At 46.4% G+C, this 72,089-nt stretch overlaps 1 protein-coding gene across 2 annotated transcripts; it reads right to left on the minus strand.

Moving 5' to 3' along the window:
* Positions 1-10,199: 10,199 nt before the first annotated feature.
* LOC146799595 (mucosal pentraxin-like) lies at positions 10,200-55,093 on the minus strand. Of its 2 annotated transcripts, none has more exons than XM_085627168.1 (3): positions 54,844-55,093; positions 36,466-36,538; positions 10,200-11,985 (listed from the first exon to the last, which is right to left on the minus strand). In XM_085627168.1, exons 2-3 carry the CDS (start codon positions 36,530-36,532, stop codon positions 11,321-11,323), a joined length of 732 nt encoding a protein of 243 aa, XP_085483294.1. In that variant the 5' UTR covers positions 36,533-36,538; positions 54,844-55,093; the 3' UTR covers positions 10,200-11,320. The 2 variants fall into 2 exon arrangements, with proteins under 2 accessions (XP_085483294.1, XP_085483293.1); XM_085627167.1 differs by lacking the exon at positions 54,844-55,093 and adding an exon at positions 46,722-46,951.
* Between the last annotated feature and the right edge of the window lie 16,996 nt (positions 55,094-72,089).

Consider the following 72,089-nt stretch of genomic DNA (forward strand, 5'->3'; position numbering starts at 1 on the left):
AGAAGAAAAAAAAAAGGCATTATGTAGGAAAAGAAGGCAGACAATATGCTCCTCATGCTTTACCCCACCTCCATTTGCTGTCTGCCAATAGCTTCTTTTGCGTCTTTTATAATCAGAAAAAAATATGTTTGACCCCGCGCAAGACCTTCAAATGTGAAGGTTCTTGTAAGAACGCTTGTGCACCAATGGCCTTTAATGGCTCGATTAATTGTCGTAGTTGCCAGCGTCTATCCATGGATGTTTTACATATGTCTGACCGTACAAAAAAGTTACAAAAAAGTTAATAGAATCAACCGTTGCAGACACTCCAAACACAATGACTAACCTGGACTGCATTGGAGGAGGCATGCAAATCACAGCAGTAGAACTGCAACACACACACCTCTTGCCATCACTGTCATAAGCATGGAAAAGCAAGAGAACTGCTGTGCTCAATCCCTCTCTCCGAGTTGGAGCAGTGAATACGCCCAGGCGCAAGGACGTTCAATGGATGCATATACCAACCGTCCTTGGGTTGTGAAGCTTACTGTCTGGGATCGTAAGGAAACATGCTTGCATCTTGCAGATGAAGGATTCAATCCGAGCTTATGGCCGAATTAATCAGTCGTGAGATTGTCTCTCCGAGTAGGCAGCACAATCTCACGGTTGGTATATGCATCCATTGAACGTCCTTGCGCCTGGGCGTATTCACTGCTCCAACTCGGAGAGACGATCTCACGACTGATTAGTTCGGTCATAAGCTCTGATTGAATCCTCCATCTACAAGACGCGATCATGGGTTTTTGATGATCCCAGACATCAAGCTTCATACCATAAAGGACGTCTGGTATACGTTTCCAATCAAATTGGATTCTGAATTAACATCAGGCACATGATTTAATCTAGAAGCCACTTAGGTTGCCCCTTTGGTCCTGATGAAGACCCGCACGGCCAAGGGTTAAAATTCCTTAAGGCCATCAAGACGGGTCGAAACGTCGACGCCCCTTCCTCAACCACCTGGGACACACAACCTCCTTCCGTGCTAGACCATTAATTGGTTTTCTTCCAATTACATAAATGTATCTTTGTAATTTGTGAATGTGGCCAGGTTTTGTTTTTGACGGTGATTTATAACTGATCCCTTTGTGAATTCAAAAATTTCTTCTATTACTATGTTCCATTATTCTCTGTCTCACTCAATCACCCTTTAGCACTCTTGCCCTATGCACGTTCCTTCGGGAGCAACCTTGTGTTATTTATTATGAATATTGAAATTTAAATTGCTCTAAAAGAAAATAAATGTACAGTAATTTACATACTGGATGTTGTTCCTTCTTCTTCTAATACTGGAATGTTATATTTAATATTGTGAGCCTTCCAATAATTTAGCTCGCGACTAAGCAAATGATTTAACTAAGTGAGCATTTTTCTTGCTCGTTTGTATTAATAATTGGTTCAGGACCACTGTTTTTTTGTACCAAGATTACACCCAGGTCCTTGTCTACTGGGTTACCCCATTTTTGTAATGGTCTCCTAGAACCACAACCCTTTTCACCTTTGACCCGTCTAGTATTGTCCATCCTAGATCCTCGGACTGGCTCCCGGCCCCGGCGGTGGCGGAATATATGCAGATTAATCTGCGAAAAAGCTTTGATAAGGAGATCAGATCCCACCTCAGGTCGGAATGCCCCCACCCAGAGCTCCCAAACAAAACTGTTCTTTCCCCTGACATAGAATCCTCAATACAGATTTTCCTCAAAAAATTCCGCAAAGACCCTAAGATGGGAGTTGACAGAGTTTTAAGAGCGTGTCAAGACAAACTCTTGGATGTGTCGGGCCCTCTGGCCAAAATTTTGGAGCTGGCGCTTCAGGCCAAAGAGACGGATGCTGCCATTCACCCTGAAGTACTCGCTGGTTGGACTCAAAGAGCAATATGCCTCCTAGGCAACGCCAATTGTGCGCTTTCTGCTGAGAGACGCAAATCTGTGCTGTTACGAATCGATTCACAACTAGCAGAAAGGGCTCAGCAGAACTTGCAGGCACATGCATCAAGCAGAAAAATAGAGATTCCTTAATTGTGATTTTTAGGGATACGCAAATAAGGAGTCACTATTACCTATGCATGATGCAGATAGCAATAAAATAATCGCTAAATATATTAGCGATAACACCATAAACAATAGCTAATCCTGTAAAACACACAAATTGCGAGATCGCAAATTGCGAGATCACAATTAGCGAGTTCGCAATTTTACCGAGCCGCATTGGGAGCAGGCTGATGACCTCACAACCAGGAAGTCACTCAGCCCATGCTGCAGTCTGTGCCCAGAGGAAGTGAGAGCAAGAAGCAGAGTGCTGGGGAGAGCTGTGAAAGGAAAATCTGTATTTTGCTGACACCTACAGAGCCCAAAAATGGCCCAAACATCATCAGAAGAGGGGGCAGTGGCCAGGAAGCGAAAGTTAAAATTTAGTGAGAGGGAACTAGAGTACCTCATTGAAGAGGTGGTAAAGAGCCATGATAAGCTCTTTGGGAAGCTCTCACTTAAAGTACCTGAGGCAGAAAAGAGAAGAATCTGGAACAGGATCAAAAACAAATTTAATGCTGTGGGGGTGACACACCGCAGTAAAGAAAAGGTGGTATGACCTGCGTAGCCGGGCCAAGGAGAGAATAGCACAGAGGCTGAAGGAGGCAAAGAGTACTGGAGGAGGAACCTCAACAGTCCCAGACAACACAGCCCTGAAGGACCTGGTTGAGGGCACAATCCTGCCAGAAGCTGCTGTGGGAGTAACTCAGCTGGATTCATCCGGGGAGGCCAGTAGTGCACAAGGTAAGAGGCACAAAAATATACACATCAATGTACATACTAATTGTGCACATGCTGTAATTAAAACCCAATTTGCTGTAATCAACTCCAGTCCACATTTCACCTAGAGATCCTAATGCATTATGGGAGTTGTAGGCTTCTGATCCTATTTGGTAGTCAAATTCCACATTGTGAGCCCATAGTTCCATATCTGCATTGCAGTCAGTGATTACAGACAGTGAGATCTTAAGAGTAAAGTACATTTAATGTGGCAAAACATTAGCACCAACACAAATTAATATTGCACTGTTTCACACCACAGATGCTGAAGAAGTAGACACTGATGACAGTGAATGTGGAGAGAGCACACAGGCTACTGCAGAGACTGCCATTGTGGCACCAGTCACCATCGAGCACATCCCAGGCACCCCCAAGACGCAGGGCCACAGTCACTACTCTTCAGACAATGGAGACCGATCAGGAATCTGAAAGGGCTCCTGCAGCAAGCCCGCCTAGTGTGAGGACCACCACTACACCTCAGTCACAGGTACGGATGAGACGAAGACGCAGGTCAAGGAGCCTCATAGAAGCACAGGAGGCATTGACTCCAAATGTGTGGGGCGGCGTGGAGTCCCAGATGACGAGGGTGCAGCACCTGCAAGCACGACATATGGGAGCCATCAATCTGCAAATGACAAAAATGAAAAAGAACATATCCGTCATGGCAGATCCTGTTAGTGAACTAACTCAAGCGGTTGTGGATGGCAGCAGGCAGACTAACGCAACAATGCAGGAGCTGGCTCATGTGATGCAGGAAGAACACAACACAGAGAAGAGGAGGCATCGCCAATTCATGGTGTGCTTGGCTGGCTATACCAGGTCGAACCACAAGTTATGCAACGCCACTACACTGCTGTCACGGAGGTCGGTGGCAATGCAAATAGACATGGCCATTGTTGTGGGGATGTGGCCAGGGCCCTTGGCCAAGTAACCACTGCAGTTGAACAGCTCCAGGCTGGTACTGGTGGGCTCAGCAATTTCACAGGAGATGAGGGTAGTGAGGGGACATCCAGCCTTAGCAGCATGTCTGCGCCAGTTAGCACTGGCAGGAGGTGCAGCACACATAGAACAACACCTACAGTTGCACCCATGAGTGAGGATGCCGATGCAGGCGAAAGACGTCTCGGTGTGCGTGGGAGGAAGCGCTAAACACAAACATACCTCCGGACTATCTTCCATGGTGGCGTATCCATGTCCAAGACATTCATAGTGACTGACAATGTAGTCCAACATGCATTTAATTTGTGCTTTGGTGCATGCAGTTAATGTGCTATTAAGCACCATCTATGTTTAGCTACACACCACTACCTGTTCATGTGCAAGTAAATACTTTACAGTTAAAGAATGCGAGTGTTTTGTCTCTTAATTATGTACCTCAGAAGTAATGTTGAGTGATGTCTGCATGTTTCCTCTGCCCTTCCGCTGAGCTTGCCAAATGAGGCTGTCTTGGGTGTACAGGGGGCTGGTTGGCCTCAGTGTCGGACACCTCTATGGGTATGCCTCTCCTTGTAGCTATATTATGCAACATTGCACATGCTGCCACTATCCTACAGCAGGTTTATGGCTGGTACAGCATTGCTCCACCAATTTTGTGCAGGATGCGGAAGCGACTTTGAGCAATCCAAATGTACGTTCAATCACATTATGTGTGCTGCGTTGTACGCAGTGGCGGCTCCCCCATTAGGGCGTAGGGGCGTTGCCCCACTGCTTTCTCGCGGTGCGAGAAGGCAGAAACATAAATGGTAAAAACGACCATTTATGTTTCTGCCTTCTCGCATTGCGAGAAAGCAGAAGTGTCTGTGTCTCTGTGCTTGGTTGGGGGCGGGAGGGTGGGCGGTCGTGCTCGAGGGCAGGGGGGGAGTGGCTTACCCACTGTTGTAGATACTGACTGTTTGGCCGTCGGCCCTGAGCCGACCAAACAGTCAGTGCCCACAACAGTGTGGGTAAGCCACTCCCCCCTGCCCTCGCGCAGGACCGCCCACACTCACTTTTTCTCTATGCAGAGAAAATGTCCCAGCTGGGGCGCTCTCCTGCTGCGCCTATCAATCACAACGCTGCCATTGCAGCGTTGTGATTGACTTGCGATGAGGAGGGAAGCTGCCTGCTGGCTACTTCCTGTTCCTGCAGCAGGAACACGTGGACCTTAGCTGCCGCTGCACCAGTACAGCGTGACCGGCCAGGAGCTGAGGCGGTGAGGTACTCAACACTCAGGTACGTTACGTATGTTTTATTTTTAATTGTTTTAATTATTCCCCACCCGCGGCCCCCACCCCCTCCCTCGAGCATGCCGGCCGACGCTGAGAACACCAGAAGTCCCCGTTGTTACAGTCAGCGCTCTAGCGTTTGCCGCTAGAGCGCCCTTGTCACCCACGACGTGCGTACGCCACGACGGTGGCGTACGCGCAGAGCTTAGATAAAGGGGGCGTGCCCGAGTGGGGCATTCGCGCACCGACACAGTGAACGAGTGTGGTCTCCATCATTGCGCGCTGCTGCTGCCAGGCCCGCGCTGCGCGACAGTTTAACACTGGCGACGAGGCGGCCGGACCCGCCGCGTGACCCAGTGACAGCGCCACCTCCCGCTGAGCGCATCGCGGCAGCCCCGCGATCGCGCACCTGATGCGCCTGGAAGCCCTCGAGCCTGCCCTGCGGCCGCACCAGCTGTCTCTGCACTGTACAGGCCTGCTCTTTGAGGTGAGCACGTGTGCACCAACGACGGACCACACTACTTTGCGGATGAAGATTCCCGCCCTCCAGCCCTGCCTCGAGCCTGCCTCCTCCCGCCACTGCTTTTAACAAGGCCCACGTGCCAGCCATTGCCTGAGGCCCCGGCTGTGCTGCCCGTCGTCCGGCCTCTGTGCACCCACCCCACCGCCCGGAGTCACCCTCCACTGCAGTGCCATGGCGGATGACAACGCTCCGCCACCTACCCACCCATTCCACCTGCCCACAGGCGTCCTGCCTCCTTTTAGTGAGACTGCTGACCCGGCGACAGCCGCACCGCGCTGGCAAACGTGGATTGGGCGATTGAACAATTATTTCATCGGCTCCAGGGAGACGGATGGCGCGGTAAAGCGGTCACTCCTTCTTCACTACGCTGGGGAGGAGGTCTACCTGTTGTTCAAGCACCTCCCGAACACTGGCGGCGCAGACGACTACGATGCAGCCGTGACGGCCCTCAACACGCACTTTGACCCCCAGATGAATCCAGATTTCGAGATGTTCAAAATGCTACAGGCGAAGCAAAAAGAAGGGGAGTCGGTAGACGCATTCCATGCACGGCTGAGGGTGCTGGCAGACACCCATCTGGTCGGCGACCGCGCGAAGGAGGAAATCAGAGCGCAGCTCATCTACGGCATCCGTAGTAAGAAGTTGCGGAGCCTCATCCTCCGCCAACCGAACATTCCAATGGCCGACATCCTGATGCTAGCCCGCTCCCACGATCTATCCGACGCGCGGGCAGAAGAGATGGAACAAGCACTTACGCGAGGCGCAGGGCCAAGCGTGACCATCAAAACAGAGCGCGCAGACGCAGTGCGGATGCACGAGAAGAAACGCAGACCAGCAGCCAGACAGTCGCCCCCGACGCAGTGCGACTACTGCGGGTATGAAGAACATCAAGGGAAAACCTGCCCAGCGAAAGGAAAGACGTGCACGAACTGTGGCACGCTGAACCATTTCTCCTCCGTCTGCAGGAAGCGCGCCACAAGGAAGGATGCTCGAGGGAAGAGGCCCACAAGAGGCATGGTGAGGCAACTGTCCCAACTATCCCTCTCCTCCAGAACCGACACAGGGCCTCGACACACACAAGCCCTACAAGAAGACGACTCGGAGTCCGACGACGAAGAAGAGACATACGTGGTCTCGTTCACCAGGGCCTTAAAAAGCACGAGACGTCCCCAGCCTCGGTGCGACATCATGGTCGCTGGATCAAAGGTGAACACCGTGATCGACACGGGGGCATCCGTCACTGTCATGGGAGTGCAGCAGTACAACCGCCTCCGACCAAAGCCAGAGCTCAAAACCTCGAAGGCCCGGATCTATGCCTACGGCAGCGATGTTCCTCTGCCCCTCCTGGGGAAGATGACAGTGCCGGTGGGGACGGAGGATGCCGAAATCACCATTGAAGTGCACATCATCAATCAGGAGGTAGACACCCTCCTGAGTGGGCATGCCGCTGAAGACCTGGGGCTCCTGATGTTCCTCCGGAAAGTTCAAGACACGCAAACGGCTGACCTTCTGGATCAGTTCCCCGAACTATTCACTGGCCTAGGGAACATCAAACGCCCACCAGTCAAACTCCACATCGACCGCTCCGTCGCGCCCACAGCCCTGAAGCACAGGCGAATCCCGTTCTGTCTACGACCTCTGGTAGAGGAAGAACTCAGGAAACACGAAGAACAAGGGGTCATAGAGACAGTCACCGGCCCCACTCCGTGGGTGTCCCCGATGGTAATCGCGGAAAAACCTCGTCAACCAGGCAAGATCCGGGTGTGCATCGACATGAGGCTCCCCAACAAAGCCATCAAGAGGGAGATGCACATCACGCCCACCATGGATGACATCATCGCAGACCTGAACGGCGCGCGGTGGTTCTCCAAACTGGACCTAAACGCAGGTTACCACCAGTTAACGTTGGCCAAGGAGAGTAGGTACATCACCACTTTCAGCACGCACCTAGGGCTGAGACGATACCGGCGACTCAACTTCGGGATATCGTCAGCGGCGGAGATCTTCCAGAACACTATCAGAGACATCCTACAAGGCCTGCCTGGGGTCATGAATGTGAGTGACGATATCCTGATTCACTCTACAACCGTAGACGAACACTATCGGCGGGTCAGAGCCACACTGACACGCCTCAGAGAATACGGAGTCACTCTTCACAAAGACAAGTGCCAGCTGTGATCTAAAAATCACCTTTATTTCCTTTAAACTCTACCCTCCGCTAAACCCTAAAATTACCCTTCCCATCCTTTACCTTTACCCACACTTAAACCCTTTATTTTTGAAAATAACAAATATCTAGTCACTTCAAAAAAATACTTAAAACTGTGCGGTAAAGTATTTTGTTGTAATAATTGGCTGTTTCCTTAAAAAAAACTTGCAGTACACTCGGAGTTCCACGAGTCAGATACACAGAAGTTGGAAAATATATTTAATTCTGGATAAAAAACGTAAATCTCTTGGAACAGTATGATCAACTGAAGGAATCCATCAACCATATATGCTGATAGAAAGGAAGGTTGTAAGGCCGTGGTGAAGAGTCTGCAGGATAGATGGAATGATATTAGCTTTGGCATTGAACCAACTGGCCTGAGGAAAGAAGGGGAATAGAGGCAGGTAGGGGGTGGTTAGCCAGAAGTCTTCTTTGAGTAATGAATGTTTAGCCATTTCCTGAATTTAAGAAAGGTAGGGACATATCAAGGAACGGCGTAAAAATAATCTGTTCTGGTGTCAACATGGGCTTCTATTGGAGTTCTCTGCGGCATATTATCAAGCCCATTATCGCTGCTTTAGCGGCTGTTTTCTGCCGCTAAAGCTGCGATAATTTTAACTCCGTGCCTGATAATATGCCCCTTAGACTATAAGTGCAGACACAGTCAAAGGGAGCCCCTGGCATAAGAAAGGCCATTACTCTGAATTTCTTGTAACAAGATAGAGGGTTGGAAGTAAGTTAAGATTGGAAGACATTAGCCATCTGGTGGAATGGTAAGGGACAAACAACTGTAACAGGTGATACGGAGCTCAGCCTTATAAGGCTTTGTAGATGAGGCAGGTGAATATGAGATTTTCTCTTTCTTTTATGGGGAGTCAGTGGGCAGGCTTGGTGAGGTTGTGTTGGTTCAGACTGAGCAGGAGATGAGCTGCATGTTTCTGGACTCTTTGGAGCTTTGATATTGCTTTTTTAAATTGTTCTTATAGTGAAGGTGACAAAACAGTTAATAAAGAGACTGGGAATGTTTCTTTTCAGCTAAACATTATAAAGTGTTTGCTTCACAACATTTAACTACTTTGGCTAAGAAATGAAGAAAATGCATACCAATCGATACGGTATTTGTCTGCCTGGCTCAGCAACTCCTTTACCACTCTATCAGCATTGCATGACAGAACCTGGCCTGCATTCAGCACCTCTGCAGAGTTCATGCTGCACAGACACGCAACCACACTCCACTTGCCCACTAGCCCCATTTTGAATCTGTCAGCTGTTCCTGGTGTTTCATGTTAGATATGTCAATTGACATTCATGGTGTGTTCGGTACTTGCCTGACCAGTGACAGGAGAGTGGTAAAGTTGCAAAAGGTATCTGTGCAGCAGCCAATGTGATTCGTGTAGCATTTATTTATTCTCACATTAGAATTTCACCACCTGGCTGGCACGCCTGATATGACATGATGCAGCTCCTTCTATACTGTGTGAGACACCCATCCAGCATGTCTCTGTGTGCCCAGTACAGCCTGCTACTGCCTCCTAGTCATTATATAAATATTGTTCAGACCACCATGACTGTCTTTGGATTTGCAAACTGAAAACATTTTTTTTTAAGCAGCCCAATTTCCTTAAAGAAAACAGGCCTGCTTTAACATGGGGATCACAGCCTACTTCCCTGTGAAGCTCCCCTTATTGTCAAAGCAGAGGGGATCCATTGAAAACCTCTTCCCCTTTACTAATCAATTTGCACACCCAGCTTAGGAGTCAATAACTGATCAATGGTTTGCAACCAGAATTACGCCTGTAAACCATTCATACCTCAGGGTTTGAATCCCTATTTGGAAAGGACACCCAAAACATGCCGCTTCCGAGAAAACACCTCTCTAAATTGCTAATTGATTAATTAAGGAATAGTGTTTCAGTGGTCACCAAACCTTAAATGTATTGATACGCAAGGAGTGCAACTCTAAAAACATTTAGCACATCTGATCAATTGTTCGCAATGGACCTCTCCTCAATGTCGCCACTCAACTGGGTAGCAGAACAATTTGACATGATTCACCTTCACCTTCACTTTGTAATGCAATTTTTGGCTCAATAGATGATGGAACAGCTGCCCGCCCTGGCTTCATCACTGCTGCAGAAATAGGAAATGTGGAATAAAACACCATTGAAAATAACTCTGATACACTTGCTATCAGAAAATATGGAAATAGTGGAAATGAAGGCGTTCCTCCAGATAGACTTGTGTTCTTTTTTACAAAGCCCATTGTAAAATGTTGATATTTAATAAGTTAAACTTAAAGCATGGATATATCTATTTGGATGGAGTTTCACAATTTGACAAGATGCTTTTGTGGGTTCCTGTGCGCTCTACAACGTCCAGAAATGATTTTAAAAAACTCATAATTAATTACAACCAATGACTATTGTTGAAATAATTTATTTTATGATATTTCTAAGAGGATAATATCTTCAGCACACATCACAGAAGGGTGGCAATACCAAATACACACAACAGCATTGTCACTTACTTCACAATTTATACTTTTGTATCGGTAATGCAACAACAGCAAGTTGATGTGTTTATAAAAGAACTTTTAGAAACAGAAACTGATATATTGCAACTATTTATGAAATCTACATGTCACAAATATTCTGACAGCGGTAATGCAGACCTAATGCTGGATGCTTTTGCATTGTTCATTATTACGCTAACTCCAGAGCAAGCCCTACAAGTAGCAAATACCTCAAAAACATGGCAGGGAGCTTGCTTTGGCCCTCATGAACAAAGATTCCATTTAAGGAATTGTAAATTTAGACAAGTAATGATTTGCAATTTGTGATTCCTTAAAAGGAATGTACAAAAATTGATTTGTTAAGTTATCGCAATTTGTACACCGACTTCTAATGATTCATTGGTATTTTGAAAACTGACCTATGTTTTAATAGGTTGGTTCTCAAAATACCAATTGGCAAAGGATCACAATTCGACCCACGCTTTAAAGGAAAACGGGCTACATTTAAAAAAAAAAATAATTACAAAAACTTTTTTTATGAGCAGACAGAGGTCTCGCGGACCAGAGTCAGCTCATAATAAAACATTTTCTATGAACATTCACAAACGGTAAGATTTCCGCTGGGCATCCCTTCCCATTTGTAAATGGCTTCTCTTCCAGTGAAGAGGTGGTAAAATATGAATACTTTGCAATCAGATTAAGATCACAAAACATTAATACATACCTTAAAGATTCGGAAACTGGAAGGGACGCCCTTATCACTCCCCTTCCAAATACTAAATCTTTATTTAGACCCCAAACCAATTTGTAATTCGGTAAAATTCGTTAATCTGTCATCGAATCGCCAAATGGGTTTGGAGAATTTAGAAAAGCCATTTTGAGGTTGGAATAGCTCAGATTTTTTTAACTGGAGCCATACCGACCGTTAAATAGCTTTGTACAGGAGGGCCCTGGTCTTTTGCTAATATTGGGATTCGAGCCCAGTATTTGGTATGCCTACGTTGGTTTACTGCAAGGGACCTGGTTCACTCACATTGCCTTGCATTGCATGGGCTTGCTGTTACATGCCTGGTTTTCCCAGATGCTCTGCTGCACTGGTTCAACCAGCACATTTCCCTTTATTGTATAGGAGAGGGCCCTCCAGTTTATGACATTTCCATACAAGTGTTTGTTGTTAATGTAGGCCTGGTGTATGTCAGCAGGTGCTAAAACATAATCCCACATATGCACATCGCCTATTTCACCGATAAATGATTGTTTTGCGTCAAATGAACCTCCAAAGGAATCCTGCTCTTGTCCAAGTATCACCTTGAGTGGTCCTTGAATGGAGTATCCAGGCTTTAAGACTTTCCTGGGTAATGGGTTCCCATTGAGCCAGAGTTGTGTGACTCCTGTAGACGAGTCCCAAGTGGCGCAGATGTGCTTTCTTTCCACTGAGTATCCCAGAGTGCTGAACACCAGGGCTTGGCCGCCCACAGTGAGAGAAGATGGGCTTTTACCTTCATTCACGTAGAGAAGGAGCATGTTGTCTTGAGTGGGACTGTTTACCGAAAAGAGGCTGTAGCTACGAGTCAACTCTGTGACTGCGCGAAGGCAGACAGTGAAACCTTTCAGCGGAGCAGCAAGGTGTGGCTCCAGGATCACTTGGTCAGTGTCTGATTCTCTTGGGAAAACGAATAACATGCCATTCATGTCTGTGGAGGAAGAATGGAGATATTACAGATGTTAGCATCCATGGAAAAGAGGAGAAAGCATACCTATGCAGTACATTTAAACACTTGCTTTTACAATGTTGGTCTTGTATTTACAGTGTGCTGCCCAGTGGGCCACTTTAAAGTCACTTGCATGCAGATTGAGGCCCAGAGCTGAGCAGTGATAGGGACTGGGGCGGCAGCACAGCCGCCCCCCATTCAATCCTTGAAGCAGCACATCAATACTCCATCTATAGACTGAAGCCAGCCCAGGCTTCGACTCCCCCATTCCTCATGCACTTCTTTGCAGCCACCACGGACTTTTTCTGTCTGGTCCGAATAGACAGAAAATGTCAATGCTTTTTTTTTGTTACTGGAATTGGGAAAATGTACCTGGTAAAGGGCCTGCTATCTTCAGGTCTGAGCAGTTATTTCTAATTCTGGGGTAAGAACTCATAATCACCAGAATTTGTAGTGGGTATACTGGGCGTAATCATTGATTCCACACCCGGAATCCCTGCACCGAATTCCGGCCAACTCATAAGGAGGGTCTAAGTGTGTTCCTTGTTTGCATGTGCTTCATCTTCTCTTGAAGGCCCTTGAGAAGAGGCATTCTCTCTGGGCCTTGCAGAAATTTTTAAGATTAGGCCATCCTGTCGCTTGCAACTAAAATAGCTCCTCCATTACAAATGAGCCTCCCCTTCAAAAGAGGGGGCATCTCTAGCATGTTCTTTGCAATCCTCTCCTGCCTTCTGCCCCTTCTATTATTTGAGTGCCCCTACAAATAGCGTTAGGTTCTACAAGCCAAGGACTCCTTTGAAGAACCTGTCTGTTTAATGTTCAGCCCAAACCCATTGGATACATATTCTCTATGTCTATACTGTGCACGGTGAGCAACCTCTGATTTGAGAATTGTATTTTGCCCTGTTGAAAGTAGCCGAACTATTTTAACTGCTCACCAATGTAACTCTCCTATCTGGTACTTGGAGCAACTCAATTTAATGACTGGTAAATAATCGTTCTTGTGTGTCTCCACCAATGGCATACGTATCTGGAATGCACGGGAGGCCATCTTAAAATAGTTCCTTTTTAAAGATTGAGAAAAACAATTCCAAGATGGCCATGCATGTGTCTGCTTGGTGGCCACATTGGAACGTTTCTTCTTTCAAAAAGAGTTCCATAAACAATCATCTTTATTGTGCAAAACTTCACAAGGAGAGCAATAAAAGAACAAAACATTTCAAAATAGAAACTTATAAAATACAGATCAGATTTCAGTACTATACATACATCAAATGGCAAGATAAAACATACAGAATAATCCAGCACAATTAATATAAATTTGGAAATTGTTTACAAAATATGTAAGCCATATGTCAATCAGTTATTGTTGGTGGCAGACATACAAAATGTAGAGCCTCTTGGGCATTCATAATTTCATTTGGCTAAAGAATCTTTTATTTAAAATGACACCAAATTCAATGTAATGGCGGGCAAAAACGTACATGGTTGAGATCTTGAATACAATTCACAAATATATATGCCTTTTATCAGATTCATATTCATGGACTCTGTACCACTCTCCCTTATTTATGTTTTGTGGAAAGCCTTCTTTGAGCAAGTCCAGAAAAACTGTGTCATGGAGTAATCTTTCAACATTGAAAAATGTAGTTGTGTGCTATTCGGTTCTGCTGAGTCATTAACAAATGTCATACTTCTTATACCCAAATGTCCAAATTAAAGCTCATCTCTTGTACTAGTATTCTTAAAAGGTTCCCAAGCAGAGATAATCTGATCACTTCATGAGTATTTCTTATATCAAGTTAAAAGGATTCCAAGTAAAGTTTATGGCCCTGATTTAGAGTTGTTGAGGACATGGTACTGTCCGCCAAACTCTCGGTCCATCTGCCTCGTTTAGAGATGGGCAAACTGTAAGCTCTCAGTGGAGGGCGTGATGGAGTAAGGGCCGTCGGAGAAAGAACATTACCCTTCCCGCCCGTCCTTCCTTTTTAATATCAAATTCCCCCCCAGTTAGGCCTATAAGGCCTTTGGGAACGTTCTGTGAGAGTCCACCACCTCAACCAGAAATCCTAGTCATGTTTTCCCAGATCTCAATAGGCGTTATGACAGGGTCTGTCACACAATCCTTTTTCTTATTATTGGCCATAGGCCGTGAACATGTTGACTTTAGTATTCATAAGGTGAAATCGGAGAGCGATACAGGGAGGCGGCCAGAACTGTCCCACGGCAGTATTTTAAGCAGGGATACATTTCAGAGGGTGTCACGGAATGTCAAAGTCAACAAATGACCACTAACGGCACAAAATTACCTAAATGTATTATTGAAATGTTTTCTACAAAAAAAGGGTTCTCACAGTTATTTTCTCTTTCCATGAAAGTAAGCTATTAAAAGATCTACCATCAGATTTGGCCGAGATTAACAAACATTTTGCGCAGAATTTGCGTCACATGGCAAAATGTTTTTTTTTTTTATTTACCTCAAAGTTACTCTCAAAGTAACAAAAATCAGCTCTTGGTGCTGGTTTGTTTGTTCTGCGTCAAGGGGTGCCCCACGGTAGGGACCTGGGCACAGGGCTGGCTTTAACACTGGTGGTGCCCTGTGCGGCAATGTTTGTTGGCCAGCCCCCATGACCACCTCTGCTACGGATTCCCTCACTAGCACCCTTTAACAGTGCCCCTCAAGTCTCCATAACTACTGTCTCTCAGATACATTTAGTTTTATAGCAACACTCAGACCAGTGTAAGGTGTCAGAGCACTTTACACCACACATACACAGTGCACAGAGACAATAATATGTGTGCACTCAGTGTATAGGAACTGTTACATCAGACAGGACTACAAGGTGTAGTGTAGGGATGACGTCATTGATACTGGTAGGCAATATAGTTTGAGTCCTTATTCTGGAAAAGCTCAAATTCAGAATTTAAAACATAATATAATTCTTAGGGGTTCTCTTTAATAATAAGAATTTTTTATACCCAAATGAACCCTTTTGGCAAGGTTAGGATAAGTTGATACCTCAATGTTCTATATTAGGATTTTGACTTATAAACGACAAATAACAAAAGGAGCTCTCTTACAGAAGTAGTAACCCACTGACCTATTTACATTACTTGCACTTTGTGATCTGCATGGTACACGTTCTTAGCAGCAAGCATTTTAACCCTCTGCACTACCTTAGGATGAGTCAAAACTTCCACTAGACAATCCTCTGGGCTCTTTCCAGGAAGACGAGTAATCTTGACATTTTAATCGATGTCTGAAAATTACTAGAGGCAAGGAGCACAGCAGCAGGTGCTTTTAAAATGATAATATACATGCAAAAATGGACACCCCCACCCCAGTCAGCACCCAGTGCGGTGGCAAACATCGCACCGCCCTAGAGCCGTCCCTGCATGGGCATTCTCATGCAATCACCCATGGTTTTTGCTGCAAAACACTATCTATTAACAATAGTAGTGAGGGTTTTGCACCAAAAAATAAAGCTTCTCGGAAGTAGGTGTTAAAAGTAGAAATGCTTTTATTTCTACTACCTTTTCCCACTTCGCATGGATGCTGCACTGTACAGCACACATCCGAAGTGGCAAATGTAGGAAAGTAGGATATTTCTGGCGTGAATACCACCACTTTTTGCCTCGTGTCAGTGTGTTTTGACTGTAGTTGACTGGGATCCTGTTAACCAGGACCCCAGAGGCAGCGCTCTCTCCTCTAAATTCCATGGGGAGTACTTTGTACACCCCACAATTGGCATACAGGGGTACCATTGTAAGTCCCTAGTATATGGTAGGGATTTGTAGCATGCATTATGCCACCCATGGGAGCCCATGCAACCTGTGTCTGCAGAGCTGCACGTGCTGCCTGAGTGAAAAGGTGCTTTATATCTGTGTCACGGCACTTTAAACCTATAGGTCACCCCTAAGGTAGTCCCCAGAGTTCAAGGGCAAGCTGCTTGGTTCTAAGTGTGTGGATACACCTGTACGAGCAGAGGTACCCCTACAAACCCAAGACTCCATTCTCTGGGCTTTATAAGTGCGGGACAGCCATTATAAGGTATGTAGTGAATACTGGCAAGTCAAGTTGTCCAACTACATAATGGCTGCTCAAAACCTGGTCATGTTTGGTATCGTACTTGTTGAAATCATGCAACTGCACCGATTCCATTGTTAGTCGCATGGTCATGATACCATGTACTTGGGCTCCCTAGAGGACCCCCTAATACCTACCTATCTAGCCTTACAGGGTCTGACTGCCAGACAGTGTTCTGCCCTCCTGCTGATGAGCTTTACTCAGGCAGAGGAAGCTAAACAAATATTTTTCTGTGAAGGAGAGATGTGACCACCTTTCCTTTAGCATTTGGTAGGATGGTGCGCTTATGAGCACCACCAGACTGCATGGAATGGCAAATTTGGTGCCCTCCTTGCATAAACCACTTTTACCCAGTTCAGGAGCCCTTGTCTCCCACTCTGGTGCTAAACTACAAAAGTAACAGGGGAGTGGCCACCACCCCAGAGCTCCTCCAGGTGACCACTTGATTCTGATTCTGCCATGTTTAATCTTCGCCCTTGGGAGCCTGACTGGCTTGACCATCTGTGTAGTGTACCTGACTGTTAGACTTGGTGGTCTCTAGTTGGCATAGGTATGTACTTGTGACAAATAGGGACCCTCTCCTCTAGTCAGGGTAAGGGAGTACACTCCTAAAATAACCCCTGCTCACCCCCTTGGTAGCTTGGCACGAGCAGACAGGCTTATCTCAGAGGCAGTATGTAAAGCATTTGTGAACACATACAGTAACCAAGTGACAAAACTACAGATGGACACCACACAGGTTTTATATAAAAAATAAGTATTCTTTATATAGATTTACCACAAGACCATTAAACGACAAAAATACACAATATTGTTACTTTAGATGGTAGAACTTTGCTTAGTTCTCATAAGTTCTTAAATGCGACACTTTAAGTCAATGTACCTTTTAGATGCGACACGCAGGGCAACGAAAGTGTTGCAACGATGTTGATGCGATGAAGTTTTTGTTGCAAAGAAATAAAGATGTGAAGATCTTCCAGATGCGTTACGCTTCTCCGATGTTGCGAGAAGATTCGACTCGATGCGTCAGCTGCAGCGGCGACACCCTTTACGCGATGCGACGACAGCGGCCTTGGCAGCGGCACTCTTCTCTGACGTTTGTGAGACGCTTCCGCTCGATGCGATGTTGCAGCGGCGACACCCCTTTACGCGATGCGACAACAGCAGCTCCGACGGCAGCACGCTTCTCCGTGGATGCGAGGCGCTTTTCTTGATGCGGTGCAATGCGACAACTACGATGGCTGCGATGGCGACATGCTTCTTCCTCGATGCGAAACTCTTCTCTTGATGCGGTGCAATGCGTTATCTATGATGGCTGCGATGGCGACACGCTTCTTCGGCGTTGCGAGTCACTTCCTGGATGATGCGAGACGCTTCCGCTCGATGCAATGCTGCAGCAGCGACACACTTTATGAGATGCGACGACAACAGCTCCGACGGCGGCACGCTTCTCCTTCTTGAGTCGCGCTTCCAGCTCTTTGCGACACGCAGTCCCTCAGAAAGCCCAACAACAGCAGCAGGCACTTCCAAAGTACTTTGGGGAGCTGGGGGGTGAAGTCTGTTGTTCCTGAGACTTCAGCAGGAGGCAAGCTCTTTTTCAAGCCCTTGGAGATCCTTCACAAGTTGAGCAAAAGTACACACAAAGTTCCTTTCTCCTCTCTTTGGCAGTCAGTAAGGCAACCACTGCAGGCCAATCCCCCAGTTTCAGGGATAGTTTCCTCCTCAGCTTCTTCTGGTTCCTTCCTCAGCAAAGGTTCTTCTTGTTTTCCCAAAGTGATCTAAATTCTTGGGATCATGGTCCCAATATTTATACCCAGACATCCTTTGTCCTCTGAAGGCAGAGGGGCCTTTGCCCAGTCCAAACCAGTTCCTGAGCACTCTGTTTACCAGACCTCTCCTTTCCTTTCACAGTGCAGGGCAGAAACATTAGACGCCCCATAGGAGGTGGAGCCAGCATTGTGGAAGCCAAGTGCAGCTCTGGAGCACTTTGTTGACAGGCTTCCTTCTCTTCATTCACTGTGCAGGGCAGAGACATCAGCCGCTCCCCAGGAGGTGGAGCCAGCATTGTGGAAGGCAGGCACAGCCCTATTCAGGTCCCAGGTGCAACTCCTCCCACCTACCTGGATGCAGATCTCTCTATTCACCCCTGGGACACCTCACTCTGTCTCCTGGAATTCCCCAACCCTGTCACTCAAACTCCAGACAAAGGAATACACACAGCCTAGCAGAGGCAGGTTTGAATGGTTAGACAAGAAAATGCCTACTTTCTAAAAGTGGCATTTTCAAACACAGAATGTTAAAACCAACTTCACTAAAAGATGTATATTATCACCCTGAGTTCAGGCATACTAAATTCGAATTTCTACCATGTTCTCTGAGTCAGTTAGGATTATAAAATGTAATAACCAAACTGCCCATTCTGGTCTATGGAGAACAGGTAGCCTTGCAATAGTGAAAAACGAAAATGGCTGTAATTCACTATTAGAACATGCCACACACACCAGGGCATGTCCTACCTTATCCTTACAATGCACCCTGCCCTTGGGCCTACCATAGGGGTGTCTGATATGAAGAAAAGGGAAGGTTTAGGGACTGGCAAGTGGGTGCACTTGCCCAGTCAGCATGACAGTACCAGACTGCATGCAGGCTCTGCAATGGCAGACCTTAGACACATGTTTACAGGCTGCTTCTGTGGGTGGCACAACCAGTGCTGCAAGCCCACCAGCAGTATTTGGATTACAAGCCCTGGGCACTCCTGGTGCACTGTACTAGGGTCTGACAAGTAAACCAAACCAACCAATCATGGAATCACAAATTATACATTAATTTACAATAGGGAGCATTTGCACTGTGGCACTGGACAGCAGTGGCACAGTGCCCTGAGCAACTAAGACCAGCAAAAACATATGAGGCACAGCGAAAAATGGAAGGGAGACTCACGCCAATGGGCCAGGTCTAACACATGTCCCCTCCAGCTGAAATGTGGGGAGAACTACCCTACCTCCTGGGAGTTCTCATCACTAAGGCGGAAAAATCTGGACAGACCATCAGCATTGGCGTGTTCTGTACCGGGACGATGTTCCACCGTGAAATCCATCCCCTCTAGGGAAATGGACCACCTTAACAGCTTTGTATTCTCACCCCTCATCTGCATCGACCATCTGAGGGGCCTGTGGTCTGTCTGAGCCCGGAAGTGATTCCCAAACAGGTAGGGTCTCAGCTTCTGCAGTGCCCAGACCACAGCAAAAGCCTCACACTCAATAGCACTCCACATCTGTTCCCGTGGAAGTAACCTCCTACTGATGAAGGCTACAGGTTGATCTAAGCCCTCCTCATTCATCTGTGATAGAACAGCCCCACAACATGCTCTGATGCGTCTGAACTCCTTGGAGAAGTTGGGTGCCAAGAGCACGGGCGCTGTGCACATAGCAGTTTTTAAGGCCTCAAAAGCTTCCTGACAGGTGTCAGTCCAAATCACTTTCTTGGGCTGCTTCGTGGAAGTCAGCGCTGTCAAGGGTGCAACAATGTTGCCATACCCCTTGACAAACCTCCTGTAGTAACCCGTGAGTCCTAAGAAGGCTCTCACCTCTGTCTGGATTTTCGGCGGCTCCCAAGCCAGGATGGTTTCAATCTTGGGCTGTAGGGGCGCCACCTGGCCACTCCCTAACTGGTGTCCCAAGTACACCACGGAACCCTGCCTGATCTGGCACTTACTCGCCTTGGTCATGAGGCCTGCCCTCCGCAGCGCCATCAACACTTCCCAGAGGTGGCGCAGATGTTCTTCCCAACTGGCACTGAAAACTGCGATGTCATCCAGGTAGGTGGCACTGAACGAGTCCAGTCCAGCCAACACCTGGTTGACCAACCTCTGAAAGGTGGCAGGGGCATTCTTCAACCCAAAGGGCATAACCCGGAACTGGTAGTGCCCATCTGGTGTGGAGAATGCTGACCTCTCCTTTGCCCCATCGGTCAAGGCGATCTGCCAGTACCCAGACGTTAAGTCAAACGTGCTGAGGTACCATGCAGCCCCTAGCCGATCTATGAGCTCATCAGCTCTGGGGATGGGGTGTGCATCAGTCCTGGTGACTGCATTGAGCCCTCTGTAGTCCACACAGAACTGGAGTTCGGGTGTGGCACCCGGTGCAGCAGCCTTCAGGACCATGACCACTGGGCTGACCCAAGGACTGCTAGAGGACTCAATTACCCCTAGCGCAAGCATCTTTGAGACCTCCTCTTTGATGCAAGCTCTCACCCTGTCGGTCACTTTGTAGGCCTTGTGCCTCATAGGAGTACTGTCCCCAGTGTCCACCTCATGGACGCACCAATCAGTGACACCAGGAACCAGGGAGAACAGATCAGAAAACTGCCCTAGCAACTGGTGATAGTCATTCTGTTGCTCAGGGGTCTGGGTGGAAGAGAGGTTGACACCATCCACTGATCCATCTTGCTCTCTGGCTGCCAGGAGGCCCGGAAGAGGCTCGGTCTCCTCCTCCATCCCAGCATCTATTGCCAAGAGCATGCCCACTTGGGACCTCTCCAAGTGGGGCTTCGGGCGGTTGACATGCAGGACCCTCAAGGGGTTCCTGGGAGACCGCAAGTCCACCAAGTAGGTAACCGGACTCTTGCACTCCACAACCTCAAAGGGGCCGGTCCACTTATCCTGGAGCGCATAGGGCTCCACTGGGGCCATGACCCACACCTTCTGTCCAGGCTGAAGCTCAACCAGAGTGGCATTCTGGTCGTACCACCGCTTCATCTCCTCCTGGCTGGCTTCCAGATTCGCCTCAGTGAGTTGTCTGAAACGCCTAGTCTGGTTCCTAAAGGCCAGCATGTAGCTATATACATCCTGGGGAGGTTTCCTCGGAGATTGCTCCCAGCCTTCTTTGACCAGACTTAGAGGTCCTCTTACGGGGTGTCCATACAGAAGCTCAAAGGGACTGAACCCTAGAGATTTTTGTGGCACCTCACGGTAAGCAAAGAGCAGGCATAGTAAGAGGACTTCCCACTTACGCCTCATAGGTTACTCAAGACCCATTATCATGCCTTTGAGGGTTCGGTTGAATCTCTCAACCAACCCGTTTCCTTGGGGGTGGTAAGGAGTGGTGAACTTATAGGTTACACCACACTCCTGCCACAGGGACTTCATATACTTGGATATGAAGTTGGTGACCCGATCAGACACTACCTCGCGAGGGAATCCCACTCTGGAGAAAATTCCCATCAGTGCTCGTCCCACCACGGGGGCCGTCACTGTTCTCAGAGGTATGGCTTCCGGGTACCGGGTGGCATGGTCTACCAAGACCAGGATGAACCTGTTGCCCATGGCTGTCTTGGGGTCCAGTGGCCCCACAATGTCAATACCCACCCATTCAAAGGGGGTGCTGACTACAGGGAATGGCTGGAGAGGAGTCTTGCGCTTCCTCCCACTCTTACCACTTGCCTGGCAAGTCTGGCATGTCCTGCAGTGAGTGTCTGAACTCCTGCGCATTTGGGGCCAATAAAAATGGGTGACAAGCCTTTCAAAGGTCTTGTCCTTCCCCAAATGTCCTGCAAATGGAACATCATGAGCCAGCCCCAGTAGGGAGGCTCTGAAGCGCTGGGGTACCACCAGCACACGGGCTGACCCAGGCTCAGCAACCTTAGGCTCTGTATACAGGAGGTCATTCTCCCAGTAGATCCAATGTGATCCAGACTGATCACTTGCTGCCTGGTCTGCAGCCTGTTGCCGCAGACCCACAAGAGAAGAGCATTCTTTCTGCTCCTTGCAGAATTCCTCCCTGGAGGGTCCTCCTTCTTGCTTCCAATGGGTCAGCTCAGGCAGGTCCCCCAGTTCGGCTACCTGTTCCCCTGTAGGCTCCAGGGCATCCCCCTCAGGGTCTGCTCTCTCCTGGACCGTGGGAACTTTGGGGGCCGGTTTCCCGCGCCCCCTGCCCTCCTCTTGCTGGCAGGTACCTGGGCCTCCTTCTCAGGCTCCAGGCCTCTTAAGCACCTTTACTCGCTGCCATTGACCGGGTGGTCACACATGCCCAGTCAGGCATACCCAACATTTCTAAATGTGCATTCCGCTCCACCTTCGCCAAAGGTGAGCTCTCCAAGTCATTCCCTAACAAACAGTCAACAGGCATGGCGGGCCTCACAGCTACCTGAAGAGTACCAGAGACCCCCCCTCCACTCAAATGGAACCTGAGCCACCTTGCAGTGACTCTCTGTGTTGTCAGCAGCAACAACTGGGTAGAATGCTCCAGGGACAACCTGCTCTTGAGACACCAGGTGACACTTGACAGCTGTCACACTGGCCCCTGTGTCTCTCAGAGCCTCCACTCTATGGCCATTGATGGTCACCCACTGCCTGTATTTTTTAGTGTTATCAGGCAGCTGGGTCCTAGGGACCACCTCAGAGTCTCCTAATGAGACAAGGGACATCTCTGCGGGACCCCACCCACCTTGGGAACCCATCTCCTCACCCAGGGCTACACTAGCCATCTGCTGGGGGGCTGCACCAGTGGGTGCTGGTTTTCCAAACAGGCGACACTTGGTATAATTGGCACAATGACCCAGTTCTCCACATTTGTAGCATCTCGGGGGCCCACTTTGAACAGAGGGACCTGTCGGACCCCTGACGGTTTCTGGGGGGGGAGGCTGAGAACCTTTCCCTTGGTTCCCTTGGTGATTACTTTGGGGCCTCTTATGGAACTCCCTCTGTTTACCCTTGTCCCCCCCACTCTTCTGCTGGGGACCCTGCCCACTCTTGGCTGAGTCTCCCACGTGACCCTTGTGGACCCTGGTACTGACCCAGCGGTCCGCCTCCTCAGCAAGCTTCCTAGGATTAGTCAGCCTACTATCAATCAGGTGCTGGCGTAGCTCAGGAAAACAGTTACTTGACAAGTGCTCCCATGCAATCAAATCAAGCAGTCCCTGAAAATTATTGACTTTGCTACCCTTCACCCCACCATCCAATGCTCTGCAGAAAAAAGTAACATATTCAACTGTTTGCTATCTTTGAGCAACCCCTGAACCTCTGTCTGTACATCTCAGGGGTCAAACCATACCTAGACATCAATGCATCTTTCATGTGGGGATAGGAATTATAGACATCAGAAGGCAAATCTAGCAGTGTGTCCCGCCCCTCACTAAGGAACCGTCCCCACAACCCCGCTCCCCAATCCTTCTCAGGGACCCGGTGGGAAGACATGGCTACCTCATAGGCCTTGAACCACTGCCCAATATCATCATTTTAAAAAAATTCCTTCACTACATCTTTAGGGATGTATACTCTAGGTTCCACAGGCACTGACGGTGTGCTGCTACCAGAGGGAGTACTCCCTAAGCTCTGGGCTTTCAACTTCAACTCCCTCAAAATCTGTTCATGTTCAAACTGAAGTTTCTTTTCTTCTAGGACTAACTTTCTACTTTGCATTTCAAATTCTAACTGCCCACTTAACTTGAGCTTGGTCAGCTCCAATTCGTGCATCCTACACTCTTTTTTATCTGCCAACTCCTCTGGAGATAGACTTTTACCAGAAACACTGCTACCGGCAGGGGAAGGGGTTCTCCTTCCTCTTGGACCTGCTGGCCCATCCAGCTGCTCCTCTGCATTATCATCATCAGTGGCATTCCTTGCTTCTACCCAGGCCCTCAGCGCCTTGTAGAGCTCTGCCTTGTTTTTACATCCAGTAGTAGAAACATTAAATTGCTTGCAGAAGAATTTTAGCTGCTTTGCAGTGTAACTGTCCATTTTCTCTTCTTCCCACTCAAATTCAGTATTAAGAGTCTATGGATGCTGCTTTCTCCATGGTGGTTAAACTGACAGTACTCAAAAATAGAAAGTCCCGCGAGGAGGAGCCTAGCGCGCAACCAAGATGGCCGCGTAGGTGCGAGGCTCCCGAGGACCTCCGCGACCTCCTACGTTTATCTTGTCTTCATCCTGCATCGGTTGAGGGGACTGTGTCGGTGAGCCTGAGCCGAGGTGGTACCCGTTTCCCGTTCTCGAATCGGACCTCGGGTTCCGGAGTGAGCACCGATTGAAGTTTGCGGCCTCCTTCGCTCCTGACCCCGGACTCGCGTTTGGGGGCGACCCGGTGGCAAAGTGAACAACAACGGCGGGCTGGGCCTGGCGAGTCGCGTACCCCGCACTTTCACTTTCACTTTCGCGCCCCCTTGCCGTCTTTGCAAGTGGGATCGCGGCGCTCCTTGTGTTGGGGTGGCCTCGCTGGGTGACCCAGCCTGCCTGCCTGCTGTGGCCCGCTCCGCCGTCCTGGGGTGACCCCCCGGAGCCCGTGGCCTTGATTGCTTGCCTTTTACTGCGTGGCTGGTGAGGGGGTGAGACCCGCGACGATGGCCACGAAACAAGATGGCGATCGGTTGAAGGCCAAGTCGACTCGGCGTGGCGCCGCACATCAGGCCAACATCATGGACCGCTGCACCCTCCCGAAAGGATCTCCCGGTGGACCGCACAAGTCCTCTGAGTGCCCTCCGGATGCCCCGGATTTGCCCACAGAGTTGACTTTGCAAGAAGTCATGGGCGCCATTGCTGAGATGAAGGCCTCGGTGGGCCAGCGGTTTGACACCTTAGCCCATAAAATTGACGCGGTCCTAGTGGATGTCAACCTGGTGAGGGCTGATCTCTCCAAGACCAACGACCGGGTCGATTCTTTGGCCCACACCGCGTCGGGCCTCACGACTGAGGTGGCGGCCCTCCAAACGGAGGTGCACCGACTTCGTCAGGCGAGTGTGCTTATGGATCGGCGCCTGGAAGATTCCGAGAGTCGGGCCCGGAGGAATAACATCCGCATCATCGGAGTACCCGAGGGACGGGAGGAAGCGGCGGCAGATCTTTTTGTAGAGGACCTGATCGTTACCCATCTCCAGCCTCGGGGACTGAGTAAATTCTTTGCCGTGGAGAGGGCCCACAGAGTTCCCGGGGGAGGGCCGAAGGTCGGAGCCCCTCCGCGGCCTCTCATTGCCCGGATTTTTAACTTTCGGGACAGGGACGCGATCTTGCAAGCCTCCAGACTGCAAGGGCCGATTAAGCTGGAAAATATGGAGGTGAACTTTTATCCCGATTTCACTCAAGCGGTCCAGAAACAGAGACTGAGTTTCCTGGGCGTTAAGCGCCGGCTCCGGGACATGAACTTAAAATACGCCATGCTCTTCCGGCCAAGTTGCGGGTAGAGGTGGATGGTCGCACGCACTTTTTTGATCGTCCCGAAGCGGCAGGGGACTGGCTGGACACTCTGTCTGGGGGTAGTGCTCAAAATGGAGGGGGGGGGGCGGCGGGAGGAGACGGCCCACTGGATCGGGACTGAGGGGTTGATATTGGACCTCACTCTGGACGACTATGATGCCACTTTCGACTAAAGCTTCTGTCTTTGTTCTTTCCCCTCCCTTGGAGGTTGTGTGGGGTCTAGAAGGGGTACTCTTTCCTCCTCTAGGGGGTCTAGCTAGTTTCACTATATAGGGGCGACAGGCACACTGCAAGTTGGGGGGGCTGTCTGGGCTCATGCAGGGGTGCAGGGAGGGGGGAGTTTTGTTGGGGTGGGTGGGTTGGGGTGGGGTGTTGTTCGTTTCTACCACAAGGCAAAAGCATTGTTGTATCATTTCTAAAGTGCTCTCAGGGGGACGAGTGATGGCTTCTGTTTATGATGGGGGGTAGGGGACTGAGTTTGTTGTCCTGGAATGTTAATGGATTGGGGGACAGGATAAAACGAGGTGTGGTCCTGCAGTTCTTGAAGCGAATTTCGCCCGATATAGTTTTTCTGCAGGAGACACACCTCATTGGCAACTCCTTTTGTGCCATGAATAGACGGGGCTACCGCCTTGTGGCCCATTCGGGCTTCACGTCTGGTTCAAGGGGTGTGGGCATTATGGTTAAGAACTCGCTCCCGTTGGAGATTGATGAGGTGCACCATGACGACAGGGGACGTTACACGGTTTTGGTGGGTAGAATGGAGGGCAGACTGGTCGTTTTTGTGTCTGTCTATGTCCCGCCGGGGCTGCAGACGACCACCTTTGCGGATCTGGGGCGCCTCCTCCTTGGCCTTCCGGAGGGGATTCTAGTGGTGGGGGGGGATTTTAATGCTGTGGTTTCCGGAACTGTGGATCGTCACCCCCCTAGGGATCTCCCCCGTGCCCAGGCATGGTTGTCTGGCCTCTTGGATACCTTGGGGCTGGTGGATTGTTGGTGTTTGAAACATCCCACGCAGCTGCAGTACACCTTCCATTCAGGGGCTCATGGTAGTCTCTCACGGCTAGATTATGTCCTGGTTCCGGCGGCGCACGTTGGGAGGATAGGGGAGGTGCGCCATTTGGCACGGGGTATTTCGGACCACTCTCCACTCTTGTTGCACTTTGATATTCTTCCGAGGGGAGAGGGTAGGGTGGTCCCGATTAATCCCTGGTACCTGCGTGACCCCACCATTCGCGCAGAGCTGGTTAAATCCCTTAAGCGCTACTTTGACGAGAATGTGGGGTCTGTGTCATCGGCGATCTCATTGTGGGAGGCGTTCAAGACGGTACTCAGGGGGGAGGCCTTGTCCCTTATTTCCCATTCCCGGAGGCGCGAGCGGGAGGAGGTGACTCGTGTTGAAGCGGAGATAACCGAGTTGGAGGGTGATCTAGAATGTGGGGTGACGGATGACAAATTACATGTTCTCCGGCTCAAGCAATCGGCTTATAAGGCCCTCGTCACAGAGGCGGCCAGGGGCCTCAGTAGAGAGCAACAGGGGAGACTGTATGATGTGGGTGATAAGGCTGGTAACTTGATTGCATGGTTGGACAAAAAGGAGAGAGCGAGTCGAGTTGTCCCGTTGATTGAGAAATAGAATGGTGTGTGTGTCACTGAACCAGAAGAAATTGTCTCCTGCTTTGCAGACTATTTCCGTGGGGTGTATTCCCCGGTGTCCTCCCGCTCTGAAGAAGATTCCCACGCCCTGCTCAGGGATATCGCGCTGCCTTCCCTTTCGGAGGAGGACAGAGTGTCGTTGGACGCTGCTCCAACTTCCGAAGAAAGTGCCCTCGCCATACGATCGGTCGCTTCCGGCAAGGCCATGGGCCCTAATGGTCTTCCCATCGAGTTGTATAAATTGCAACCGGATACACTGGCACCACATCTCCGTGCTATGTTCCTCGCGGCCCACTCGGCGGGTTCCCTCCCGCTAGACCAGCGTCTAGCTACTATCGTGGTTATCCATAAGGAGGGGAGGCCACGGGACCGGGTCACATCCTATCGGCCTATTTCGTTATTGAATGCAGAGCCCAAAATCCTCGCCAAGGTGCTGGCCAATCGGCTGGTCGGCGTAGTGTGTGACTTGATTCACCAGGATCAGTCCGGCTTCATCCCTCATCGCAATACAGCGCTTAACCTGCGGCGTTTGCATGGGGTGCTCGCACGTGTTCCGTTTATACGAGAGCCGGCCATTTTGGCGTCCTTGGACGCCACTATGGCGTTCGACACGCTTGAATGGCCTTAAATTTGGGCGACGCTCGCGAAGTTTGGGTTTGGCCCAGGATTCATCAGTTGGGTAAAATTGCTGTACTCTGCCCCGCTGGCGCAGGTCGTGGTGAACGGTAGAGTGTTGGCTTCGTTCGAGCTGGGCAGGGGTACGCGGCAGGGCTGCCCGTTATCGCCGCTCCTTTTCGCGCTCGCTTTGGAGCCCCTGGCGGAGTGGCTGCGGTGGGAACCTTCTATTCGTGGTCTCCGCTGGACCCCCGAGTATGAGGACCGCGTATCTTTATACGCTGACGATATTCTCCTGTACCTGGCTTCCCCACGTAAATCACTGATAGTGCTGGTTGATGTATTGCATTCATTTGGTCTTAACTCCGGCCTTGTCATCAACTGGGCTAAATCGTGCGTCTATGTTCTCTCTGGGGAGGCCCCTGTCCTTCCGCGGGGCTGTCCTATCCAGATCGCCCCGCGGGGATTCCGGTACCTGGGTGTCTTCATTACCCTGGACGCGGAGGCCCGATATAGTCAGAACTTGCTTCCCCCCGTCCGGCGCCTGAAGGAGGATGTTGCGCGTTGGAGGCGCTTGCCGCTCTCGCCGCTCGGCCGGGCGGCATTGTTTAAGATGATGTCGCTGCCGCGTTTCCTGTACGCTCTGCAGAACACAATGGACGTCGTCCCGGCGCGCTACTTTCGCGAGGTGGAGAGTTTGCAGCGCCAACTGTTCTGGGAGGGTAGACCGCGTATCGCCCTGGCGAAGCTGACGCTCCCGTGGTATGACGGGGGGATCGCCCTCCCGGATATCAAACGGTATTATTGGGCCTCCCAGCTGGCTGCGATTAATCACGGCCTGTACGGGCCCGCTCTAAACCCGGCCTTTGAAATGGATAAGATTTTACTGCCGGGTGGTGATTATCACCGAGCACTGTACTCCGGCTCGCTTGACGCACGTCTGACGGGCCCCACGCGTGTCATGGTATGAGTGTGGCACGCGGCTAATGCGGCGATGGGGTGGAAAGATCGTTTGACCCGGGCGTCGCCACTATACGCATCTGAGCAGTTGGGCTCCCTGTGGACCTCGAAGGGCTTTGAAAAGTGGGACATGATAGGCATCAGCAGGGTGGGTGATCTCTGGACTAGGGGGGGATTCAAAACGTTCGAGATGCTACGGACAGAATTCCAGTTACAGGACAGGGAGTACTTTCGGTATATGCAGATCCATCATGCACTATGCTCCGTATTCCCGGACGTTGCCTCCATCCCGGAGTGTTCCCCTCTGGAGGATAGAGTGCTAGATGGACATGTACCGGACAGCACGATTTCATTGATCTATAAAAAACTTATCAATGACCGCTCGGGACTGCTGACTAACCTTCGTGAGGCATGGGTGGCCGATGGATTGGAGCTGGATGACGAGGACTGGGTATCGGCGGTGGCCTCCCCGAAAGAGGTGGCCATACCGGCCCGCCTTCGCTTCGTCCAGCTCAAGGTACTCCATAGGGTCTATGTCACGGGGCCAAGGCTACTGCGTATGGGATATGCTGTAGACGGGTTGTGTAAGCGTGGGTGTGGTTCTTTGGGGACCTTTTTCCATATTTTGTGGGAATGCCCGGAGGTGGAGCGATTCTGGCGTGGTGTGCATGAGGTCCTGCGGGTGGTTACGCGTGTGTCGCTGCTGCCCGAAGCGAGGAGATGCCTGTTGAATGTGTGGGAGCCAACCGACTACTCGGTGCCGCAGACGCGGTGGGTGACTCTGGGATATATGGTGGCCAAACGCGACATTGCTCAACTGTGGGGTTCCCAGAGGTCGCCGACTGTCTCGGCATGGAAGGATAACATGGATTGGTGCATGTTTCGGGAAAAGGTGGTGTATGTCGCGAGAGGTAAGCCTGGGACATGGGTGAACGTATGGGGCCCCTGGAACGCCTACCGCGGGGGAATCTGTACCCCGCCGTTATTGCCCGATTCGTCACCGGCCCCATCCCCTTAGCCAGTTTATCTCCCCGGTCCCGGACACTGAGTCCACCTAATCCCAGTCTTGACCTTTTTCCCCCCCTTGCTACTCCTATGGATTGGTAGGGTCCCCCCCGCTAGGGGAGCACAGGCTGCTGTTTTCGATTGTGGGTTGCCTTGTGGATTTGTTCTTTTGTTGTTATATATATTAAAATGAAACCGCTATGTGTGCCCGGATGGTGTGGCTACCACCGCTTCTAACTCCTGTGCATTTCCCTTTGCCGCGGCATGCACGCTATTGTTTGTATCACATGCTCCTCTTGCTTGCTAGCGGCCGGCCTGAAGGTTGTAGGCCCATCTCTGTATATTTTTTGAATTTTGTAATAAACGGTTTCAAAAAAAAAATAATAATAAAAAAAAAAAAATAGAAAGTCCCAAAAAGAAATCTGACAACAAGTTTTGGTTGCGTTAAGGTCTGCACTCACTAAGTAGTGTTCACCAATCACTGTACATGAGTCACAAATGCAAGTCCAGAATCCTCACCTCTGACCACCAATGTTAGACTTGGGGGTCTCTAGTTGGCATAGGTATGTACTTGTGACAAATAGGGATCCTCTCCTCTAGTCAGGGTAAGGGGGTACACTCCTAAAATAACCCCTGCTCACCCTCTTGGTAGCTTGGCACGAGCAGACAGGCTTATCTCAGAGGCAGTGTGTAAAGCATTTGTGAAAACATACAGTAACCAAGTGACAACACTACAGATGGACACCACACAGGTTTTATATCAAAAATAAGTATTCTTTATATAGATTTACCACAAGACCAGTAAACGACAAAAATACACAATACTGTTACATTAGATGGTAGAATTTTGCTTAGTTCTCTTAAGTTCTTAAATGCGACACTTTAAGTCAATGTACCTTTTAGATGCGACACGCAGGGCAGCGAAAGTGTTGCAACGATGTTGATGCGATGAAGTTTTTGGTGCAAAGAAATAAAGACGTGAAGATCTTCCAGATGCATTACGCTTCTCCGATGTTGTGAGAAGACTCGCCTCGATGCGTCAGCTGCAGAGGCGACACCCTTTACGCAATGCGACGACAGCGGCCTTGGCAGTGGCACTCTTCTCTGATGTTTGCGAGACGCTTCCGCTCGATGCGATGTTGCAGCGGCAACACCCCTTTACGCGATGCGACGACAGCAGCTCCGATGGCGGCACGCTTCTCCGTGGATGCGAGGCGCTTTTCTTGATGCGGTGCAATGCGACAACTACGATGGCTGCGATGGCGACACGCTTCTTCCTCGATGCGAGACTCTTCTCTTGATGCAGTGCAATGCGTCAGCTACGATGGCGACACGCTTCTTCGGTGTTGCGAGACACTTCCTGGATGATGCGAGACGCTTCCGCTCGATGCGATGCTGCAGCGGCGACACACTTTACGAGATGCGACGACAACAGCTCCGACGGCGGCACACTTCTCCTTCTTGAGTCGGGCTTCCAGCTCCTTGCGACACACAGTCCCTCAGAAGGCCCAACAACAGCAGCAGACACTTCCAAAGAACTCTGGGGAGCTGTGGGGTGAAGTCTGTTGTTCCTGAGACTTCAGCAGGAGGCAAGCTCTTTTCCAAGCCCTTAGAAATCCTTCACAAGTTGAGCAAAAGTACACACAAAGTTCCTTTCTCCTCTCTTTAGCAGTAAGGCAACCACTGCAGGCCAATCCCCCAGTTTCAGGGATAGTTTCCTCCTCAGCTTCTTCTGGTTCCTCCCTCAGCAGAGATTCTTCTTGTTTTCCCAAAGTGATCTAAATTCTTGGGATCAGGGTCCCAATATTTATACCCAGAAATCCTTTGTCCTCCGAAGGCAGAGGGGCCTTTGCCCAGTCCAAACCAGTTCCTGAACACTCTGTTTACCAGACCTCTCCTTTCCTTTCACAGTGCAGGGCAGAAACATTAGACGCCCCACAGGAGGTGGAGCCAGCATTGTGGAAGGCAAGTACAGCTCTGGAGCACTTTGTTGACAGGATTCCTTCTCTTCATTCACTGTGCAGGGCAGAAACATCAGCCGCTCCCCAGGAGGTGGAGCCAGCATTGTGGAAGGCAGGCACAGCCCTATTCAGGTCCCAGGTGCAACTCCTCCCACCCACCTGGATGCAGATCTCTCTATTCACCACTGGGACACCTCACCCTGTCTCCTGGAATTCCCCAGTCCTGTCACTCAAACTCCAGACAAAGGAATACACACAGCCTAGCAGAGGCAGGTTTGAATGGTTAGACAAGAAAATGCCTACTTTTTAAAGTGGCATTTTCAAACACGGAATGTTAAAACCAACTTCACTAAAAGATGTATTTTATCATCCTGAGTTCAGGCATACTAAATTCAAATTCCTACCATGTTCTCTGAGTCAGTTAGGATTATAAGATGTAATAACCATTCTGGCCTATGGAGAAAAGGTAGCATTGCAATAGTGAAAAACGAAAATGGTTGTAATTCACTATTAGAACATGTCACATACATCAGGGCATGTCCTACCTTATCCTTACAATGCACCCTGCCCTTGGGCCTACCATAGGGGTGTCTGATATGAAGAAAAGGGAAGGTTTAGGGACTGGCAAGTGGGTGCACTTGCCCAGTCAGCATGATAGTACCAGACTGTGCGCAGGCTCTGCAATGGCAGACCTTAGACACATGTTTACAGGCTGCTTCTGTGGGTGGCACAATCAGTGCTGTAAGCCCACCAGTAGTATTTGGATTACAAGTCCTGGGCACTCCTGGTGCACTGTACAAGGGTCTGACAAGTAAACCAAACCAACCAATCATGGAATCACAAATTATACATTAATTTACAATAGGGAGCACTTGCACTGTGGCACTGGACAGCAGTGGCACAGTGCCCTGAGCAACTAACACCAGCAAAAACATATGAGGCACAGCGAAAAATGGAAGGGAGACTCACACCAATGTGCCAGGTCTAACACTGACCCCATATGATAGGCGGGTCACCACAGAAGAGGTCCTTCCCCTTTTTAGGGTTACGTAAGGGCTCCCATGAGGGTAGGTCCCTAGATTCGTCCTGACAACAACTTCAAGATCTGACTGCTTGTCATCTGAAGACTATCCAAAGATCCTTCTGTTGGGGGGAAAGTGGAACTCTGCTGTTCTTTGAGCCAGGACCAAAGACAAGACTGCTTCGGTGAGAGGACTCCTGCTGCATCTTCTTCCCTGCGCTTCTTCAAGTTCTGCTACTCCGTTGCCGTGCATCCACCGAGTCACCAAGGACTCAGCCTGCATCAAAGCCAGAAGAAATCTCCCTTGAAGTGAAGGAGTCACTTCTCTGCATCAGATGGCACCTCAACGATGGCCAGTTTGCTCATACTGTTGTCCCATGGACATCTCCTGGCTCTGAAACACAGGTGGGGGTTTGTTGGCTCTCCAGAGGCCTGACCAGTCTGCCCTGCAAGTTGGGTGACTGTAATCCCTCTCCAGCCGACATGAACTGCCTCCCTGTGTACGGGGTCTGTTTGTCGTTGCCAAAGCTTGTTGGTTCGCTTTACAAAAGATTTTCAAACTCCCAGAAATCCCAGCCTCCTGTATCGCACAGCTCCAAGAATGATGTCCTGCCTGCATCCTCTGTATCATGGGCCTACATCTCCTGTGTGCTGTTGGAGCTTCCCTGATACTCCTTGTGCCTGCTGGCAGAGGGTCCTCAAGGGGGCTCCATCGAATCTTGATGGCTCTCCTGCATGCTGAGGGCTGGCCCTAACTTACCCTTGCTGGGTTAGTTCCACAGACCTTGTAGTCTGCAACACAGCAGCTTCAGTCCCAATCCGCTATTTGCATCTGCAAGGCTTGTTGATGGTCCTGCCGGCCAATGACCTCCCTGTACTCGTCGACTAGCATGGGACAGCTTGTGGAAGGCTCCCATGCTTCTGCATCATCGCCTGGGCTCCAAAGCTGCTGCTTCATCCTCACCCTGCTACAGCAAGAACCAAAGACAAGGGCTGGTATTATGTTCCTGTGCCCCTGGTCACCTCCGGGTGGTTTGGACTCTGTCCCTTCGCTTTCAGTTTCTTCACATCTGGATTCCATGTCCTCGTTCCACAGCCTGGTCCACGAGAGGGTGTAGCTGCTGAACTTCCGTGAACCTCCATTGGCATCTATGGGTGGTTCCGACACCACTTCATCCCTATGCACCTGGGCTCCCTGGTGTAGGTATCCTGGTTTCTGGTGTATCCATGTGTAGCGTGGCTCTCCAACCTTCCTTGATCCAAGTAGTTCCTTCGGGGTCCTATGGGAAAGGTCCTATAACTGTAAAATTCCATCCGCGATCTACCCTGTGCTATCCTATGGAAGTTTGATCAGTGTAACCACTCTGCACCCGAGCATCTTGGGGTCCCAGGCTACTCACCTTAGGTGATTCCGTGTTTCCTCTGGGGTCCTCCATCTTTGGCTACTAGTCCCATTTTGGTACTTACCTAACATATCACTATTTTAGGATTTGGTTTGACCCCCAGGTTAGGCCCTATGTGTTTTCCTATGCTACTTACCGATTTCTAAAGTATTTCTTGTGTATTCTTGATATCTCTAGGAAGGAGATATACCAAGTTAGTGTCTAGTGTATAGTTATAAATATAAAGTATTTTTATACTCACCTGGTGTGGTTCTTTCTTGTGTGAAAAGCTTACTGACAGACTATATTGGTAAATGCACTTGCTTTACACTCTCCTGGATTAGCCTTAGCTGCTCTCCACAGCTACCCCTTGAGAGCTCTGTTTGTCAGGGACATAAACACTATCACTAAGGGTTGCCTGGACTCCGTCCACAATGCCTCACCATAGGTGGACACTATATATACTGATCCAGCCTCCTACAGGAAAAGTTTAAATTTAGCCTAAACATGCTATTTTGTAAAGGATGGGTATCTTTCCAGTACAAAACCAATTCTAGACTCATGAAGTGTGCTTGTAGCGTGTAGCGCAGCCGCTTGATTGTGGGTCAGTGTTAGGGAGAGAGCAGGACAGTCTCATACCTTTGTAGATACGGCCATTTCTGCTCTCTCATTGTTAGGCAATACAGCACAGCAACTTTGGTTGCTGTGCTGGGTTCAGTGACCCTTTTGACAATCTGGCTCAGTGAGTTACAGCTTCTGGAGACAAGAAGTATGTCCAAGGCAAAACTCCCAGACTTGGGTTTTGAGCTCTGGCATAAAGTGGCCCTCTCTGTGATTGAAAGACATTAATAAATATGCTCCCAAGCACCTCTGGGCAATCATTTACTGAATGGACCCATTTATAGCACCTTAAGGTCCTGTGCATGTCAATGGCAAGGCACATCAACCTTTTCTCCGGCCACAGACCTAAGCCATCCGTCTGCACACAATGCAGAGTTCCAGAAGTCCTGCGGAAGCCACCAATTTCTGTGTATGGCTGTCAGAACGTTCAAAAAGCTGTTATGCATGTTAATGGTGCAGCACCTAAATTTGGGATTTAGTTACCAATATCAGAAAGCCCTCTACATCATTGTGAAAGTCAGCCAGTACCAGGAAGGCCCCTAGGCTCCTTAAAGGTTACAAGCTAAGAGAAGGCCCAAACTAGAGCTGAAGTAGCCCGCATGAATGGCTGGTGCAAGGTTCTGGAGATTTCTACCTAACCATCACCTCAAGCCATTCCTTTGCACCAAGGACAGAGTTCCAAAATCCTATGGGTACTGCCAGTGTTCCAATGGGACAATAAGCTCGATAGATGACTGAATTAGCGCTTCCAAAAGCCTCCCCACACATGTTCAGGGAGAGATCCCAGGCTCCTCTGAGGTGGCAAGTCCTGAAAGCACCATGGTTAGAGTTCTGGTAAGCCCCATGCAGGGCAAGACGTCTGGGCCAATTCTGCAGCCAAAGACATCAAACTTCCAGCCACAAGTAGGGCAGAGTCACAGATGCTTATCAAGGATTCCTAGGCTCCTCTGGAGCTAAAAACTCTATAGGTGAATGACTTAGAGCTGTTGGAGGCCCCAGTGCACGTCAAGAGTACAACGCTTGGATCAGTCGATAAATGTGGTCAAAGAGGCCACACACTATGCAGTTGAGGGAATGCACCTTTGTTATTGTGCAGGCATGAAAGATGCACTCACTGAATCATGGGTATTACTGAAGTTACTGCACAAGTGTCTGGAGTTCTTTATATAATACAAAAGTGCCTCGAGGATGCAAAAATCTGGTGCAAGAGGCATTTTCATTGTTTCACTCAAGATGGTGCTAATTCAGTGGCTCTCATATGGACTAAAGACTCACAGGACAGGAGGGGTTTCTTACTTGTGACAACATCGTTAAGCACAGGGACTCTGCAGGAATGCTTTAGTACAGTGAGTCTCAGGTAAATGGAGTCAATAGCACATCAGATAAACAATCAAACACATTCACAGTCACTCTTCGAAACACCTAGGGCTCCACCTGGTTGTAGTACATCACACTGTTCAATGTCTTACAAGGTTTGCAGATCTGAAGGTGATTAGCTCTAAAGGTATGACGGCATTCCACATGCGTTTTTCACGCATGCCTTAGGAACTCCATCATTTGAACGAATGCGTCTTTAGCACGCATTTGTTTGGCACGCAAGTCATTTTAACGACTTGCCTTAGGTGGGGCCCTGCATGTTGGAATAGTTTCATTTACTATTCCAACTCCAGTCTGTGCAACAGTAGGGAAGGTGTTGGACTTTAATTCCAACACCATCACACCAATGCACCCCCATAAAGCAAGTCATTGTAATGATTTACGTACAGAACGATTGCGTGCTAAAGACACATTCATTCGGCTGCCGGCGCTGTGAAGGCACAGCATGATTCCGGCTTCGTCCTAAAGGAGGTATCCCGATTAGCTCTATCACATTTAAGTGTGTTATATTCCTACCAAATCTTCTATCTATCACTCTATCTCATCTAACACTTTTATGGAGGTAATTGACCTAGTGCAATAATGCCACTTACCTACGGCTTGGGAAGCAGCTCCGAAGATGCTGATGAGAAGAAGAAGGCCCAGCTCCATTTGTCTCATAGTAGTCTAAAACATTAAGTAAATATGCAATGATTAATGATCCTTTTTTAGGTGAATTATTTCTTTGCAACCATAGAATGCAGGATGATATTGTAGATGACAGAGCATTTTCTAACCTCTATTGTCCCATCCATTTTTGTTCTTCCTTGGCACATTATTTAGCTTCTCTTTATATCAATACTGATATCTAGTCCTCCCACTGCACTATATTTCACCTCTTGTTCAATCCTGTGCTCCGTTATTGCCATCTTTTGGGATTCTCTCATTCAGGTAGTCTGTAAGGCAGGAGGACACTGACAACACTCCCTGCTTCGTTTGTCTCATCAGACAGACCCTTGACTTGCCTTATGGCCTTGATGGGAAGAATCTTGCAGGAGAGTGATCCCCAGCAGGGATCCACCCACTAGACGTCAGAGAGGAGAGGAGTGGACCACAGTGCATGGGCAAGTGCTCTCTCACAAAAAGAAACATTAAATCAACTTTTCCACCCACCTGGAGAGAGATTTCGGGGTTTACCCCAATCTGCCCACCTAGAGGGAGAGAGGGTGCACAGAAAGCCCACTAGACTCAGGGATAATATTTTTTTTAAAGAAAGATTGGGGTGCATATGGGCCACCCTGGTACTGGGAATGCCCCCCACCCCTATCGGATCCACCAGTCTTCTGATCCCCTGGGGAACCAAAAGCCCACTAGATACCACCGATTAATTGGAAAAAAGAATGGGGTAGAGTGTCCCACTGTGGCATGGGGCCATGCCCCACCTCGTAACACCCCCAGAAGTCCATCTGGTCCCCAACGGCAGACTTACATGGATGTCTAGTTTTCAGAAACGTCTTGGGTTGATAAGTTTTCCTGGTCACTGAGTCGACACTGAAATACTGTAGCTACCTACATGGCCAGAAAGAGTCAGTTTGCAAGGCAACAGCTTGATATTCCTTCTTGCCTTTTCCTGCCGCTGATAGGTCCAGTCACACAAATGAGGGACTATGTTTATCGAGTGAAGTGTGGGAACACAGAATAGTGGAACATTTGTTATTATCAAGCGAATACCTATGTTTGGCTTCCAAATGTAAGCCAGTGTGAAACTAAGACCACATTTTACAAAATGTCCTATAAATCATGAAATAGTATGAGTGACCCCAAATTCAATTTGTACAAATGGGCACAATTCATTAGAAAAAGCACAGGTTTCCTACATACTAATTTTTCATTGATTTAACTTTACCATATGAACTGATGCACAGTCGGTATGCGAAGTAAAATCATTATGAGCAGCAGCTCAATTGTTGTCTCTGGGTATTGGATATTTTCGGACAACCAACAAACATAATATATTTCCCTGCGATCAGGAGAGTTTGATAGATTTAACAGTATATTACTTTTGTGTATTGAAAACGTCACCTATTTCTACTTTTTCCTTGTTATTTTCATTATTTTTGTTATTGTTTGGTTTCCATTACTAGTTTATTTGGGGAGACCATGAGGGATCTATATGAATGGCACCTTTCTGAATTCTGAATGTTGTCATTTTCAGAAATTTGCCGTTTTGTGGGTTCACCCATGGGTTTCTCACCTGTTTGCACCACAAACTGCAAGTAGGTAAAAACCACAGAAAATAGGAAAATTTGACTACCACTTATAAAAATGCAAAGCCTGTTATAAAAATGTTTCGTTTCTATCCCTGCCTGTTCCTGAAAGCTGGGACAAGGGTGATCTTAGCACAGCATATCTTTTGTTGAGTCCATTTTTAGAAAACTATGGGGCATATTATCAAGGACGGCGTTAAAATTATCGCCGGTGTAGCGGCCGAAAACTGCGGCTAAAGCGGCGATAATGGGCTTGATAATATGCCCTGGAGAATCCCAATAGAAGCCCATGTTCACACCAGAACATGGACTTCTATTGGAATTCTCTGCGGCATATTATCAAGCCCATTATCACCGCTTTAACGGCAGTTTTCTGTCGATAAACCGGCGATAATTTTTAACGCCGTCCTTGATAATAGGCCCCCAAATACCTTTTGCTCATTTTCCCCAAAAACGTTATATTTTACTAAGTTTTATCTATGTTCCCTTGAGGGCAATCCCGAAACCCCAACATGTGGGATAAGAAGACATACATTTGACTTGGGTACCTTTAGATAGAAACAAAGTTTTGAAGACTTAAGCGTAAACTGCCCGAACATCAAAAAAGGGCTAAGCACTTTGGAAGTCTCAGCACTTAAGGTATCCAAAAGTGTGCAGATTGTTTGTGTTGTTGTGGTGGTGGGAGGACATTGTGCACGTGAAGTCATGAGTGAAAGCCTAGTGGGAAGGTGGGAGACTAATCCTGAGCTTCAGAGAAATACATCATCTATTAAAGAAAGCACATGAACAGAAGAACCCTGTTTATGCAACTAGAACCCATCTTGTTATAGGAGCAGCATTAAAGAGAGTGTCACAGTGATGGAAGGAGACAGGGACACACTGGCCACTGCCCTGGACACCACTTCCGGTATAGGAGAGGGGCGAGACAGGAACTGGACACTTGCTCTGGAGACACCAACGTGGACAACAGTGTATCCTGCATCTGAATAAAGAGTCCTTGTGTCCTACCTGCTCGTATCTGTGTGGTGCTTCCGGAGCCCAGGCAGGGGACACGACAGAGAAGTGAGATTTCAAAAAGCAACTTTAGACTGTGCACCTTGCTAGTTCAAGTTGTTAGATCATGCCAGGAGACAGGTGCATTAGGTCCCCTAATCCTGTGTATTTATCTTGTATTCAAGAGTAGCTAATGGGAATTCCAAACTGCAAGTAGAAAAGATCTAATAGAACGAGATGAGCCACCTGCATGTAACATTAAAGAACAAGTTGAGACTGGTGAAGCTCATCAGTCTGCTTCTACTTCAGAATTACTATTTTGAAAAGAGATCTTTCCCCTGCTAAATTCACAAAGGGTGAATTTAAACTACTTCCTTCAACTTAAAAGGCCAACATCTTTTTCTTAATAAACTCTGGGTCTTTCCTGCTGCAGGGGTTACATTTTATGCACGTCTTGCTCGTGGTTTGTTATTAAGAATGAGTTTCCAGTAGTTGCTGTTGTGCTGTCTGTAGGGAGGGCTTGAGGGTGTATCACAATGGAAGGTTCACTTTAGAGATATATATGTGCAGGGATATGCTGTTTCGGGTGTGCCACCGGAATATCGAATCAACAATATCGATGGGACAGAATATTGAAAAAAAGATACCAAAAGGTAAATAAGTCTAAATTTTCTATACAGAATTCCACACATGAGTCCCTACTAGGTAAATGTTTCTTTCGAAGTATGTAGATGTGAAGTTAGGTATAGTAAATCTATACTTTCCTATATGCACCTACCTTTTTCTATTTTGCCCCTCGATATTCTGTCCTCGGTTTTAGGCTGCCACGATATTGTTGGTGTCGACATTCAGTACAATCTGTTGGTTATCCCAGTGGAGGAATCACCATTGTGTGCCGGACACAGTGCGGGTGAGAGATACAATGGGTGCTTCATACCTGAGGATCAATCAATCCGCATTTATAAAGTGTAACACTGTCACCCCAAGGCATATCTGGGCACTGTGTCTCTGTCGAAGAGCCAGGTCTTGAGTCTCTTTCAGAAGTCTGCCAGTGGGGAGGCTGTACGGAGCTGGAAGGGGAGGTCGATCCAGGTCTTGGCTGCGATGTAGGAGAAGAAGCAGCCGCCGCTGCGGGTGCCGTGGGTTCTGCGGATGCGTGTGTGTGAGGGCGAGGGAAGAGGATGGCTCTGACTGATGAGTACCAAATGCTCTATTTCCAGCAGGACTCTTGACGGTAGGTTGTCCTGCTGCACGCCAGTTGCCAGGTATGCAGATCAGCATTGCTTTGGCATACTGAATCAGTTACTCCTCCTCTATTATGCACTTTTCTGTCATGTACCTATCATAGTAGGCTTCTCACAATCATTTTAATTACTTTCATATGATCCTCAATTAAAGTAACAATTTGCAAATAGGGAATCTGAAATCATTGCAGCCCTGCACCCCACTAAGGTACATTCTGAACATGTCACTGATAGGCAATCTGAGAATATAGCAGTCATGTAGGAGGACACCGCAAACATTGAAACGTCAAACGTAGATAATATGAACATCTGCAGCCCTGTGCCCCAGTCTCCACTTAGGTGCACTCCAAGTACGACCATGTCATACTTTGCACTGAAACACGGAAATGTCACACATATAAAATCTGGCATCCTCTCCTTCTGTTCCATGGGTCATAGAGCATCAGAGATCAGCAGTAGAGTGCTTGCTGCTCACGCCAGGCTGTGGGAATCTGGGACATATAGCATGAAGGGCCAGAACTCTGCTATGAGGAGCCATGTATGACATCGGTCGTAGAGAATGTTTGGATTTCAGCATCAGGCTGCAGGACCGAGTCAAGGGAAAACGCAATCAGCTTAAAAACATTCCGCTGCCATGGGTGCCTGCACCCTGCTAACTCCTTTCACCTCCTATGACCAGCTCAGCCTTGGTTTGCATGGATTGCAAACTGGTACATCATGGAGAAACAAACACATGGACATCGGTGCTGCATAATTCGGAGTCTGTGCTTTTCTTTTCTCACTGGCTCATGCACGAGGACCTTCTGTGAACTCAGTAATGAGCAAGCGTGTGTTTATTGACGACCTTCCATTGTGCTCTTTGGAGAGGAGAAGCAGGGCTCCCTCAACTTTAACACAGGGGATTTGTGGAAGCAGACCAATATATAGCAACTTTGAACTAACCCACTCTTGTTCTCAGCCCCCGAAACCTTGTTTGTGCCTATCAGGAGCACGTACGAAGAGCTTAACCTATAGGAGAAAGATTCTGGTTAGGGTTTCCTGCTTTCAGTTTCTATTTGCTGCAAATTATGGAGGAGTTTATTCAATGTTTTCCAATGTCTTTAAAAATTGTTATAATCTGTGATTATCAGTGTACACTTTTTTGATGTATACGAAATCATAGGGATGGTGTTTCTCCTGTGCTTAGAAAGAAATGTACCTTTATGTCCTCCCTTCCATCAATAATCCATCCCTTCTTTCCTGCTCATAACTCCCTTCTTTTACCCTTTCTTGAATTTGCTTTTCTAGTAACTATTCATAGTTTCTCTCACCTCTATGCCTGTCTAATTTCTCATAACTTGGATTCTTATTTCCAGCAGCCCAGCCCTCCCAGTGTGAAGGATGAGCATAGATGGACACATGTTTGCACCTCATTAAGATTCGATTGGAGAAGACAAGAGGTTAAAGGGGACATCTGACTCACTTTCCTGCTGCTCTTTTCTATAAACAAATGGCAAAGATTGACTGAATGAAGATGTTCTCCTTAGGACATGAGAGATACATTGTGAGGATCACTGTTAGCCATGGGAGCTTGGTAACAGCAAACTGCTGCTGTAAGACGAAGCAACTGAGGTATAAATTAAACTTCATAACCTGCAGGTTGCTTTGGGTTGTCTGTAGGATTCTAAGTTTATTTAAAATTCAGCACAAGGAGCTCTTATTATTGATCTTTTACCAATCATGTCGGCCGTTCCTGTCGGGCACATACTAGGCACTGTACCTTTGTGTTCTGACCAGTGTGGACCATTCTAGTGGGCTTTCCATCTCGGGGAAGAATAAGCACAGAGCAATATGTTTTTATTCAATGCAGTCCCAGAGGCTTGGACAAGTGATGTTGCTAAGTGTCAAGACTTGATTCAGCACCACAAGTTCAAGCTGATCTGGAGGCGGTCTTGATTTCAATAAATCATCAAATAACCCATCCCTTTCATCTTCATTAGTCCTTGTATCTCCTGAATTTCAATCTGACTTTCCTCCTTGTCCTTGGATATTGTCTTCTTCTCACTCTCTCTTACAATTGTAAGGTAAACACCTACACCATCAATGATACACCAAGCCTGCTGACTCGAATTCCACCTTTCATCCAACCAATGGCTAGCAGTGTGTCTCAATCTTGCTGCGTTCTTTCTTATGTGCTACACGCTCACGTCACAAATGGGAATGAAAGGTTTCTTAAGCACAGTTCGCATTGTCCTAACTGAATTTTGCTCTATTTAATCACATATTACAAACAACAGCTACCCACTAATCTCAAACAACACTCTGTGAAAACTGACCAATCCTAGAGTGGAACCAGATGACGTAGTCAGCAAATCACAGCACAATCAACCAATTGCAGCGGGTCAGAGATCAGACCAACATAGGGTTGCCTCACAAGTATCAGGGTGGAGTGAGCCCAGAACACCCAGGAAAGGACTTATTTTATAGTGCACAATTCAATGAAATGCGTACATCAATACAATTGTCAGCGGCCCACAGTTTAAACCAATCTGATTAAAGGAAAAACTATGCCGTTTCTAAAATCACATTTTTCAGCATATCCCATAGATTCATATAATGCAGTTCCCATCCCTGGTGCCCTTGAGACACTAAGGGTCAGATGTATCAATATTGGATTTTGCGATTCCATGATCGCGAATTTTACCGGTTCGCTATTAAGGAATGACAAAATGCAATGTATGTAGGTTTTGCAATAATAATTGCGATTCCTACATATTTCTCATTTCGACTCGCAAATTGCGAGTTGCAAATAAGGAATGGCTTCCTATTCGTTCCTGCAGGAATGAATGGGAATTGCATGTGCAATTTGTGAGTACCCAATAGGTACTCGCAAATTGCGCATGCAATTTCAAGGGTGCAAGGGTGCCTGGAGTATGCATGTGTGCACGTGTGGCACGTATGTACGCCAAATGGCACCTTGAAAAATGCAAAAAAAGTAGATTTTTCATGAAATTCGCATATTGCCCCCAACTTGAAGTTGGTGGTAATTTGCGATTTCTTAAAGGCAGGTCGCAAATTTTTTTTGCTTCCTGCATTTCATTTAAGGATTCACAAATTGCGATTTCTTAAATTAATTTGCAAAATAGGGAATCACAAGTTTTGCGATTCCCTATTTTGCAAATGCCTTTTGGGATGATAAATCCCAAAAGGCTTTTTCCCGTTCGCAAACGTGCCGATTCTGCAAATCAGCCCGTTTGCGAACGGGAAAAATGCTTGATACATCTGGCCCTTAATTGGTTCATATAAATGTTGCTACTTAATTTACAGTGATAGGTTCTCATGAGAAATCACCCTAGATGAGGCCTTGGGAAGTTTCACAGTCAGGGCCGGACTGGCCATAGCGGGGCCCGGGCGTTTCCCCGGTAGACCGCTAGGGTGGAGGCCCCTGGGAGGGCCGTTTTTGTTACCCGGGGTCGGCAATATTGGCCCCCTGAAACAAAATCAGCCAAAACCGGCCCTCGCAAACTGCTCAGCTGCACTCCCCCTCACCCCAGGGGGGGCCGGCTGAGCAGTTTGCCAGGGCCGGTTTCTGTTCCCAGTGGATTATTGTGCTACAGAACTCTAAACAAAAGAAACATTATTCTGTACATGGGAAATTGACTTACATCTCAAAGCAGTGTTTGCAAAGTTGCGTGTGCATGAATAGTCTGTGTGCAGGGCAAATCAAAAACCAAAAATGACCTACTGAAAGATGGCCACAAACAGCGTCAATCATTTTGAAATCGAGGCCTACATTAGCTAATGTTAGCACAAGCACAGTTCCCGCAACATTATGTATTTGCTTCAACTACATGTTACTTTTCTTTTTATCATGTTAATGCTATTGAGCATATATTTATAAAATCCTCTATCAATTGTGCCTGTCCGAATAGCCCCCAAAATTCCAAGGGGCATAGACAAGGATAGTACAACTATGTGCCAGGAGCCAAAGGTTAAAAGGCATTGCAGATGTGGCTGGTCTATAACAGTTATTAGTCCTATATGTGAGACCTGAATTGTACAAATCTGCTGGGTAATTAGCTACCTCAGAGGATCAAAACACCTCTCCATGCACCAACTACACCACTTCTTCCAGACATCGTTGTATCTCTTCCTAGTTCCTGGGGCCCAAGATACATCCAATAGATCTAAAGGGCCTTATGTAGGTAGCCTAACATTTACCATTTCATAAATACCGAATTTTACCGATTCGGTATTTATGAAGTGGTAAATGATATGTAGGTAATCTATCGGTAATATTTACCAATTCGGAATGGGTCGGTAATTTAGAATCGGTATTTACCGCTTCGGTAATGGTAACTGGCTTCCCATTGATTCCTATGGGCCAGGAGGCCCATAGGAATCAATGGGAAGCCAGTTACCATTACCGAATCGGTAAATACCGATTCGGTAATGGGGGAAGCACAATCAAGGGTGGCAGGGTGTCACAGTGACACCCTGTTGCACCCCTGATTCCTGCATGTGTGCACATGTGGCACACATACATGCCCTAAGGGCATGTATGTCTGCCACATTGCACACTTCAAAGTGCAAAGAAATGCTTTTTTCCAGCTATTCGTCATTTACCACCAACTTTTAGTTGGTGGTAAATAACGAATCCCCACAACAACCACACACTCCCCCTACATATCATTTCAGGATTCGGTATTTCCCGAATCGGTAAAATTACCGATTCGGTAATTTTACCGATTCGGTAAATTACCGAATCCTGAAATGTGCCCCCTACATACCAAAAGCCTGAATACCGGTCGGTAACGGGATAATTACCGAAAATCGGACGTTACCGACCGGTATTGGGCTTCCTACCTATGGCCCTTAGTCTTTGTGAAAGGCCTGAATATCTGCTAGTACCCATGAAATCCTCAAAACAAGAAGGTTCCTTTTCCTTTCCAAAACCAAAGGGTTTTCTTCTCCTTCTAAATCCATTAGAAGACCCAAAGAGGCAGCCGAGGTATAGCTATTGCAAGCTACATCACCCCTAGGAACCAAACCTGTGACCTCTGAAAGGGAGTCACCAGAATAATGCTGCAACCTTCCGACATTACTTTCATCAATACTCTCAGAATCGTTTAACATGACCTTTAAAAAAGCCGGAAATCTAAGCTGTACCGAGGCCCCCAAGCTCTTTAATGTGTCGATCCTTTGTCCCATCTCCCATTGCCTATTAGAGGTGGTAGCGGAAACATCTGATCTTATCTCATATCTAACGCCATCCACCTCAATTGATTTCTTCGCCAGCTCTTTCAGAGAGTAAGTTAAAAAGTTCAGCAGAATTTTTCTGGGTTTAGGTCGGTTAGAGTTGAGTCTGAAAGGGTCCCTATGGATGCGTTGTATATCTTTCGCAATCTCCTCTTCTGACTCCTCTATCTGGAGCTTGTCCTTGATGAATTTTACAACATATGATTTAATGTTCTCACCCTCTCTCCCTTCAGGCACTTTCAGAATTTTTAGGTTATTTCACCTTTGGAAATAATCCATCCTTTCGACTCTATCTAAATTCTCTTTTTCCGCAGCCTTTAGTTTATCTATTTCCACACAGTTTGCCTGTACCGTACACCTGAGCTCTCTGACCTCTTGCTCCAAAGTTGTAGTCCTGCTGCTGAGATCGTCAATCTTCCTATCCATTATTTCACAGGCCCTCCTTTTCTCCAGCTGATTGGACTCTGATATCACAAATCTATTTTTAATTTCGGCTGATAAAACTGCTATGAGGGCCCCAACTGATAAGTCTTCCTTCTCTAGGTGTTTAGTGTCTGATTCTGAGTCATCGGGGGAAAAGACTAGACTTCCTAAACTTCCTGAACTTCCTGAACTCTTGGGAGAGAGCTGTTTTCTTGTGTCCAAATCGGGATTTGCCAATGATATTACTCCTCCAGGGCTTGCCCCTCCGAGGCCATCTAAATGGCTAACAAGAGTATCTGGCTGTCTCAATACATCATTCCCTTGGCCATTCACTTGGCCACTATTCATAGCTGCCATCTTACTCTCACTCAGATTTAGAACCTTTGGTAAGACTTTGAAATAAGTTCTAAGAGATGGAGTGATTCTGATTTGGGGATTCTGTGGCCTCTTAGATGATGTCTTCTTATACTTACTCTTTGGTCAGAGGGAGTTGATTTTTTAAAAGTGGTGTGTCGGGTGTCAGGGACCACACACCCTTCACTCTCTTTTATCTCTTTCTTTCTCTGCCCCCTCCCTTATACCTCTCGCCCTTCTCCCCCTTTGCCCCCTCCTCTTGCTTCGTAGAAATCTCCCTAGTATGCAGTTGCTTAAACAGCCGGCTGTCCCCCTTCTCTGGATAATTTTACTAAACTCTGCAGCACATACCTGGAGACCCCTTCTGGATATGTGCCAGCGCAAACCGCCTTCCTCCTGCCTCCATTGACGGCAATATCGCCTCGGGTGTCAGTGCAGGTGGAGACCGCCTGACCCGGCACTGCCTTTGCTTCTTTTCTTCCCACCCAACAGGGTCCGCTTTCAGTTATCTGCTCGTCCTTCTGGATACGAGCCACGCGGGTTGCCTCGTTATGGAGGTCGCCGCTACCTTAGATCCTCCGGAAGGGAATCCTCGCCACTGCGCCTCTCCCCCTGCGGCACGCCAGGGCCGCTGTGTCCCACACCTGCTCTGTCGTGTTGCTGTGATGCAGCGTAGCCAGAAGGGAGCCAGCCAGTCTCTGCCTACGCCGCCCGAGGTAGACCACTGAACTACCATTCGCTGCCTCCCTCTTTACCGGGGGGTAACTCTCCGCGCTAAGGCCTGGAGTCGTGGCAGACGGAGGTTGGTAAGTTTAAACTGACGACGTAGAAACAGTGCACTCTCCTCCATTAACCACTATTAGTAGGACACAGGCATTATTTATTCCATAAAAACTAGAATAGGCTCGACTTTCTAACTCCAATAACATCAGAAAACGAAAAATTTCACGAATGCTCTTGGGAGCCCTCCCGCGACCCTCTACTCGCCGGTCGCCATGTTTCCCCCTCCTCCATCTTGCACATCTTCCATTCTGTGGAGAAGCTGGATGAGTTTATAAAAAGCTTACAACCAGGGGGTTAGATGTTAGATGTTAGATTTTTTTCATGAATGATACTATAACATTAAATGGAAGGGCAAACATTATGGAATAAGACTACGGAATATAAAAACATAATATAAAAAAAAAGCCTTTTTCCGCTTAATCCAAGGTTTAAACTTCCTAAATTGGTTAAATCATTAAAATGTTTGAGGCTGACTTACTCCAATTGCATCTTCATATTTCACTTTTAGCATGCACGCTCTGGGGGGGATCCCGAATGGCTCTGGGTCATGTAAAGCAAGGGAGGGTTTTCCACGGGGTGTGGTGGGGGTTTTTGGGGGAGCACGAGGTGGGGAGCAGCCGGAAAAAAGAAAAAAAGAGATCCTCTATAGCCTCCATAGCCTTTTTTAGTATTGACTAGGTACCTTGGTGCCCTGTTGCTGGTTTTTATTTTCAAAGAGAGATGGCAGGGAACACAATAAAAATTCTTTCATGAAATGTTAACGGGCTCAGGGTGCGAGGGAGGCGGAAAAAAATTCTACAATACTTAAAAGACTGCCCAGCCCAGATCATCATTTTACAGGAGACCCACTTATCAGTTAAGGATGGTTTGGATCTATTTAAGGCCCAAAATTGGATTTCCCAAGCAGTGTGTACATCCCAGACGGCTGTAACAAAATAAGTGGTAATTCTAGCAAAAAGAGGGTCACAAGTGGTCTTTGGGGCCCAGAGCTCTGATAAAGCTGGAAGATGGCTAGTTGTTAAGGCCAAGTTTATGGGGCATGCAGTCTCCTTAGTGGGATACTACGGCCCAAACCAGGATGATGTTTCCCCTTTAGGCGACTTACTAGCAGAATTGGTATACTCCGTTGACTCAATCATTATGGCCGGTGACTTTAATGCTGTTTTAGACCACTCCCTAGACAGAACCTCACGTAGTAGATCATGTGTGAATCCAAAAATGTCTACCTTTATTAAGCAAATAATGGCTCAGGTGGGGCTCTGTGATATCTGGAGACAGAGAGCAGGGAATAAAAATAGGTTTTACCTTCCACAATCAGAAATATAAACACCAATTGCGGATAGATTACTTCCTCATTGACAGTAACCTGGTTGAGTGGACTCAGAAGGTGGAGTATGTGGGAGTCCATCTGTTGGACCATTCTGCAGTGCTTCTACACCTTAAATTAATGGAGAGAGTCCCTCAATCTAGATGGACTATGGATCGTACTATCCTGCAGGAAGAGGATGCCATAGCAGCGTTGTCTAGGGAGACAGAATAATTTTGTCATTTTAACCAAGGGTCAGCTCCATGTGGAGTTATTTGGGATGCTTATAAAGCTTTTTTGAGGGGAAGATTAGGGACGTTGGCCGCTGAGAAAAGACGTAGCTATTACAGTGAAGTATCTTTAGTCTAGGAACAGATTCGGGCCTTAGAGACAGATTTGACTGACTCTACGATTGACGAAGTCGCCCGGGGAAACCTGTTGAAAAAAATCCTGGAGGCAAAATCCAACTTGGCAGTGATTCTACAGGAGAGAGTGAGAAAAACATGGGAAGCCAGCAGACTTCCGCATTTTGAATACAGCAAAGGCTGTAGTAAACTGCTGGCTTGGAAGATTAAAAGAGAGCAGGTCAGAAACAGGATCGACCAGGTTAACTGTGAACACACAGGTGCCATTACAAGCAACGCGAAGGAGATTGAGCAGGCTTTTCACAATTATTCCAGTAGGGTGTACCAAGAAGATCTAAACGCTACACAGGATGAGGTCGAAACATGGCTGGGTCAGAGCTCAGATAACATCCTTACATCAGAGAAGAATAGGCAGCTGAATCAGGAGATTGGGGAGGGGGATGTAGAGCTTGTTTTAAGGCAAGGTAAGAAGAGGAAAGCCCCCGGCCCTGACGGCTTGCCTCTGGAGGTCTATAAGGCTCTGGAACATGTTCTGACATCTATTTTAGCCAAAACCTTTAATGATTTTTACATAATGAGGACTGAAATGCGGGCCTCATGGAATGATGCTAATATTACCGTGATTCTGAAGCCAGGAAAGTCTCCTTCAAATTGCGACTCGTACCGGCCAATATCTCTGTTAAACTGCGATTATAAAATCTTTGCAAAAATATTGGCAGACAGGCTAAATGATCCAATGGCGGAGCTGGTCCATACGGATCAAAAGGGGTTCATTCGGGGCAGATCTTTGAAGGAGTTGACCTATTCATTGATAGGTTCAATAGATTTGGCATCTGTCTGTGAGCTTCCACATGCGGTCATAGCTTTGGATGCTACCAAAGCTTTTGACTGGGTTAACTGGGTCTTCCTTCTGACTGTGGCCAAATCTGCCAACCTTGGCCAGAATTTCTGTAGAGCTTTGGCAGCCATCTATTGATCAATGGCTCCCTGACAGAGCCGATCTTTATCAGTAGGGAGACGAGACAGGGGTGTCCCTTATCGCCACTCTTATTTAACTTATACATATAGCCACTGTCTAGGAAAATCAGGGAAGATCCAGAGATTATTTCTTTCTGCTTTGAGGGGTGGAGTAAGAAATTGGGCCTATATGCTGACGACATCCTTATTTACACTTCCAACCTTCGAAACTCCATGAATCGCATTACAGTATTAACATCAGACTTTGGGAGAATCTCGGGTTACGAGATAAATAGAAGTAAGACTGAGGTTATGTCCTGGAACATGGAAGTAGGGGATGAAACCAATAGGGAGGCAATGAGATACTTGGGGGTCATGATTCCACAAGACATCTCCAAATTAACCAAAGTCAACTTTGAGAAGGCAAAAAAAGATATTAATGGGCTCCTAAAAATTTGGGATCATCTTCAGCTCACCTTATTAGGTCGGGTAAATTTAGTAAAAATGATGATCCTCCCAAAATGTACCTTTTTGTTCAATACTATTCCCCTCCCTTTTGATAGTGAAGCGCTTAAAAAGCTACAAGGTCAGATTAGCAGCTTCATCTGGGCTAGTAAAGGCCCCAGAATTGCTTGGAAGACATTAAGAAGGAGAGTGGAGAAAGGGGGCCTGGCTCTTCCTGATCTATTATTTTTTTCTTGGGCCTTTTTGTTAAAAAATGGGAAAATGTTGTTCAATACACCTACACTATCGGAGATTGGGAGGCTACTGGGAGTAATGGCATGGCGGGAGTCAGGGGGCGGTTTTAGCTTTATTTGTAAATGCGCAGACCCCAAATACTTCAAGAAGGTCCGGCTAAAGATCTTGAGAGGCCTGGCAGAGGTCTGGTATAGGGTCAGGAAAGCCTTAAAAATACCCTATTTTAGCCAAATGGCCCCTATCTGGGACTCACCAGGTTCTCCGACCTGGACTAAGGATGTGTTGGCTCGACCATTAAGGGAGGCAGGTCTAAGAAGGTGGAATGGCATTACACAAGAGGGGCTTTTAATAAGCTGGGAATCATGTAAACATCTTACGGGACAACAAGTGTCTAGATTCAAATTTCTGCAAATGCAAAGCTGGTTCCAAGAGCCCGGCACGGTGATAGGAAAATCAAATGAACTGGAAGACAGACTTTTGGAGGAGGGAGTGTCCAAAAAGGAGCTTGAAACTATATACTGGCTGATGTTGGAACTGGAACATGGGACTTTTATACTACCAACGGATCTGTGGGGAAGATGCTTGACAGAGTCTTCGCTGGAAAACAAGTGGCAAGTATCAATGTCTATGTTGTATAAAATAGTAAAAGCTGCACACCTAAGAAGAAACCACCTTTTCTCCATTCACAGGGCCTATTGGACACCGCAGAGATTGTCAAAGTTTGGGAGAAGAGGAGATGTAGCTTGCCCTAAGTGCGGCAGTCTGAAAGAGGATGACGTACTCATGTTTGTGGAATGTCTCGAGATTCATTTTGGAGTGATGTGAGTAGGGCCCTTTCTGCTATGTTGGATATTGGCATTAGGGTAAGCACTTTATCTGGGATTTTTGGATGTATAGATTTTCCTGAAAGTTTAACAGAGAATAAGGCAAGGTAATTTTTTATGCTCGGTTATTGGCACGTAGAGAAATTTGCAAACAGTGGATTGCTAAGTCCCCCCCCCAGGTTCTTTGGTTGGCTAATCTCCATAAAGTATGTTGCCAGTTTGGATATGAAGGCCTCCCAAAAGCTTGTTTTTTGGTCTCCCTTAATTGAGTGGTGTGAGCAACCTTTGAACACTGTAGTCTCTCCCCTATACTTCCAGCACAAAAGGGCACGATACTCCATTCACAGGTGCAAATGGAATGAGTTTTTTTAGAGGCTAATGAGGATTTTAAATAAATAAATAAATACTCTCAGAATCATAGAGAAGCGAAAAAAGGCATAGCCTCTCTCTCTCTTCCTCAATCCTGCAGAAAGGCATCTACTGACAGTGCCTCCGGATTCGGCCTCCAACTGCAATTCCTGGGTCCCTGGTAAGCCAGTCTGCTCTCAAGCAATTCTACTTGAACAGGACTCCATAGCCTCTGAATCAGACTGAAAACCTATGGATTCAATTTCCAATCGCTGAAGTCCCGCTACCTGGAATTCCAACCCATCCTTGCATTTTGAAGGCCTGGGATTTATTCTGCTCTCAACAAAATCTTGTGATGCCAACAAAAATACCAAATTTGTTTCACCAGGTCTGCTAGAGCCTTTGATTTTGATCCACCCAAGCGGTTTATATATGAAATGGGAGGTAACATCGTCTAAACGAATCAGTGTCACAGTGTTCGTCAACAAATCCTTGAAGCTCTTCAAGGTATTCAGACTTGCCAACATTTCTAAACAATTTATGTGAAGTAACTGTTCCTCCCTGGACCATCTTCCACCTGTTTCTGGACAGTTCAAACGAGCTCCCCAAACAAACTTGCTGTCATACGATTCCAGCACATGTTCGGAAAAATTCCCAAATATGGCCTTGCCATTCGAAGCCTCTAGATTTTTTTTTTTTTTTAAATCTTCTTTATTGATTTTCAACAAGTTATGCAAATGATTTTCTTGTAACAGTAATTTTATGCATGACCCACTTACAGGCACATGTGAGAAACTCGCACTGCCTTCTGCCTCGACTCCAGACCTCTCAATTGTGGCCCGTTTTAAACACTTGGGGGTAGATGTACTAAGATTTTACTCTGTATTTTGCATCACAAAAATGACTCAAATTGGCACAAAATCTTCTTTTCCCATTTACTTTCCAGTGCTAAACTTGTTTTGTGCTGGAAATAACGTGAAAGTAATGCAAAACAGTGCTATGCACTCCTTTGCATTACTTGGGTGGTTCATGGGCATTCCCATGCAACCACCCAAGGTTTCTGATGCTAAACCCAATTCACTAAACAATAGACAGGGTTTAGCATCAGAAAATAGCACACACTTGAACAAGGCCCTGTGCAGGAGAAATCCTTTTTTTCTCCTTTATTTTCCGACTTAGCATGTGTGCTGCACTGTATAGTACACAAACAAAATCAGAAAAAGTTTAAAATTTGTCTAAGCATAGCAGCCACGGCCCATGCAGGTAAGAGCGGTGGGGCCGGTTTGGGGGGCATTCGACAGATGACCATGAGGGGAAATTAAATAAATAATTAATTTTCCCTAGTCGTCTGTCGAAACCCCCGCCCACCCATCCCCACCGCCCCACTGCGCTTACCTGCACGGCCCCTGGCTGAAGCATAGTATTTTGTACTGGAAGGGTATCCTTCCAGTACAAAACCTATGCTAGACTCACTGAGACACCCTTGCACTATGGCACAAAGCTGTCTCCGTGGTGCACGGCAGCTGATTTCAGCACCGGCGTTAGTGAAAGGAGAACAGAGAGTGCCATATCTCTGTGTATATGGCGTTCTGCAGGTCTCTCCTTCTCACGCAGTGCAGCATTTGCGGGTGCTGCACTGCACTGCTTGAGATACTGGTAAATCTGGCCCTCGAAGGTGACTCAGTTCAAAGTATGCCTATACAAGAGTTATATGATGCACAAAAACACATACATAAACACGTCATCTTGGAAATAGCTGCACTCTTAGGTTAACACGTGTGAAATATAAACCTGAGCTACATCTCTGACCTTAACGTTTTTACAGCCTTTGTTCAGAAGTGGACTTTGCCATTGAAGGTAAGGACATCTACATTGTGCCCGACAGGGACCCGTATCAGTGTCCGTCTTTAATTATTACCGGGCCTGAAACTCTTAAAGCTCTGCTCATTCACCGACGATAGATGGCGCAGTGGCATTTAACTCGTGGGCATCCTGCACAGTCTCGCGGAGATTGATACAGTAGGTTGTGTGTTTTAAAGATTAGCCTGATGCTGGTTTCAAATGTTCTTACACCTGTGGCTATTTGGATGGCCGTTGTTTATTATTATGCTATATTGAATGTATTGTGTTTACTGTATGACATTTTGTCGCCACGATATTTTTCTTATGCCATTTGCTGGTGACAAAAGTGAGGTTTTATACCTGGCGGTGTGGGATATCTCGTCAGATCGTGACACTGACAAAAATTGTGTAACATAACCATTATGTGCATTTAGTACTTGTTGTTCTCTCTGTAAATCCTCTCTATTCCTCGCTCTGCCTCTCTCTCTCATCTTTCCTCTAATGCTCAGTTTGCGCATGCGTCCTCTACCGTGATCTGACAAAGTATTAACCAGTGTAACTCCTGAGGCTGCGATCACGGTCCCTTCACCTTCACTATACGTAATGTTACATCAGCCTGAGATGCCTGTCTTTCTCGCCTTGCTGCCGGTACCAACAGAGATAGATGCTCACTAGTTATTTGGCCTCAGGTGGCTGCAAAACAAAAATTTCCATAGATGTCCTGCGGGAGGCGCCCTAAGTCTAATTATCAAGAGAGCCTCGTTTGGAGGAATCGTCCCCCGGCACAATCTACTCACTTCAAATTGGTTTTTAATCGATTAGATTGCTTATTATTGCCCGTTCAGATTTCACCATCATGCTCGTGTTTACAAATTCTCATCAAGACTGTCTATTCTTCAACCATATGAGCCTGTTATCTGGGGCTGAATACAACATTTGTACCGGTGCCAAATTTCACTGGGTATGTGGTGAAAATGCTACTTCTCGACTGTTGGTGCAAACGATTATGCAGAACGGATCAAGCAAAACTTAGGGGCATATTATCAAGGTCCGGCGTTAAAATTATCGCCGCTTTATCGGAAGAAAACTGCCGCTAAAGCGGCGATAATGGGCTTGATAATATGCCGTAGAGAATTCCAATAGAAGCCCATGTTCTGGTGTGAACATGGGTTTCTATTGGAATTCTCAAGGCGATAATTTTAACGCCGGACCTTGATAATATGCCCCCAAATTCCTGGTGTTTATAATCGAATCCAAGGCCACAATGAGGTATTCAATTTTAACTTTCCAAGCAAGGAAATCATGTTTATCAATTGAATCCATTGCATGCATGTAATATGAAAACTTACATTTCAGAGGCGCCTCGAGGCTCTTTCTTCAGTAGCAGCTGTCAGTGTCAGAGTGTGCACCACACAGCAGGGAGTTCTGCTTTAAAGGCCCCTGTGCGAGCTGCATGGAAGTGCCAAGGAGTCTATATAAAGGCATCAGAGGTGAAGTGATGCTTTGTACGGTTCACTTAGTGACTCTTGTAAGGAAGGGGAGCATTATAGGGAAGTTCTGGTAGATAAGAAGGGGGAAGCAAAGAGAACAATTGGTTCTGTGCTGTGAGTATTATGCTGGCAGCCAAAAATAACATTTCGTCGAGGCCTGGAATATCTTTGGCTGGCCTGGGATGTGGCACGTGGCCCAGGGCGAGGCTCACAGCAAAGACTGAAACACAGATAAGGGCCGCCTCACTCCAGGCCGTTACTGGCACTCGCTTCAGTCCTGAACTATCCACCCACAAATCATGGTTTGCACACCTGTTAATCTAATTATTTATAGAAACAAAACAAAACTGCCAGATTCAAAATACATTAGTTGATCACACGAAAGACCAGGACAGGAGAAAGTGTGCTTAGTGACCAGGAAGGAGGTAGTCACCCTAAAAATGATAACATTTGTAGGGGGGCGGGAGGTGGGGACGTAGCGCGATGCCACCACAATATTTTTTTAAACGTGGTGGATTGTGAACATTTTTGAAAGTGCACTTTTTTATTCTTATTTTTTCCAGTATGTTGCTGTGGAATTGTTATTCCTGTGATTATCGTAGCTCTGTGATTCACAATCAAATCTTTGCTTATTTATTTATTTATGCAATTTATATAGCGCACAAATACCCTGGGGTACCATCATTTGTATGTCAGACTCTGAGGAGGCCAATCCATGCCACACCTAAGGACATGAGGGAATGGGGATTGGGAAAAGACACAAGTGCTCCTCAGTGTCCTCGTCTGGACTTGGTATTGATTATTCTCCTATGTCGCAGCTTAAATAGCTCTGGTCCTACAAGAAGTAAACAAAGGCAACATTAACTCCTCAATCTTACTGGATTACACACTTCTAGAATATTGCATTATGGAATGCATGTCTGAGTTGGACAGCCCCCTGCAGTGTGTAGGCTAAATGAATTGTCTGTAGCACGTAACACTGTGATTAACCTAAACCTCTAAGCCCTTCAATTGTACAATAGTATCAGTGTAATATGTATGCAAGAACAATATATATATATATTTATACATATATATATATATTCACTGAAAAAAACCATAGGTTTCAGGGACGTTATAGTTAGTTGGACATTTGACTCATAAATAACCAGAAAAATGTGCCTGTTATAGTTAGATGAGCTAACTATAACTCGCACGCCCGCAATGCACTGGTGATGACGTCACTGTTGGACCCGGCCCTTCTGGCAGGTTCACCCCGAAACTTTTTGCTTTTTGTTGGTGACTTGGTTTAGTGATTTTTTGACTTCTGCGCACTTTACCACTGTGTCCCAGGGTAAAGTGCATGCGTGTAGTGAGGTTGGCCTGCCCTCCCATAGGAATGCATGGGGGAATGTATGTGTCCTTGGTAGTTCCTGATGCGTGGGGAGTGCAGGCTCGAGTTTGGTATGTGCGGACTCGTGTGACCGAATGCTTCGCAATGATGTGTGCGGCGTGCATGTACCTAGTGTGGAAGTGCCACTTCTAGAAGTGGGCACTTCTGTGTGCAGTGTGAAATGTGTGGCTTGTCTGGTGATTGGCTGGCTGAGGTCATGTGACGGGCTAGGGAAATCCCCAGAGTCAGGAGGAGTCCCCCAGTGGTGAATAGGGAGATTAGCATGCTGATGGCTGGGGAGGAGTGCACCTTGGACCTGAATAGGGCAGGGCTTTCCCCACACAATGCTGGCTCCGCCCCCTGTGTTGCGACTGATGACCCTGGCCTGTCCACTGAATAGGGAGAGGGGCTGAGCAAACCAAAGTGCTCAGGAACCAGTTGTAACTGGTTCGCCCCTTCCCTGCACCTTGAGACAAAGGGTTTCACTGTATAAAAAGGGGCTGTGTCCCCTTACAATTTGTTCTCTTCCAGGATCTTAATCTGAGGGGGGCCTGCTGCTGCTGGGCGCCAGGAGAGACCGCCACTGGGTACTGCCTCCCTGCTGGAAGGCCCTGTGAGCTGGCCCCTGGGCCCAGTCTTGCCCCCCTGCTCTTGGAAGACTTTATTGCTGGACCTATTTTTGGCTTTATAGCGCTGGGAGCGCTTCTACCTTGATAGCGCTAGGAGCGCCGTATTTCTGGAAGCCGGTGCCCACCCGGCATTGTTATCGCCATAGCGGGTGCCTACCCCGCTTATTTGCGTGCCTTTGGCCGTGAGACCGACCGCGGGTGCCCACCCCGCATTGGGGTGTGCTGGCGGGTGCCCACCCCGCTTATTGCCTGTTTAAGTTGCGGGAGCCTACCCCGTACTGCCGCCGAGAAGAGCCCTGGGCCGCCACGCTGCCTGCGGCGACCCGGAACCGGAAAGAAGTCACGCCTGGTGGTGGGCGGGACCTCGAAGCTGTGTGCTGGCTGTTGGGAGTGGACGGGAGCCTACCCCGCGCTTCCCGGAGCAAAGAGAGAGAGGAGGCGACACGGGAGTCCCTCGAGCAACAGCCCGGTGAGTGCGGAAGGGCTGGGGGGGGACTCCGTGTGCGTGCTGGCTCAGCGCGTGAGTGCGCTCCGAAGACGAGAGCCCTGAGCGTGCTGCGGCCTCGATGAGCGAGACACCCCTGCAGGACTCCCGGTGAGTGGGGCTCCAATCCAACTGTTGGGGGGCCTTGTGTGCTTGCTGGGAGCGCTAGTGCGCTCCAAACAACGGGACCGCACTGTGTGTTATCGAGCCCCGTGTGGCTCCAACGAGAGGGGGTGCATCCTGGTATTCAGAGCCCCGTGGCTCCAACGACGGGGCAAATATTTGCTCAGAGCAGGTTGAGGCTCCAAGGAGGGGCCCAGTGTTGGCAGCGGCGCCGCCGTAGCGGGCCACTGTAATTAAGGGGGCATTTCTTGAGTGACAGAGCGCGAGTACGCTCCGACGTTCCAGGGGCATTTCTAAAGCGACTGAGTGGCCCCAGATGGCAGTGGGCCGCTCCCCCCTTGCCCCACAGTAACGTTGAGCCACGAAGGCTCTAGGGGGCATTTTGCGAGGAGAGCCAGGAGAGGCTCCACGAGAGCGGCAGATTTGTGTAGGAGGGCACAGTGGTGCCCACACTCATTCCTCCAGCTGCCCAGCACTTAGTGGGCAGCTGCCACGTTTAGGTTGGGGATCTTTACGCTTTTGGCTTGTGCAGCTGGCGCAGCCTTACTGGGACAGGGCGTCCTAGCCCCGACAAGGCCAGTTGGCCTAGGGACTGCCACAGGTGGTGGCTTATGTGAGTTCTTGCGCTATTGTTCCTTTCCTGCACCTCTGAATGTATTTTTATGCGTCATGTGCCTTGCTTTACACCGCTGAATGTATTTTATGCATCACGTGTTTTCCTTCCCTACACCTCTGAATGTCTTAGGCATCATGTGTAATGTGCGTTGACCCCTACAGGTATTGTGATACTTAGGTGGTTGTGTTCCCCTGGTACCGGTGGTACTAGGGAGGTTCTGATTCCCCTGCGCGATAGGCTCCTAAGGTGGTTAGGGTTGCGTAGGTGGTACTTACCTGATACCAGTAAGTACTGGTTGTGTGCTATATATGTTATTTTGTGCTACAGTCATTTTATTCCTATGTTCTAAGTGCTATTTCCAAAAAGTGCTAATTCCTGACAGTGGTCCATGTGGCCCTGTCCCCTGTACATATAATCCCTTGTAAACTCTGCCCGTGCCTGTTGGCACATTGTAAAGTGTGTGTTCTTATCTAATGTGTTTTTGGTATAATACAAAGGTTATCTTTATATAATACCTTGTGTGGAGTTTCTTTTGTGGTGGGCCTTGGGTGTTGTTACTGGGTGCGCGCGCAAACGCTTTACACATCGCCTCAGAGATAAGCCTGACTGCTCGTGCCAAGCTACCAAGGGGGTGAGCAGGGGTTATCTTTGGCGTGTAACTTCCTTGCCCTGACTAGAGTGGTGGTTTCTGCCTGGCTTTGGCGCAAGCCCTAGCCAACCAGAAATCGCCAGTTCTAACAGTCACATATTACATAACTCATGACATGGTCAGTGACATCACTGATACATCTCAAATGACGCGCAGCGTGTTGTTTCCTCCTTTATTGGCAGCCTGCAGAATACAAACACAACAGTTCAAGTGTCAGTGTGCCTCGTTTGCCATACGCGTTTCAGGAAACAAATCCCTTTCTCACTGGCTGGGCAAAATGGAAACTGGGAAGGCGAAAAGTGATGCTGCACTCGCAGCATGATTTAAATTTCTGCCAATGTGGACGTGTTCATAGTTCATTCTGGTAGTTTAAGTCCAGTGTTTTTATAACCCATCGTGGGTACCTCCCATCACGTTCCTAACATTGTATCTGCCTCTAGTAGGTTGACAAGAAACTTGCCAGGCGAAGCGCACCGTGCGCGCACGGAACGAACTGCGTTAAGTGGGCGCGCACGCCACAAATGGCATAAAGTAACTTAGCATTTAAAAAACCGTACAAATTCACTGAAAAAACCATAGGTTTCACACACGTTATAGTTAGGAATTAGCATTTAAAAAACCTTGCAAATTCAGTGAAAAAACCATAGGTTTCACACATGTTATAGTTAGCTGGACATTTCACTCGTAAAAAACCAATGAAATTCCCCCGTTATAGTTAGTGCAGGCAACTATAACTCACGTGACCGCAATCTTCTGCTGATGCTAATACTGTATTTAGACACTTATTTGCCCATGTCTTCTTCCATAAATTTTTAGCTATACATATATTACAAATATTTTTTTTTCATAAAGACACATATGTCATCAGCAGAGGATTGCGGTCACGTGAGTTATAGTTGCCTGCACTAACTATAACGGGGGAATTTCATTGGTTTTTTACGAGTGAAATCTCCAGCTAACTATAACATGTGTGAAACCTATGGTTTTTTCACTGAATATATATATATATATATTCCAACCACTCCCGACTTATATTCAAAATCGGACACCGACACAGGAGTTAGCTTTTGCCATTCAGCTTGTAGGTTTATTGATCCTTTAGCTTGGCGCGTTTCGGCACACCTACCTTGTTCACATGGGTAAATATATATATATATATATATATATATATATATATATATATATTCAAAAATAAGATTCTCCTCCTTGGTAGGAAATAACCGTCCAGCACTCCAGGGGGATTACATCATTCAGATCTTTATTTAGATGAAAAACATCTACGCGTTTCGGCAGTCGCAGCTGTCTTGTTCACGATGTTAAAAACGCCATCACCTTTGCTTAAAATACTCTATCAAAGAGTAACAACAATGAAGAAGGACTATTAACGTTTCCATACATATGCCCACACACTCCTTGTAGTCGAGAGTGGTGGCCATCTTTGAATGGACATGGTACATGCATCGGTAAATGACATTTTATTAGGAAAAATCCAGTTTATATCAACTACCTTAAAGAGATAACTCCACAAAATCTTTTATATTCACATGTGTTGCTACTACATTTCACTTTCATCTTTCTGGACATATATATACTTCACAGAGGTATTTTACCACTTGCATTTCTAGTCCAGTTTATATCATAAGATAAAAGTTATTGGTGTCTCTACCATTTTTTACTTATCATCATCTACCACAAAAAACATTTATATACATGTACCTATTCTATTTATATTCTGGATATTCCTTCATTTTATAAATATCGCAGGAATAAAAGATGGTATTGTTCCTTAATCCCGTATACAACCTCAAAGTGCTAGTGCGTTGTGCAAATTGATCATTGAAAGTGTCAGTGCCTCACAGAGTATTGTTAATTTTCAAAATCTCCAAGTTTTTCTTAAAGTGCAAGTGCTTTACAAACCATAAATTAACATATTTCATACACTTCTTAAAACACTTTATCCCAAAAATATATAATTAAAATCGCATTACATATTTAAATATCTAAAAAACTTTTGTTTTTTTAAATAACAAATATTACAGTTTCAATGTTAAAAAATTTTTAGCCACTTTTCATATACAGAAGAGAACCATCACCTCTATGTCCTTTCTTCACTCGTTGTATAGTCCTCTCATTTAAAAAAGAAAAAATGCAAAAAGATCTCATTTCTGTGCAGCTTTTACCCTCAGCAACCCTGATTTCGTTATCTTAGTGCAAGCAGGTATAAAGATCCTCATCGACTTTAAGTCCATGAGGTTCTTTACTATTAAACTCTAAGATATAATAAGTTTCCAATTTCCTGAGTTCCTTCTCCCTGTCCCCTCCTCTTTTTTTACAGGGGATCTCAGCTATACAACTATATTGGAGACTCAAGGGATTGCTTTGATGACATTTTTCAAAATGTCTTGCGACTGGGTATGTTCTGTCTGTATTTAAAATTGCTCTTCTGTGTTGGAGAATTCTCTTATATACAGGTAGAGTAGTAGTTCCTATATATACTTTCGGGCAGCTACATTGTAATAAATAGACAACAAAATCCGATCTGCAGGTTAAAAAGCTTTTAATAAAAATAGTTTTATTTAAAAATGTTCTAAAATTCGTACCATTCAAACCATGTTGGCATGCTTTGCATTTAAAACATTTTTAACACCTGCCTTCGGTTGGAGCCAGTTCATAGCTCCCCTTTTTCTATCTTGAAACTCACCTACTTACAATAAGATCTTTCAGGGATTTTGATTTCCTGTAAGTAATGTTCGGTTGTCTATTCATTTTCAAACCTATTGAGGGATCCGCTCGAACCAGATACCAATGTTTTTTTAAAATTGCTCTAATTTCTTTGTGGTTGGTGTTAAATGTCATAATAAACCTGGGATTCTCTACTTTTGAATCATCCTTCTTTTTCTGACTTTGTGATGGTTCGAAGAGTGCTTTCTGTCTGTCACATTTTCTAGCTTTTATAGCTGCGCCTTTTATTACTTGTGAAGAATATCCTCTTTCTCTGAATCTATCAGTCATCTCCTTCTCGATTTTTAAATACTCATCCTGGCTACTGCATGCCCTTCTAGCCCTGTAGAGTTCCCCAAAGGGAATACTACGTATCAATGGCAGTGGATGGGCACTATCTGCATGGAGAATAGTATTCCCTGCTGTAGCCTTTCTGAATATCGTGGTCTCTAATTTATCCCCCACTGATTGAATTCTGATATCTAAGAAATCTATGGTAGTTTTACTACATTGTCCCACAAATTTCAAATTCAAGGAGTTTTGGTTCAGATCCATGATGAATTGTTCTATATCTGTTTCCGTGCCCTGCCATAGCACGAAAACATCATCTATGAATCTTACCCAGAGTAAGATATTATTAGACCACTGTTCTAGGGGTGGCCCCCTGAGCACCTGCTCCTCCCACCAGCATAGATGTAAGTTGGCATAACTGGGGGTGAAGCAGGTGCCCATCGCCGTTCCCTGCTCTTGTAGAAAGAGTTCCTCACTGAACAAAAAAATATTCTTCGTTAGGCACAGTTCCAGTAACTCTAAGAGCATACGGTTATGTTTCAAAAACCTTAATGGTCTCCTATTAAAAAAATACTCTGTTGCTCTAAGGCCATCTACATGCCGTATGCTTGTTTACAATGTTGAGATATCCAAGGTTATTAAAAACGTAGTAGTAGCATCCCAATGAATATCAAAAATACATTTAAGAAAGTCAGTCGAATCTTTAATGTGTGAAGTCAATGTTCTTACAATAGGATTAAGAAAGTAATGAATATATCTTGATGCATTTTCAAACAAACTGCCACATGAAGAAATTATAGGTCTTCCTGGAGGTGTAGTGATATTTTTATGCACCTTTGGGAGCATATAAAATACTGGTATTACTGATTTCTCTTTCTTGATGAATTTAAATTCATCCCACCTTAATAAATCCTCTTGTTTCCATACCTCAAGTTTTTTAAAAAAAGAAGTCCTTTGTATCTTCATATTCCTTCATACTAATCCTTCAATAACATTCTGGATTGTTCAATTGGCTCAATGCTTCTTTTTTATATAGTTCACGTCCCCATAAAACAACATTACCCCCTTGTCAGAGGGTTTTATCAAAATTCCGTCTTCTTTTTGTAGTTTGACCACAGTTTTATGTATTTGAGCTTTTCTAAGACTCACTCTTTTTTTCTTCTGATTTAAGTCATAATACAATCATTTCAAATCTTTAGTTACATTGTCACTAAAAATGTCCAAATTATCTCTTTGCATTTGTGGTACAAATCTGGACGGTAATCTGAATGGGGTTTGATCGTCTCTTTGCATGCCCAATGACAGCGCTTCTGTTTGTTCATTGAATATTGATACTTCCTCAGTATTGTTGCTATTTGAATTTTCCAAATTTTCAGAATAATTCTCGTTTTCCATATTTTCCATATTTATATTCTCTTCTCCAGCTAGCGTCATAAGGGCTGTTATGGTTATGGGTATATCATTTACATTCAGATTGTCCAGTTCATCCCGGGGCATACGAATTGGTTCCTGTTTATGGTTTCCATGAGCATTGCGGTTACAATACAGTTTATTCAATTTGAGTTTTCGGATGAAGCGATACAAATCCATTCTGCAGCTTGGATAATTAAATTCATTATCTTTGCAGAATGAAAGCCCCAATTCTAATATCAACTGTTCCTCCTCTGTTAAGATCACAGTACTCAAATTAATAACTGTTTTGTTCTCTATTGCTTTTTCGTTATTTTCTTCGCATTGGAGCATAGGAAGTGCTTTATTTGCCATTCTAACGCTTCTCCTATACCCCTCGCCCCCTCTTCTCTGTTTCCTCCTCCTTGGCTTTTTCCTCTTCCACGGCCTCTCACTGGACGATGATCCGTTTGTTGCTCTAGCAACATAAAACGGAATTCATCGGTTACAGCCAGTCTCACATCCCTTGGGCCTCTTCTTTTGGGTTCTTCCTGTTCTTGTTCTGAACCCGTATCAGAACTGGCTTCACTGTAAATACATAAAGATATATACATATATATTTATCTAAATGACGTGAACAAAAAGAAAGTTTTGTTGAATGCAACTCGCAGTATCACTCTACAGACACAGATAATATCTCAGTTCATAGTCTTTCAGGAGAAAATGGTTGTTAATGTTACAACCCAAAGGAGTTCATCTCAATAAAAATTGTTCAGAAAGTCAGCATTCAGTAACACAATACTGCACTTGTAAAAACCTCTATATACTGTCAAATGCTGGTGAAAAATTCTGGTTGAACACCATCAAAGGGTACAAGAGGGGGTGACCACGTCAGAAGGGGCAAAATAGTCATTTTCTTACAGGTATCATGAAATGTTCTCACTATTGTAGCTGCAAGACTATGTGCAGCTGGTTCTCAAGATCTCTCTTCTAGGCCAAATCCCTTCCAATCTACTAGATATAAAGTACTCCAATGTATTCATTAATCCAGAATGGTGTTTGCTTCATACTCTTTGTCTGAACCAATGACAATAGTTGGAGGAGGCTGTACCCTATGAGTATAGGCCTTCACCGTTTTTAGAAACTGGATGAACCTTCATGATTGAAGGTAACTCTAATTTCACAGCTACATCATTTATTACTTCCATAATGGAGTATGTTTAAAAAAAATGCACTTGAAACTTTCTTTCACCAAACAGATGCAAGCACTTGGTAGATAAGACATATTGTATCTTCTGGCTGATATGCTTGGGATTGTCGTCAATGTTAGTCAATATATGTGTTTGTACAGTTCTTTGACCTTCTGAGATGCTGCTTTAAGTTAATCATGTAGATTAGTAATCATACATAGACAGTCTTCCACAGAAGCCACACATGTCATCTCTTGGTCAATATCTAACACAAATTGAGGATGGTTGTGCAGATGACAGTGAAAAAGATCATTATCCAATGAAGCATGGACTGAATGATTGTGAGAAAAGACTGACAACCAAAGATCTTGTAACCAATATGGTTGTTCTTGTAGAAGGCATTACGGAAAGGTCTCTAAATCTTTATTAATTTGCTCAGTTTGATCATGAGACTGTGGATTATATACAGATGAAAGGCAAACTTCTGACCCTAGTGCTGAACAGAATGCTGCTCAAAATCATGAAATGAACTGCGGTTGCCAGTCTGAAAGTATTACTTTTAGAAATGTATTGAGTCACACTACATTTTGTGGGAACAATTCAATAGTTTCTTTTTTTTATTTTTTTAAAAAAGTTTTTGTTTGCCCAATAAAAAAAAATACAGAGCAAAAATCAAGTCGACAACTGCCCCCCCACCCCCTCACCCACAAGACCTCAAGCAATATACACAGAGTTAGGCACTTAATGTCAAACACAAAACAAAACAAGAAGACAGCCAACGGTCACAATTTACAAAACGATTCACAAAACCAGTTTCTACAAATAAGGTATATAGAACTAAGGAGTTCAGACAAAATAAAAAAGAAAAAAAAAAAATTAGACAAACGGTAAAGAACGTATCTTTCAAAAAGCTCTGCTTCTATACCTGGTTTAGCCACATAGTGAGAGGATCCAATATAATTAGGCCCTTTCTTTTTACCCGTATGCCTTTCTTTGCATAGATGGCTTTCTCAAGATGGCATGACGAGACCAATCGGGCCAACCAGTAGGAAAACAGATGGGGATTTAAATCGATCCAAACAGAAGCTAAGCAGATACGAAAAACTGTCATAGCAACAAAAATAAATGCTCCGCCCCTTTTCCGACTAACCTTGTCTTGAATCCCCAACAGGATAGTCGTTGGGGTTAAATCAATATCAGTAGAAAGAACTTTCCTAAGAAAATCCTGTATTTTAGCGAGAAGAGGAATAAGCTTTGGGCATGTGGCAAACATGTGTATTGAGTCTGCCCCGTACTCAGAGCATCTAGGACACATCGACCTTTTCCCAGACCCCCATTTTGCAACCCGGCTCGGTGTGATATACAAAAAGAACGCAGTTTTAAAAAAATTGCGCCTGTAATTTTGTTGATAACAAATCCTCTTGTGCAGATCTTAAGGCGCAATAAAAGATGTTATGGGGGATCACCAGTGTGGAATGCCACTTGCCGGCTATCTTAAGAAGATCATCAGGCATTTGGCTGTTCAGTACTGAATAAATTGATCCTATCCGAGGTAATACAGGGGCTTTTAGCATGTCAAAAAGATCTATCTGTGCAAATCCTATGTTACCCCCGGCCTTTCGGGCCAAGAAGTCTCTTATAGCGATGTACCTAAAAGTGTCTTGATCCCGTAGATTGAATTGGGCTTTTAGGTTAATAAAGGACTTAATTCCATCAGTGGTAATCAAATCGCCTAATTTTTTGATTCCCGCATTATGCCAATCTTGTAGATAACAACTTCGAAAAATATCCGGCAAGTTGGGATTCAAAAAAATGGGAGAATAATAATTCAGCCGGCCTAGTCCGTACATCTTACGAATATTGGAAAACACCTTGAATACACCGCCCAAGGTCTTAAACCTGACCCGTTTGTAATACCCGAAGGTCACTTGATGCCAAAGGCATCTGCGCAGCACCTCCTCCCCAAGCAGCAATAGAAAGGGAGACGGAAGCCCTGTATTTGGAATTAAGGAGTGTTCGTAAAGTAAATCCAGACTGTACTGCAAAACTGTGGCCCAATAATATAGTCTGATATTAGGGAGTGCCCATCCACCCCTATCCCTGGGTAGGGAAAGTGTCTTGAAGGCTCATCTAGGCTGAGAATATGCCCATATAAATTGTGAGAAAAGTTGTTCAAATCTTAAAAGCATACTCCTATTGAACTCTCTAAGGGGATGGCCCTGAAAAAGTAAAGTAGCTTCGGGAAATAAGTCATCTTGATGACATTATATCGCCCCACTATAGTCAAATGCAAGTTGTTAATCCGATTGAGCGCCCTCTTGGTATCAGCTGCAAGTGGAATTTGATTTTCAGCCACTGTCAAATTGGTGTTTGCAGCAACAGTCACTCCCAAGTATTTGGCTGTAGGAACTACCCGACTATCTACCCAATTGATTTTATAATTTAGAATAATCTGGGTTTTATTTTTGCTGAGAGCATACCCCGAGTGTTTTCCAAACTCATGAGCCAACTGTTCCAATGCCAAAATAGCGCTTTTGGGATCTGATGTAGTGATAGCCAGATCATCGGCATAGGCCATGATTTTAGTGTCCCACCCAAATCTACTCACTGGCCTGATTGCATGATTGTTTTCTATTTTTTTGATCAATGGGTCGATGTAAAGAGCAAAGAGCAATGGAGAACAAGGACACCCTTGCCGGGTACCCCGTGAGATTTGAAATTGTTCTGTTAATTTACCGTTTATTAATACACTGGCTGTAGGTTTAATATAAAGAGATTATATTGCCTGAATTAGCTTTGGCCCAAAGCACATCTTCTTCATAATGTCCCATAAAAACTGCAAGGAGACCCGATTGAATGATTTTTCTGCATCCAATAAAATTAGCGCCATCGGGTCTCCTAGTGTATGGCCTGCATCGAACAAGGTTATGGCCCTTCGTATATGTTCGGTGGTGCCCTCCTTAGGAATAAACCCGTGCTGCCAAATAGACACCAGAGGTTCAATCCTCAAGGAGAGTCTTATTGCCAAGATTTTAGAAAAGATCTTTGAGTCACAGTTTATGAGGGTGATTGGTCTATACAAGCCCATTTCAAGTGGGGGCTTATCGTTTTTTGGAAAAATGATAATTTTGGCATTGGACCAGGAGGGGGGAGAGAGCTCCCCATCGAAAATAGAGGCTACCAATAAGGTAAAGATGTCCCTTATTTGGGGAGCAAAGATCTTATAAAACTCGACCGGGATACCATCAACCCCAGCGGCCTTTCGATCCGGTAGACCAGCTAGCGCCATGGCTATATCCTCCCAAATTGGAGGTTCCTCAAGCTGATGTTGGTCTTCCGAGCTAAGAGGCCCATTAGAATGTCGGGCGGATCGCCACCGCCCGCATGGCGGTGGTGATCCGCCCGACATTGTTTTCTGCCCGCATGCCATTCTCCCCCCGCCATATTACTATGGTGGGGGGGACCCCGGCGGACAGAAACACCGTCCGCCGGTTTTCCGCTCAGTCGATGAGTCGAATGGGCGGAAAAGGTTTTAATATGGTGGCGGTGTCTGTTAGACACCGCCATCCATATTATAATGCATGCGGGGATTTGCCTTTCCGCCATGGAAAGGCATGCGGTCTTTACTATTGGGGGCCCGTAGCGGGCCCCAAGGAAGTTGTGGGGTCGGTGGTGCACATGGGGGGTACCTATGGTACCCCCCTGCAGTTTCATGCACAACATGGCAGGCACCGCACGGTGCCTGCCACGTTGTGCATGAAAATGCACGACATGCCTTTTTAGCATTGCGGCGGGCGGTGCATTCAGTACCGCCCGCCGTAATGTCAAGAATGAAGGATGCACCCTCCAGTGTGGCGGGTGCATCCTAATGACCCCCACGGGACTGCCGCACTTATGGCAGGCGGTCCCTTTCTACGTCAGGTCTGCCCGCCATCCTAATGATGCCCTAATTTGGGATAGAGAGATTTTATCAAGATATTCAGCAATTTCGATCTCTCTCTGCTCTGCTGAACAACTGTCCTCCTCTGTATAAAGAATCTTGTAGAACTCTCTAAAGGCGCCTTGAATTTTAATTGGATCATTAGTAACTTCACCAGATGGGAGCTGGATATAAATAATTTCATTAGCCAAAGCTTGCTGTCTAGTTTTAACCGCTAGGTGATGGCCAATGAGGTCACTGCACTCATAGTTTCTCTCCCGAGCCGAAGCCCACTTAGCTGCAACCTTCTCAGCATAGACTGATCCGATTTCAGCCTTAGAGACTGTCACTTCTAGTCGAGCTGTTTCTGTCTCCACCCCTGTTTGAACTGCAAGGATCAATTTCTTTTCAGCCTTTTTAAGTTTTCCTTTGAGATCTAAGATCCGCATCTTTTCTTTTTTGTTTTTCCTGATAGAAAACCTTAGGGTCTCCCCACATATACCTGCCTTTAGTGCATCCCAGACCATCCTAATTGAGGCTGACCCTTTATTCAAATCAAGGAACTTGGAAATCCATAACTGCATGTGCGTACGATATCCAACATCGTATAATAGGGCTCTTTCAAAGCTCCATGCGGGGATTTCTCTACATTTTCCGAGTCTCGGATGTTCAGGATAAGCGGGTTATTATCTGACATGAAACGTGGGGCAATATCTATAGAACAGTCTCGAAGTAAAGAGGATGAAAGCAAGAAGTAGTCTAGCCTAGCTAAGCAGCGATGCAGAGCGGAGAAATAGGTGTATCCTGGGAGTGTAGATTGTAAATTAGCCCACACATCGCTAAGCCCATGGGTTTGCATTAAGTTTAAAACTGCCTGATATACTTGAGGCTTCCTATCAACTTATTTCCATTGATCACTAGCTTTCCAATTACAGGGTAAGTTAATATTAAAATCGCCGCTAACGATGATAGGGAGTGGCCATAGGGCAAGCTCGCCTGAGATCCCATTAAAAAGCTCTGGGTCATCCGTATTGCCCCCATAAATGGAGCACAAAGTAAAGGAAGAATTAGGTGATGAACTATATTCAGCTATGACCCATCTGCCTAAAGGATCAGACTTCACTCGGATAGACTTTAAAGGATATCTATTTTCTACCATAACCACAACACCTTTCATCTTAGCGCCTTGTGTTGCATCATTCAACCCACAGATGTTCACAGAGACAATTCTAAGTGTACTAAAGTTATTCATTTAAACATTTTTTCTTTTTTTTCCCTTTTCAACTCGCGATTGGGCCGTTTTGAACTGAATTAGAGCAAAATTTTCCAATAAGGTCTCTAATATATATTCAATTTTTTTTAATCTGTCAGATAAGCCTAAAGCTTCCCTTACCCTGATGGCCCCATTTTGAATACTAATTTTCATTTTTTTTTCTCTTCTTTTTCCCCTATTTTCCCATTTTACATCTCCCAACTGATTCAAAACCTTCAGTATTGAGTATAAACTTGCTGTGACAATCAACAATACAGTAGTGACAAGTGCCCTTAACCCGTTCGTCTTAGTGTGATTTCCCACCCACCCCACCCATCCCCCCCTACTTTTGAGCAATCAGGGGGACCCTGAATGATGGTAGTCAGAATGGGTCCCAGCCACTGAGTCTCTCTGTTAAAACCAAAATAAAGACATTACGACTGTGCAATTCAAAACAGAAAGAAGAAAAACATTTTAAGAGTTTTGTGCTGCCTTGCGGAAAAACAGCCCCAAAGCATGCCTTGGACCTTCCCCTTTTATGATTGAGAGAAGAAAAAAATACCATACAAGGCTGATCAAAAGCTTATCTAAAGACGTTTCCATAAACCGGGGAAAAGGTGCACTGTATCCTTTCCACTAACTCTTTTTAGCTTTGACTTCTTCTAGAAATTCCCCAGCTTTGATTTCAGACATAGAGATTCGGAAGGCCATATTTAAGATGACTTTAAGTCTGGCAGGGTTCATTAGATACACTTGAGCTCCCAGCTGCTGTAAAGGGGAGATTAATTGGCGCAAGCGCCACCGCCGTTCCAAGGTAGAGTGGCAAAAATCAGGCGCATCCCTGCAAATCAGCAGGGATGCGCCAGGGACGATGCGTCACGCAAGTTTGCCCTTGCGCCACCGCAGATGCGCCGCATTTACAATGCGGTGCATCGTGCGCAAGGACAAGCAGATGCGTGACGCATCTGCCGGCGTAAGGTTGGCGCAGTGCTGAAGTTGTGTCGCAAGCGCGACGCAACTCCAGCACTGTTCAAACCTGCCCTATCCCTAACATGGTGCGTCACGCCTTACGCCTGCTTGAAGCAGGCGTAAGGATTTGACGCACCAGCATCGGAAAAGTGACTGCGTGAAATCTTGTACATTTCACTGATTCACTTTTCCGAGGCTTTTTCCGAGGTAACGCCCACCCTGCATACATTAAACCTTACGCGGGTTTAATGTGGCGCAGGGCTTTACAACGTGACGCATCTCCCTAGATGCGTCATGTTGTAAATCTGTCGCAGCATGGCGCTAGCTTTGCGCCGCTGCTGCGTCGACGCAATGGCGGCGCAAAAGTGGAGCACGGGGCTTGTGAATCTGCCCCTAAGTTGGTATCTTTATCTTGATTTGTAAGAGCAGTACACATACAGCAAACAGAATCTAGTATGGATGATTGGTGGCCTCAACTAAAGCATTAATATGTTCAGACCAAAAGAAAGCATTAGGAGCAAACCAGACAAAGTGATACACTGGTGCCTAGCATATCATGCCATCTTTTAGAAGTGAAACTACATTTTGAAAAGCATTAACATTCCTATTAAAACTAAAATTATGGTTTTGCATATTTGAGGTCTGTGAAACAAATAAAATATTTCATAACTTGTGTATTTACTTGATTCTTTATTGTTTTGAGGTTCACAACATTGAAATTGCTTAGGTTGGGTCCACAGCCTCCGGTGGTGATTCAGTTGGGCCGCTGATATGAGGTTAGAAATGAATGGGCTACAAAAATATATAGCAGAAGCTTGCACAGAAAATCAAACATTAAGTGAGTTAATAACAGATGCTTGTTTTTGATTATATTGGTTACAAGCACCTAAAAATCCATTACCAGGTGAAGAAATTAATAGGGTCGCTTCACAGAACTAATCTGAGACAAAATCCTAAACTTACTTCTTATGGTATTCACAGAATTCACTTACGACTACTAACTTTACATCCGCACACGGGCTGGAATTTCCGCACCCGGAGCGGTAGTTCCGCACCCAGAGTGAAATCCAGCAATTGTGCCTTAATTTCTGCACTCGGGCCGGAATCTCTGCTTCCAGGCCGGAAAACCAACAATCTGGTGTTAATTGACTACATCTGATGCATGGTAGGCACATGGACAGGTGATTAGCATTGAGGAAAAGGCTGAACCGGCCAGAATGGGGGTATTCCGGGCCGGGAACGGAGATTCCGGCACAAGTGCAGGATTTCCGCTCCGGGTGCGGAAATTCTGCTACGGATGCGGAAATTCTGGCCCGAGTTAGTAGTCGTAAATGCAGTCAGAAGTGCATTCTGTGAATACCGTAAGTAGTAAGTTTAGGATTTTGTCTCAGATTAGTTCTGTGAATGGGCCCCAATGTGTCTAAATTATCTGTATCACAGTCAGAAATGTCTGCCTCGGTGTCTATGGGTAGAATTCAAGTCCCAAATATGTCACCAGCAG

The sequence above is a fragment of the Triturus cristatus genome, chromosome 9 (genome assembly GCF_964204655.1).
Source record: "Triturus cristatus chromosome 9, aTriCri1.1, whole genome shotgun sequence".
Lineage (NCBI taxonomy): Eukaryota > Metazoa > Chordata > Amphibia > Caudata > Salamandridae > Triturus > Triturus cristatus.

Bases quoted from the DNA above. Each gene is read 5' to 3' on its own strand.
- LOC146799595 (XM_085627168.1), bottom strand. From the start codon at position 36,532: ATGAGACAAATGGAGCTGGGCCTTCTTCTTCTCATCAGCATCTTCGGA. The intron at 11,986-36,465 runs GTAAGTGGCATT...CTTCCTCCACAG, and splicing joins AGCTGCTTCCCAAGCCGTAG to ACATGAATGGCATGTTATTC.